Raw genomic sequence first — 54,072 nt, 5'->3', positions numbered from 1 at the left:
TGAACTCAGCTAATTAACTTCTGTTCTTGACATGTCAGTAGAATAATTTAGCTATGCAGCACAATAAAACCCCTAACTTTGCCACATTCTTAAAATACCCAAACTTTAATACTTTGCATAATTTAAAATGTTATAATTTTATAACACTCATTGAGATACTTCGCATAATTAGAATGACAGGGAGCAAGTAACCTTTATTAAAATGCTAACTCTCCCATTTTGCCTGGTAGAAATAGTTACTATACTTTGAAAGCCAACATTGCTAATCAGCATAAACTGAATACTTTGGCAAGTCAAATAATTAAAATGCCAAGGTTTTAATTAGAATGCTGACTCTGCTTCTCAGCCTAACTGGCTCAGGCTACTCTGAATAACATAAAATTATGCTAACTTTGCTAGTTAGCATATGCAGCTCAACATAAATTATGCTAACTCCACCACTCAGCCTGATAAAAATGGTTAATATGATTCTTGACATAATTTGAAAGCCATCTATATAGTTTAACATAACTGTATGTTAAACTGTATATAAACTGTAATCATTTGTCACTTCAAATAATTAAAATATTAACTTCTTAGTTAAAATGCTAACTGCCACCTAGCCTAATACAAATAGTCAATTAAATTCACTGCCACTGTTAAAAAGAATACTTAACTTCTATATTAGAATGCTGGAAGGGTACAACATAGTAGGTAGAATAATACGCAGCACAATAAATAAATCTGCATATTTAACTTGTTAATTTGACCCAGAAACAGGCACGTGCAGGGGGGGTGCTGGGGGGGCTTGAGCACCTGCCCCTTTTGCTCCTTGCCCCCAAGCGCCCTTTTGGTCAAATTTTTTTTTTTTTATTTTGGTATTATTATTTCCTAAGCCCTCTTCTGACACATAACATGTACTAAAATTGTTTTTGTTTTTTTGTACAACATAATAACCTGCAGAAAGAAATTACTAATAAAATATCTTACATAGGCATAGTGTTATGCTCTATATAGAGATGTTCATTAGCTTTGATTGTATATCTCAGAATTTTGTAATTTATCATAGTTTATTAAACTCTGAAAGCTGAGAGGCTTTGTTAATATTCTGTCCTATAATGCGGTTATATGGGCCCTTTGTTTTGTTGTTGAGCACCTGCCCCTTTAGCGGTCTCTGCACGGCCCTGCCCAGAAATGTACCGCATGTAGGATGTAAAAATGGTTATGATGCTACTAACATAATTATGACTTTTTACCGATTTCGATTCAAATTTGAGATATAAATAAACCCATTTCCTCAGATTTACCTCAACTTTAACTCACCATGATTCTGGTATCATTGTCCGGTTTCCTACTTATTTTTTTTTACATGTTTCAGTTTTAGCTGATGATTCATTAATACATCGTGGATATTGAAAAGAATCACACATGATCGTCTCTGCTGCAGCGGACGAGACAAAGCGGCCCAGCCGGTTTTAGCCAATCAAAGCACTTTATTGCACTGTATAGTGTGACAGGGAGCCGGCAGCAGGCTCTTATAAAAGTGTCATTTCCTCTTTTTATCATGTGTACAAAACAAGTCACACACACACTTTTACCGTACAAAATCAACACTATTTACATACAACACACACACACGCGTGCAGTCTCTCTCCCATTCAGCCCTGAACACAGACGGTCCTCCTGGTTTCCGACGGGACGCCATCGCGACGCTGCTACCAACAATCCAAACAAACCTCTGATATGCATAATTTTTTTCTCCCGATGATGTGAAACAAAATGCGATGAGATGTCACGTTTTTCACCCGCAGGCGTGTAAACTAAATTTATCCAGACATTGAGACTCAGAGTAAAACGCTTTACACCAGCAGGATCCCCAGGAATCTTGCCATAAACTGATATTTATTTAAACTCTTCATAGATTTATTTATTTTTAATCATCTGTTAACTCTTCTATAACCTCAGGAAATGTTTGAGTCAGTGCACACCAGGCGGTAGCTCCGAGGTTGTTCTGTACTGAGGATTCCTGCTCAAAATGCACAAAAAACAATCATTTATGATTTAAAGTCAAACTTTAAGGTTTGCAAGAAATATTTTGACATCTACAAAACATTTTCTATGTGACAAAAACAAAAAAAAAACATTTTTAGATATGTTACTGAGCTATTTTTTTTAAATTCATATTTATATGGTTTAAATAAAAAAAATCCTGCAACTCAGTTATTTCACAATGGGATTTTTTAAACAGATAAAAGTTATTTTTATTCCAAAACTGTGATGTTATAGTTTTCCAGGCTGATCAGAGTAAAAAATAAACATAAATCTTTTGCATCCAGCAGCTCGTTTCACGTCTTAAAGGTCCTGTCTGTGGAATGCAGTGCCATCTAGTGGCCCAGGTTGCAAACTGCAGCCAGCATTTAAACAGCAGCTGTTCTTTTTGTCCTTTTAAAGCCACCGTAGCAGCATTTCTGAAGGGTTTCACTCTAAGAAAAGTGTAATAAATGCAGGAAAGTAATAAAAACATTTAGGTATAGAAATGATTGTAAATGTTGTGATGTGTTCAGATTAAAACCAGGAATCCACAGAACCAGTAGAGAACGACCTTTGGATGATTATTGCTACAACGGGAGCTTTTTTTATGTAAACTTCATCTTCCTCTTCACCCCCACAGCTTCCAGATGTTTCTGCCAGGACAGAATTTAACTTCCAACCTGGAAGTTAAACGTTTTAATGGAAACCTTTGATTTAATAATTTAATTCATTTAAATAATCTGAAGAAACCCCCTCAACACGATAAAATGTTCATTTAAATAGTCATTTAGTTAATTTTTGTTCACATGTAAAAACCTCTGCAGTAACATCTGGATGCTGAAGATGTATTCTCTCTAAAACTTTATTTAAATAATGATAACTTTATTTAAGTCATATTCACACAGTGCACTTTGCTCAGCGAGTCGCTTTTGGTGCTTCAGGACTGAATTTCTGAGTTTGCTCACATACAGAAATGTTTTTATTGTTCCTGTTGAAATTTGCAGCATTATTTTTGGTTCAAACCGACGGCTTCAAGACTCTTTTCCTTCTTTTTTTGAGATAAAAACAAACGTTTAGCCCCAAACAGAAGAAAGCTGCAGCCGATTCACACAGTTGTAGTTTTTTCTTTGATCGTTTTTGAATAAAATCTGCGTTTAAAAGCACAGAAAATGTTCCTGTCGCACATCGACACAGACAGGTGAACACACACACACACACACACACTCGCACACACACGCGCACACACACGCGCACAAACACACACACACACACTCAGGGTGCGGGTGGAGAGAGCTGCATTAGGGGCTACTACACCTTTCTGTGTTTTAGTTCCTCTCCATATAGATTATTATGTTTATGTACAGTATTTATAGTTTTTACAATAATCTGACGCCCCCTAGTGGTGGAACTGAGACAGAAACCACAGATTTGAACACAGTGCTCCTCTAAGGCTTCCTGTTGGCCGCGGGGTCGAGCGAGGGGTTAAAAACGACCGATCGGCCGCAATCCGATCAATCGATCGCAAAAACAAACGACTGCAGAACACATCAAATCAACGCTCAAAAATACAGTACATCTGGATTTCTGGGAAATTAATGAACAACGACGGCGATATGAGCAACACACACGCACGCACGCACGCACGCACGCACGCACACACACACACACACACACACACACACACACACACACACACACACACACACACACACACACACACACAGCCAGGCTACATGTTGTAGGCCACGTAGATGGGGTCCAGCTGGTCTTGTAGGAAGCCGTCGCGGAGGTGCATGCGCTGCTTTTCGCCGCGGGAGTTGATGGGGATTACGCCGACGTCCGTCACCACGACGACGCCCACGATCAGGTAGTGCTCCTCCAGCACGGCCTTGGTCACCATAGGAACCAGGTCCAGGGCCTCCTGCTCAGAGCCCTCCAGCTCCACCACCACCACCAGCAGGTTGGTCCAGGTGAAAACGGCGCTGGTGGAGACACACAGCTTTAAGAAAAAACAACTTCCTGTTTGCAGAGACGGGTTAGAAGACAATCTATTCCTACGATTAATCGATTAATCGATACAGAAACTGGGATAATCTTAAGATTTTTCATTCAATCACTTAGATTTTTCTGTACCATAACAAAATAGATTGAAAAATGCTAAATTCAATCCCTTTTTTGGAATAAAATTAATATTTTATTTCCTAAAATGCTAACAGGTGAATTTTAATCAGTGAATAAACACAGAAAGGTGTTTTTATCTTAACTGCAAAATGAAAATATGTTTTGTACAATTTTGGTCTAATTGTTGCTGCAAATATGTTTTTCTTTTCCAGCAAATTGACTTTTTTGAGTCTGTATGCTCCAGTTAACGATTCATTGATTACAGAATTATTTACCACTATTTTAATAATCGATTAATCAGATTAATCGTTCCACTTTAAGGTTTCCTGGTGGCTCTTCTACATGTTAGTTATGTGATATAGGAAGTGTCTGGTTCAGGTTTTTCCACCGACGGCTCCAGATTTGTGATTTCATTTTCATTTCAATATTAAAATACATTACAAATGCAAATAAATAATTTTATATATTTTTGCTACAATTTTAACTTCATTTCTACTCTGAATGTTATTCTTTCAGCAAATGACCTTTTTTGAACTCTGAATAAACCGGTTAATGATTAATCAATTACTAAATTAGTTGACAATTATTTCAATTGAATCGATTATCACGATTAATCCATCCATCATTAATCACATATAAGAATTTGACACCAGCTATCAGCTGTCATCATATTGTGTAACTTGTTTAAAGCCATTCTTTATCATTCCAGAGAACAAACCATGAAAACAAACGTTTCTCATCATTAATGCCAGCAGCTTTGTACTTCAGACGCTCTCTGACCTGAATGTGTCTCCATGGTGCAGGTGGACCTACCACTCCATGATGCTCTTGTGTGCGCGGATGACGGACGTCTCGATGTCGATGGGGTGGTACCTCATCCCCCGCAGCTCCATGGCCTCCTCCAGCGCCCCGACCACGAACAGAGCGTCGTGCCTCTCTGCTCACAAACCCCACAAACACACCGTCAGGCCTGCTGCCGGTGCGTCACACCGGAGACGGACGCGTCCTCACCTCCGTTGGCGTCTGTGAGCTCGGTGCGGCGCAGGAAGCCCAGGTATCCGGTTCTGGCCCAGACCGTCTGGGTGTCTCCGAAGCTGAGTCTGGAGCTGAAATGGTCCGACTGCAGCACTTCCTCGCCGTAGCCGCTGTAGTAGCCGCTGCCGTTGTGAGCGCTGTGGACCCAGATCTGCAGCAGGAGAGAAAAAACACATCAGACTGACCCGACACAGAAGAATGGCTGAAACGATTAACCGTGAATCAATTAGTGAAATAATCGTTGAGTAATTTAGTAACTGATTAATCGCTAACTGCAGTACGATTCAGATTTACTGCAAAAAACAGCAAATTCAGAGCAATAATGAAGCTAAAACTCTACAAAAAATATATGAACATCACATTTAAGATTAAAAAAACCTGTTTGTAAATATGTTCTGCCTTGAACTCAAGAGTTTTAGCTTCACCGGGTTCAAATTATGTACAAAATGGTCATGTTGATTTTCTGAGTATTTTTTTTAGCTACCAATGATTAGTAATGCAATAATGCAGTTATTGCATTTTAGTCAGTAAAATGTTTATTTTTTGAAAAAGGAATTAAAATATTTGCTTTTTTAAAAAGCTTATGTGGTTAAGTGAAAAATCTGTACAATGTGTCATATTTTTTGTTAGAATAATTGATCAACCATCAGAATAATCGATCACTAGAGTAACAGTGGGAGCTGCAGACCTCTCCCAGGTGTGAGTCTCCCAGCGGCCCTTTGGTCTCCGGGTTGGCGATGATGATACGAACTCCTGGCAGAATCTGGGAAAATAAAAGCATCACTTAACCTCGCCTTCCTTTTTTACAGTGCATTAAGAGCCCAGATTACTGTCTGTTAATATTCCAGCTTCTCTTTGAACATTTTCACCAGTGAACTGAAGATCCTGATAAAATGGATCCAAACTGTTTCTCCAGTTTTTTACTGAATGTGGGCGCAGAGCGAGTTTCCTTCCAGCTGATGAGTTCTTCCTGCTTTCTGTGCGATTCTTTTCTCCCCCGGATGAGCGGACAGAAAGGGAGGCTGACGGTTTCCTGCTGGACTCAGACCTGCAGTCTGTTGTGACTCACTGGATGTGGGAGGACGTGCAGAGAAAAGCAGCAGAAATAGTCCCAGAGCCGGCTGCCACTCCTCGGCTCTGAGCTGTCAGCTCTCATCTTTGCCTCTGATTTCTGTCACAAGTGACCAACTTTTCTCAAAACTTCATTTAGATCTTAAGTCACGACTCGTCTCCCTCCTGGAAATGAGGATTTATGGTCTCTCACCTTCCCAGACTCCATCAGCGGCAGGCTGTGGGGCGAGCCTCTCTCCACCAGCCGAACCCTGAACAAAGAAACGTTTCAGGGTTAAAACCGTTCCTGCAGCAGAGGAGGATGATGGGTAGCAGCAGCCGGACCTGTCATGGCGCAGCGCTCTCATGTCCACGTACACGGTGGTGGGGTCGGGTCCTGAGGTCCCCTGCAGCCAATCACAGGGCAGAAACAGTCTGGCTCACTAACAAACACTTTCACACTGAGTTTTAATTTAATTTTAAAAAATGGATAAATGGTGCAACAGCGCTTTTAGAGATGTGCATTAAAACTGATATGAGCGCATTTATGTTTGTGACCAAAGAATAATAAAGAGGTAGAATTAAATAAATGTTCACGTTTTCATACTCCTTTTCAAACAGAAAAGCAGGAATAAAGAAATTATTTTGTTGCATGCACCAGTTTTCTCTCTGTCCTACTGATTGCTTGTTCTTTTGTTTTTTAAAACCGGTTTGAAATAAATAAAATAACATAAAGAATAATATGCAGTAGTGCGTTTAAATCTCTGTCTGCTTTTCATAAAGCTTATTTAATTTAATTCACATGTACTTTAGTGATTCCAAAGGGGAATTAAATGGTGTAACTCAAATCAAACAATATTTTTAAAAGTGATGTTTTAGAGGCTGATGATTGTAGCAGTCCGTTTTACAGCCAATCTAAAGATGCCTCTGACTGAAGAGTAATGAGTTACTCAACTAGCCAATCACAAACAGGCATTTTTCAGCCAATCAGAGGGTATTAATTGCAAACATTGCATTCTTTGCCGTGCAAATGGCATGTTGTTGAAGCTTCATAGGCGTGTCATAGGCGTGTCATAGGCGTGTTATCGGCGTGTTCCTCATGTGTTCCTGGCATGTTGTACCTGCAGACAGATGGCCAGGTTGACCCTGCAGCCAAATGCTGTGCTGACGGAGCGAGGATGGAGGCCCAGGTCCTTGAAGAGTTTGGAGAAGGAGTGTGTGAGCGCCATCCTGGGCCTCTCCTCTGCCACCACCACGCAGGCCCGGACCCGGGACAGGTCCAGACCTCGGGCCTGGATCGGAGACAAGCAGAACGCAAACAGAAGCTTTTTATAAAACGGGAATGGATCGGTTATTTCTGTCTTTGCTTTCACTCAAATCAAACCAAACCCTGTGGAGGGAAAAAAGTCTCCCAGGAGACTCATCTGCTCTTCAGCGAGGAAAGTGTTTCAAGAAGACACAGCCAGAAATAAACGCCGTTTCTCCTCCGCTCTGCGTCTCCATGGAGACTTAAAGACAGATAATCACTAAAATTAACTTCCATCAGTGACCAATCACTGCGACGCCTCCGGCTGAGCAGATGGAGACGGAGTTTATTAAACCGAGCTGGAGGACAAGCGTCTCCTGCAGAGGACCGCGATGGAGCCGCTTAGCCTCACAGGCAGGCTGACAGGACATGTCCAGCTGCACCGAGACACATCCTGCTGGGTTCGAGGATCCGGACCAGAGACAAACCTGTCCAGACTCATCAATCATACTACAGAGGACCAGAACCGTTGGGTCTCTGTGAGGAATTCATCTGAATCTGAACTGCCTCAAAGGTTTTAAATCATAACATTTTTACTGATTTCCACTGATGCTGGTTTGTGATTTCAGATGAACGACTCCACTCCAGAGAGAACCACGGAAACGGGCCGGTTCAGGGTTCTGCATCATCCTGACCTTCAGTGCTTCGGTCTGCAGGCCGAGTCCTTTGGTGCAGAGCTCCATGACGCTGTAGGAGCAGAAGGTGTCTCGCACCCGCAGCTGGCTGACGGCCAGCAGCCACAGAGCCGGGTTGGTCTCCAGCTCCACCGGCGGGATCAGGATGGACTGGTGGCCCGAGTAAACGCTGCGGACGACACGCAGAGCTCACATCCAGGAACCCAGCTCCCATCACGGGGAATCGAGTTTTTAACGACGACGAAGCACCGACCTGCAGAGACACCAGAGGACGAAGCCGAGGCCGCAGTACGGGTCCAGGCAGATGGCCACCTCTCTGGACGGGTACAGCTCACACTGCAGCTTCACCGAGCGGCAGAAGGCTCCAACTGCATTATGGGACATCTGGAGCGGACGAATAGAGACATGAATGTCAAAACTAAAGGGTGAAATTTACTTTTACAACAACTTTAAACGTGGAACGAGTTTGGACTAATTTGTTTTCAGCTCGGAGTAGAGATGGCAAAACTGGCCAATTTAAACTACTGACAGATCACAAAATTAATAAAATAAAAATACTAAATTTTGTTTATTGTGCTCAACAAACAATAAGATTTTAATTAAATCTGTAAAGGTCCAAAATATAAATTGACAGACAACAGAAATTGTCTGTTATTAAAAGAGAAACAGACGACTTCCAATTTGATCAAAATCTTCAATAACAGCTGAACTCTGACCCCAAATCCAGAAGGATAAGGAAGCTCAAACCAAATCTTCCCTCCACCATATTGAATAAGGATCGTATCCCCTACTCCAACATGTCTGACCAAACGGCCAGACTGAGAGTTAAAGAGGAGCAGCAAACGCAAAGGAGGTGGATTATCAGAGCAACTGATGGTGCCATTTATTTATTGAGCTGTTGGCATATTATAATAGCAACAGTCTTCAGTCAGAGGCTTCTTTATATTCGTCGTGAGACTGACTGCTACAGGAGATCCTTCCTGCCCACAGCATCACCGTCCACGACTCTTTCAACCTACTTGGATGATTTACAATATTTAATTTAAGTATTTCTGAATTTAATCCAAAATAATAACTTATTTTGGATTTTTTTCCCACTCACTCAATGAAAATGTTATTAAATTAAAATATTCAATGTGATACTCTGCTACCGCAATAAAAGGAGAATTTATTTTAAGGTTTTTTAAGCCTTTTATTTTTCCCGATAATAATCTGTTTTCTTCTAGGTTATTTTAGTGAGACGTTGAAGTAAAAATCTGGAATAATTTAAATATTTATCCTTAGTTTGAGAGTCCAAAGTTTTCAGTCTACAGTAAAATAAAAACCCCTTTATGTTCTGTTATTTTTAGATCCTTGTTACAGTCGTTGAACTACGTCTCCCTGCCGTGAGGAAGAGGATCAGGAGGAAGAGGAGGCCCGGTTCTGCTGCGGACTGACTGACCTGGACTCCGGCCAGCATGCCGGTGGTGGATACGCTGAAGTCCAGATAGGCCAGGCCGTCGGGGTTGGTGGGCTTATAGAAAGCTGGAGGCTTCTTCTTTGGCAGGTCGTCTGCAGAGCAAACAGAATCAAACAGGATCATCCGGTTCTGTTCGGAAAGCCCGACTGAACTCTAGGTGACCCCAGAGCTGCTGAGGGAGCCGTGCCGCAGCTGATGCTCCACTAACAACCGACCTGCACCTGAGACTGGTTATTAACTCTGAGGTCGTTTCTGATCCAGAACTGTAACAACCTCCATGACAAACACACAGGAAAAAAGAAAGTACACCTTCTACAGGTGTACATACTTACTTCTTATAAGACATTTCTCACATATTTTAATTGAAATAATCTGCCAGTGGAACCAGTATTTTTATATTATTATTTTCTTACAACAAGCCAGAATATTTTCCTGAAAATTTTTTTGAAACTTAGTTTTGTAGATGAACCCCCTGCAGTTGCCTGTTTTGTCCAGTAGGGGGATAATCAGCAGAAACAGCAGCTACAGTTCAGACTCTGATTTTACTTTCAGCAAAACGTTTTCAGGGGTTTCTACATGTTTCTACATCAGAAATAGAGTTACATTTTCAAGATTTAAATTCCTTTCTAGTAAAATCCAAAAGTTAAATTTCTGTAATATATTTTTGATAGAAAAAACCCAGGATGATAGGAAGGATGTACTTTTCTTTCTCTGGACGTTTGACTATTAAAATGTTTCTGCACTGATGAAAACAGCAGATGTTTGTTTGTACCGGTGTCCAGAACCGGAGGCCAGTTCCTGATGTCCACGGTGGCTGTGGCCTCCTTGGAGCGCAGCAGCTTGCAGATGACGGCCGTCGTCATGACGCAGGCCGAGTGGCTGACCTGCAGACAGGAGGGAGACGTGTTGGTTTGTGTTTTCAGCAGCAGAGCGCGCTCTGATGGAAGCAGCTGCGAACCTCGACGATCATCTTGACGGTGGGCAGCGTGGTGGAGATGTTCTGGGGGTGAGGCGGCCGCACCGTGATGGGAACGCAGCCGGCGTACAGGCAGCCGTAGAACGCCGCGATCAGGTCGATGCCTGCAGGAGGAGCAGAGATGAGGAACCTGAAGAAATGAGGCTAGAGCTGGGCTGCAGCTAGCAAATATTCTGCTATTCACCAAGTCATTTATCGATTATTCAGATGATTTACCGATTAATCAGATACATTTTGAAAAAATAAATATTTGAGTCTTTTTTATGTAATATTAAGAAAAACATTTAAAGGTGCAAATAAATTAAATTCATTAAAAAAATAAAAAATAAACATCGTATTGTGTGAAATGCAAAAACAGCATTTCTTTAGTATGTGTGAGCTGCTAAAAAATACATCAATAAATATTCAGTCTTTCTGCTTAAAACCAGCACAGTGCAGGGATGATGTGGTGATTATTTATCATTATTTGGTTAATAATTGGATTAAAAACCTGATTAATAGGAGATTTTTTTTTTTTACAGAATGTGAACCGGGTGAAGCTAAAAATTAAACTTGTGTAGTTTTGGGTGGAGCATATTTATGGATGAAGAAGGTTTTTTTTCCATCTTAAATTCAAAATGTATATTTTTTGTACAGTTTTGGCTTAATTGCTGCACAGACTGTGTTGTTATTTTAGCAGCTGACATTTTTTGCATCCGATACACCATTTAATCGATTAGTAGATTAGCTGTTGATTAGTAATTGATTAATCTGTATTAATCTGATTAATGGTTTCAGCCGTAGCTGGATCAGGCCATCATGTCTGACCTGGTGGGTAAACCAGAGCCACATGGTCTCCCTCCTGCAGGCCTCCTCTCTCCATCAGCAGAGCTGCTACTCGCTCCGCCCGCTTGTGCAGCTGCAGGCAGGTGAGGGAGCTCGACACCGCCCCCTGGGGGATAAAAGATGAGAAAACCGGACTGAATATCCACCGTAGCGCCATCTGTGGTTGGATGTGTTGATCTGAGGGTAGAGGCGTTTACCCGGGAGCTGAGCAGGGTGTAGAGGACGTGGTCCGGGGTGGTCTGGGCTCGCCACTGCAGGATTTCTGACAGGAACAGAAACTGGAAACAAAGACCAACATCAGAGGACTTCAACACGACCAAATCTGAAGTTCTTCAACACTTCCTGCTCAAACTGCAGCAGAGATGCAGAACTGGGCTTTTCTGTCTAATTATTGGAGCATCAGCGTTTAACAGGAGCCATAAAGCGCCGGAGCAGGACAGCAGGACGTCTTTAAACACATCTCAGCCTCAAATGGAGCCTGAGTCACCAGAGCTGCTGACTCTCTAATCAATTCATCGGGGTGTTGAATTTGATGGACTGTTAGTTGTTCTGTTTCATCTGATTCAGTCAGAGACAGAAGGAAAACGGTTCTGACTTTTCTCAGAAAGGCAGAAACAAAACCACCGCAGCAGAACGTTTAGCATCTGATCTGCAGAAATCTGAATCACACGTTTGGTTGTTATATTGTTTTCATCAATCAGTTCAGAATCAGCAAAAACACATCATTTTTCACCAAACAACAAGATCTTTAGTTCTATGTTAGATTTGTAAGTACAAATAATGCAACTCTTGAATCTGGAGCATTTTGCAGTGTTGGGTCAGATGCTTCTGTAACTTTGTCCTTGAGTTATTTCACTGTAAGCACTTTCAGTTGACCCAGAACGTAAACTAAATCTTCTGCTGATGTTTCTTCAATACAGATGGATTTTGGCTGAAATGTGATTTTTATTTATCGAGGAACCAGCAAAAAGTTTTTCTTCAGTATTTGCTGGAATTGAAACAAAGTTTTCCTGAATGAATCTGGATGTTTCTGGATCTTCTCACCTGGTCGTTGTCGTCGGTCTGCCCCAGGTCTCTGCCGCTGGCCTGAGCTATCCTCTTCCCCGACACCAGGTTCCCCACCATCACGGAGGCGGGTCCGATCTCTGCGGCACACGGACAAAACCCGGATCACAACCTGGATCGGCTCCGGCTTTTCTGAAGCGACCTTACCGGAAACAGGCGAGTCTCACCTGGCTGCTTCTGCCGCGGTTTGGGCAAGTTGGTGACGCAGGTGTGGGGGCACATCAGGACGTTGCAGGGGTGCAGCCCCCCCTCCAGGTACAGCTGCTTGATCTCCGACAGGTGGATGCCGCCCAGCGGGGTCTTGGGCAGGGTGTTGGCCGGGACCAGAGCCAGACAGAACACGCCGACGCCATGGATGCTGTCGATGGCCTGAAGGGGAGCAGATCCAACAAAAATCTGTCATTTCAATTAATTTCCTACCAATAAAGGTTATTACCGCCAGTTCTGAGGAGCAATGAATAAAAGATGAGTATGCCTAACTGTTGCTATGGCAGCGCGACAAAAAACTGATCCGATACTGACAGAATCTGAGGTTCTGTAAGGTTCGTGCATGCCACACTGTTTCCAGTTTCAAGTGCAAATGCCAAGATATCAGAGCTTTTTATATTAAGTCAATAATTTCTCAATATTGATAAAAAGCTACTAATTACTTGACTAATCATTTTTCCTGTTAAGTGAAATAATCTGGTACTTTTTGTATCTGAAAATAATCTTATTTATCTTGCTCAAGCAGTATTTTCATGTTAGTTTTGTTTATATTTCCAGTAGAAACTACAGAAAACGTTTTGTTGGTATTTAGCTTTGGCAGTGCAGGTGTTCCGTACCTGCAGCACCCGGCTCATCCACTGGAAGCTGTCCTCCTCCGTGGAGTCGGGCCTCTGCTCGGCCACCACCACGATGCGCTCGTCTCTCAGCACCGTCACGGAGAACACAGCGATCCTGCAGAGACGGAGAGCAGAAACACGGTCAACGCCGCTCTGATCACACTTGGACTGAAGAATCGGGTCAGAGGTCAGGAAGCATCGAGTCAGAGGTCAGGAAGCATCCGGTCACAGAGGTCAGGAAGCATCGGGTCAGAGGTCAGGACGGATCTCCAGGACCAGTCACTGACATCAGCAGTGGTTCATATTGTCCTGAATGAAACCATGAGTTGTCGGCACAGATGATCCGTCTCATTTGTTTTTGCAGCTCCTCTGCAAGCTGTATTTAATCACTGAAGCCTTAATTAATATTATACATAAAAAAACTAGGAAAATAAACACTTAGCCTCAAATGCAGTTGCAGTATTCATTTAGTGAACACTTGATCATCAAAAGATTCATCTGCAGTTAAACATCAATATGTGAAAAACTTCCGCTTGACTTTAGATCAACAGTGTAGAACTGATCTGCTCAGTGAATTATTCTTTTAAAAAAAGTTTTTTTTAGAGTTTGTGTACTGCAGTTAACGATTAACTCATAACTATACAAGTTGAAGATTATTTAAACAATTGATTAATCATGATTAATTGTTTCAGCCCAAGTTAACCTGGATTGGACCGACTTTGGGTTCCTGCAGCTGAAACTTGAAATCGCTGCAGCGAGCGTCATCAGACCCTGACAGGTAAAAGATGAATTTCCTGCTCAGCGGCTTTGGATACAATTAAGTTTCTCCGTTTTGCTGCGTCCTGATTCATCCGCCGTCGCTCGACTTTATTAGATTCATAAAGCGCCGGGCGCAGCTCATCCATCACTGTGACAGCTGGGAGTGACGGCCGCTCCGGGTGGGGGGTCCACTCACCGGCCCCGGTAGACGAACTTCATGGGCTCCACCGCCAGCGCCGTGGCAACGATGTCGTCGGCGTTGTGCCGCCGCCCGCTCACCATGATGAGGCCGTCCATCTTCCCCGTGATGAAGGCCAGGCCGCCGGGTCCGATAAAGCCCAGCAGGCCGGTCCGCACGAAGGCGTACTCGCTGATCAGACCGCCGCTGGAGCTCACCGGGTACACCTGCAGGCACAGGAGAAACCGTCACCGTGGCAACCAGCCAGGTCTGCAGCCCGGAGGCGGAGAGCAGAATAAATATGAGCTGCTGGTGGAAAACAGAGAGCCTGACGACCAGACAGATGATTTAATGGTTTTAAATCAACATTTTAAGGTTTAAATATCAACTGAAACCTTTGGTTCTTTGTGGGTTTGGCCAATAAATCAATTTTATAATCAATTTTATTGATTTTTGGTGTTTGAAGATTTAATTTGAGGAAAATCTGGATTTTTTCAGACTATATTTATTTGCACTTTGAATTCAGGTGAACTCAACGATGAAATATAACAGCCAGGCTAAGATTTATTTCTTTTTTTATTACAAGAATAGAATCATAATACAAGAATAAAGTTGTAATATTAGGAGAATGAAGTGAAAATTTTATGAGCACTCTGCCACAGAAACAAAAAAATTATTATCCCAGCCGTTTTTTATTAAAACAACTTTTTTTCTCCCAATTTTTTAGACAATTTTTTGATGTCTTTTAATTTTCTGGTAATATTGTGACTATATTCTCATATTTAAACATAAATTATTGTAGTCAGGCCTTTATACCCCATTGTACAATTCACAGACGATGGCTGAAATAAGACACTTTTTGAAAAATGTTTCCTGTCATTTGTAATATGTTTGGGTTTTTTTAAGAAAAGAGGGCAAGAAAAAAACGGATTAAAATCGGAAATCAGATCTGTTATGAAAAAAGTGTAGATTTTATTTTTAAGCCCTAAATTCTGTGTTTGTTTCCCAGTCAAAGGGTCTTATTTCCCAACTACTTAAATTTGTACTATGTATATGAACATAAAACAATTCTGAAATATTAACACAGTCCTTTCTTTTGCAGGCCGTACACCTGCAGCAGGGTTTGGGTTTGTGCAGAGCTGCTGCGTCCTGAAGCGCCTCACCTCGAAGGTGTTCTTCGTCATTCCCGTCAGGCCGTAGTAGGACGTTCCCGTGGCGACGGAGCAGACGCAGAATTCGCCGATCTCATCCGTCTGGCAGAGCTGAGGGACGCCCTCGGGCTTCACCACACACACCAGGCCTAGGCAGGAGAAACGAGGACACACGGCTGTTAACGGCCAGCGGGTCGACGAGCACCTGGTTCTGAAAGTGGACCAGGCGTCTGAGTCACAGCCTCCAGCAGCCCTGCTGCTTTAAATAGGCCGTTCTAGTCTGATGTCTGTGTACCAACAGAAACCTGGATGATCCAACTGGAACTGGGTAAAAGCTGAGAGCATTATGCAAGAAACAGAGAAGTTTAAATGACATGAAAGACGAATATTATTCATTTGCTGGTTAATGGAGAGGGTGATTATTGTATTTAACACAAAATCTTAGCACAATTTTTTAAATATTAATTGAAATAAGACGAAACTAAATTAGATTTTCATTAATATGTAGGAGCTTGTTTTAATTAAATAATTCCATAATAATGAAAATGTTCCAGTTTCTCTGCCAGATTATTTCAGATTAACGAGGGAAAAATGTCTTATAATAAATGAAATAATCTACCAGTGGAATTAGTCCTGTATATTATCTATATTTATAAACATTATCTGGTTCTTTATAATCTTTGCCAAACTTATTAGGAGCCATTTTGGAAGAACTGAAGAGCCACTGGTGGCTCTGGAGACCCCTGGTGTAGAATCAGACGTTCTGATTGGACAGATGCTTCCTGTCACAATTAACAATAAATCAATTAATCAAGATAAACTAAAACAATCTCAATCATTTCCATTTTTCTCTCTTTCTGCCAAACCTTCAGTCTGACGTTTGGTAAACAAATGACTGCTGTAAACTGTCCTTTATTATTTAGAAGAACCTGAATCAGCCCATGTTGTTGTTGAGCCATAACGACTCAGAAGATGAACTGTGCTGCGTCTCATCAGTTAAAACCCAGAGAGTGAAGGCTCAGGATGGATGGCAGTTGTTATTAAAACAGTTTCTGCGTTTTTCTCAACTTCCACAGGGAGATCAGTCATGAGCGGAGAGAGCGAGCCCCAGAAAAATGGACAATGATTAAGAGTAGAGGCCACACATTCATACGCCCTCCAACTAATTCAACGGTTTAATGGACCTAATGGATTCTCTGCCCTGCAGAGCATGAAGCTCTGACAGCTGATAGTTTAACTCTTCACACGGCTCAGCTTCTACTGCTTCACTTTTATTCACACTAAACTCACTTAAAGTTACAATAACCCAGTCAGCATTAATGTTAGAGTTTATAGGACAATCCCAAAACTTTCCAAAGATTTTCTTTGCATCTAAACATTAAAATTTTCTGAAGGAAAACAAAGATGACAAGGAGTAAGAGAATATAAATCAGTAAAAAGAGAACGAAAGACTGGAAGAAAGAAAGGAAGGGATATTGTAAGGAAAAGAAGAAAACAAGGAAAGCAGGGAGGAATAATGGAAGGAAAGAAGCAAGGAAGAAAGTAATGAAGAAAGGAAGGACAGACAGAAAGAAAGAAGAAAGGAATGAATGAAAGTAGGAAGAAAGAAAGAAGCCATCTCTCCTTCTAACTACCTATCAATCACCATGGCAACAGATTACATCTTGACCATTAATCTCCATAACTGAGGGAAATATTTTCTAAACAGAAACTGCTTTAGATGCTTAGGTCCAGAGTTTGTTTCTAGAAATACAGAATCAGAACCTCCAGCAGGTCTGGTTCTGGTTCTAAGTGGGTCTTCCTGTGATGAATACAGTCCTGGTTCTGGCTGAGGACCAAAGAAACCCGATCTGTTCATGCAGCTTACAGGACGTTTTCTGCTCTCATGGTTTTATTATCCTCCATTCAGCAGAAACAACCTGAGGACGTCTGAGGCTGGAATGCAGACTTAGGTGAAACGGCACCAGAGTCGAGTTCAGATCGTTTCTCTGTGGTTCCTAAAAATCCAGACGGAGCAGCAGGAAGCCGTTACCTCCTGGTGTGACGGTGCCGACGTCCTGAACGGTGAGGACCGACAGACGCTCCTCCGTGTCCACCCGCACCACGCCGTAGCTCAGACCCTGCATGGACAGGACGCCGCGGCCCGGAGGCTGGCTGCTGTCCTCCACCGGCCTGCACACACACACACGCACACGCACACACACACACACACACACACACACACACACACACACACACACACACACACACACCAGCTGACTTTCTGCAGGAAGCTGCTGGCTGACTGCAGCGCTGAGCACCAGCTCCTCCGATCGGAGCATAAACGTGTTTCATTGTGAAATTAAAAAGATTGTTCAAATAAAAAGCTGAAAAGTGTGGAGTACATTTTTATTCACACTGCCAAAACACAAAACCTTTCCAAATGCTTTTCTTTAGTTTCTGGTGAAAATATCTTATGACATTTGGAAACAGAGTAAAGTAACTTAGAAGTCACTTTTCAGTAAGATATAGGGGCTTGTTTAAGTGAATAATTCCTTAATGTTGATGAAACAGAACTAGTTATAAGTGAAATAATCTGCCAGTGGAACTAGTTCTTTTTTAACAGTTATAAGGAATATATTTACTCCTAACAAGCTCCCATCTCTTGCTAAAAAGTTATTTCTAAGTTGTCGTTTTTATTTTTTGTATTAAGATATTTGCACTAGAAACTAGACAAAATATCTAGTAAGACTCTGTGCTTTTGCATCACAACCTTCCTGACATTTTCAGATTTTTATTTGAAAATAATCATCCGTAGAACACAATCTGTAAAACTCTTCCTTCTTACCCGGGTTTCCAGTCTGTGGATGTGTTTGCATGCAGCAGGAATGTGAAGCATGCTTCATGTTTTCAGATTTCTGAATGTAAATGAATTGAGGCAGCATGTTTACCTCCTGATGGCAACCGTCAAGGCCTCGGGGGAGCTGGCGCAGGGACAGATGACCTCTGACCTCAGCCCTTTGGTCTGGAACACGTTGAGGAAGGCGTCACAGGAGGAGATGGACCCTAAAACACAGGATCATCCACAAACACTCAGAATAACATGTTTTAAAATATATACAGATGCATTCTGAACCAACTTGTTTGGCTGATGCAGCAGAAACTCTCAAAAATATTTTTAAAAATCCGTTAAGCATTTTTTGCTATCCAGTTATTAATCGGTTAAAATAAAATAAATAATCACAGATAAGTCCTGCTCTGTGTTGACGTTAGTGATGCCTGAACTTTTCACATGTTGATGTTAGAAGTGTTTTGTATCCTTTGCTACAAATCATGTTAAAGGAATGCTCCTGTTATATTTTATGTAACAAAATGCTTATTTTCTTACTTTAAAAATTAATTTAATTATGTACCTTTTTGTATTTTTATGCATTTCTAATACCATATAAAATAAGCTAAGTGGTAAATAAAAAAACTTTTTTTTTATAGGATTAATTATCGGACTAATTGATTAACCGTTAGGCTAATTAAGTAATTGTAAGACTAATCAATTAATCAAAAATGTTATTAAGCGTCAGACTAATCCACTAATTGCCAGACTAATCAATTAATAGTCAGAATAATCAATTGTCAGACTAATTGCTTAATCATTAGACTAAGCAATTAATTATCATATAATCAATTAATCTTTAGAATAATCGATTAATCGTCAGACTCATAAATTGTCTGAATAATCGTTTACTAAAATAATCATTGCCGCAGCTCTAGTTTAAGACAGATTTCATGTCTGTAAAGTAAAACGTTGGATTTTTAACCAGATATTTCAGTTTTTTTCTTGATTCAGACTTGAAAATCTTTATTGTACGACACGTCCACACAGAGACGTTCTGCTCCTGTGAGGAGGAGACCCAGTTTCCTGCCGTCCCCAAAGAGTTCCTCCATCTCCCACCAGCAGAGAAGCTGAGCAGGATCTTACAGGGATTGGAGCCGTCGGCCACCAGCAGCATCCGCAGCGAGCTCAGGTTGATGTCTTTCTGGTCCTTGTGGGCCACCAGAGCCCAGTGCATGTCTCTGGACTTGACACAGGCCACCTTGGCTGAAGGTAGAAGCGAACATGCAGGGAGTTAGCATCTAATCCGCCTGACAGGAAGGAGAGGAGAGCCGAGCGACAGAGGAGGAGGCTGACCTTTGTACTGGCAGACCTTCTGGATCCACGACAGAGGGTTGACCTTCATCAGGGAGTACGGCACGCTGATCACATGCATCATGTTCATCACGCTCTGCAAACACACACACACACACACACCAGCTTCTGCTTATTTCCTAGCTAAATATCCAATTACAGATTTCTAAGATAAACTTCAAGAGGCGGTGAAAACAAATTTCTAGGTGTCATTATTCAACTGGAAACCACACAACAGATACGTCCTGGATATGATATATAATATCAATAATCAATTATTGTTGGTGTTTTTATAAGAAAAAATGATTTTTCATCCCCTCTAATTAAAATTAAATGGGTGCTATATTGATGGGTTAGATATTAAATATGGGTTTGGTTATCTGGATAAAACACGCAGTAAATGTAAAGTTACTACCACTGATGTTTTCACATTATGCTTCACGTTGGAAGTATTTTTTGAACGCATTAAAGGAACAGGAAAAGGTCTGGTGTGTTCTCACCGTCAGGATGCCGTGCCACAAGCCCACGTCCTTCTTAAAGTCCAAAACGTTCACTATGGTTTCAGCTGGATCAGAGGAGGAGAAAGGGTTAACATCAGGGCAGGAGTAACTGCTGCGTGTGTGTGTGTGTGAGAGGATACCCTCGGTGTAGCTGCAGGACTGGGTGAGAGCCTGGCAGTGTGTTAGCAGAGCGATCCTCGTTACCGTGACGCCCAGAACGCTGCCGTCCTTACAGGTTTTATACTGAAAGAGCAGATGGAGAGTGGCAGTCAGAAGCTTTCAGCGTGAAGCTAGCAAGATCTTTAGCTTTAATTTGAAACATCATAAAGTTTAAATATAACACAGATGAATGTGTCCTTGATTCTGCTGCAGATCTTCTGTTTTACTCAAATCTGTGAATCATCCCAAATCAAGTTTGCTTGTTTTAAGTCAGTAATTCCTTAGTACTAGTTCTACTGGCAGATTATTTCATTTATAGCAAGACAGTTGTCCATGTTTTAAATGAAATAATCTGTGAATGTTGTTTTGTGAATCTCCCTCAGACCCTTGAATGGGTTTTGCTTCCTATTTATATCCTATTTTTTGTTGTTTGTGGATCTTTTTTCTACTACAGATCTTCCTTCAACTAAACTTTCCACAGGGTTGCTTGGGGATTTATCACCCGTTGATAAACAGAATTCCATAATATGAGCTTCTGTGAAATTTCCAATCAGTAAAAACTTTTTCTATTACACTTTTCTTTCCACTCAACTCTCCATTGATAAGCATGGATGTAGCACTCTTTGAACAGAGCCATCTTCTTATCCTTCCTTAGAGTCGGTCAGTGACGATCCCCAAACCCCATGATTGTGTCAGCCATAAAAAGCCATTGCAGGACTTTGTTTTATTTTTAAAATTATTGGTTTTATGTAATATTGTAATTTTCTGAGAAGCTGATGTTTGGGTTTTCATTAGATGTCAGCCAAAATAATCAAAATCAAACATGAATAAACCTGAAATATAGGTTCTGCCGGTTCTGATCCGGGTCCGTCTGGAAGCTCACCTCTATGTACGCCGTGTCGTTGTTCGCGTCCTTGATGTGTGGGAACCAGTCTCTGGGCGGCTTGGACAGATGCTTGGACTCCGTTACAAACCACAGCAGCTTGGGCCATCCTGCAGGGGGCGCTAACATGTAAACTCCTGCTGAACGCAGCGTCAGCCATGATTAATGACCTGCACTCCAACCTTTGAACTGCGGGATCTCTCCTGTTGCGCTCTTCGGAAGACCCTTATGGCAGGCATCGCTGGTCAGCGCCACGGTAACGCCGCAGCTGCCCAATAAAAACCCGATCTGCTGGCTGCCGGCATCCTATTGGATGACAGAGAAAACGACAGTTAACATTTAAATCAACAATTTACATGTGTTGATTTAGAACATCTGACATGTTTTCGAGTTCGTTCGAGGATAAAAAGTTAAATCTCCAACATTTCCAGAACAGTGCTGCTCTTTATAGCAGCACGTTCCAGCCGCTGTGCTACATTTGCTCTGATTTATTCTTTTTTTCCGGACTTTTATTCATCATTTTTCATGTTGGATCATTAAATGTTTGGACAATTATTCCCTCTGGGTTTGGATGTTGTGAAGCTGGAAGGACTTCTGGTCTTACATTTTTACTTTCAGGCAGTTTTTATGATGGGTAACCATGGCAACAAGGTATTGTTTCACAACCGGGAGTCGCTGATTAGCATCTCAAAAGCTCAACTAGTTCCTGAACTACGACCCCAAATCCCACAGGAGCTGAAAAGAAGGAAGTTCAAACCATCCGTCATTCTAACCAAACAGCCAGACAGATTTAAAGAAGAGCAGCAAAAACAGAGGAGGAGGATTAGCAGCTAGCTAACAGCTGATGATGTCATCCAGGACATGTCGTCCAGTTCCAGGAATAATCTTAAAATTCCTTTATTTTCTGCTAAACTCAAACCATCAATCAGGTCTGCAGAGAGAGTCATCAGAGCTGAGCTTCCCTACATCCAGCTTTAGGGTGAGAAAAAGAGCAGCTAACGTCTCTGCAGACCCTACACATGCTGGACATGCTTGAAGTAAAAGTCAGCGCTGCAGAGCACTATTTGTAAAAAATAAATAAATAAATAAATAATTACATATTTGTATCTAAAGTTTCATGTTTACGCTACAATCTTACACTATAAAAACACAAAATCTTACCAAGTATTTTTGGTCAACAGCAGATTATTTCACTTACAATAAGACATTTATTTTTCTATGTTCTCAGAAATAATCTGCTAGTGGAACTAGAACTTCAACAATATTAAGGAAATAATGACTTAAAACAAACTCCTTGATCTTGCTGAAAAGTTACATATAAGTTAGTTCTAGGATATCTGCAAACAAGAAACTAGACAAAAACTACTTGGCAAGGCTTTGTGCTTTTGCAGTGTAGTCAATAAAGCTGACTGTAAATGTTGCATGAAAAGTCTGCAGGAACTTTTCTCCCCTTTTGTTTCAAACTTTTAGACTAAAATAGGATCAATCATAATTGGACTCATCAGTTCCGACCTCAAAGAAAACTGTAAATGGAAATCAGCAGGAATCTGTTTGTTATTAATTTATCTAATGTTTGTAAATAAACTGATGCTTGAGCTGCAGTGACATTTTAAACCCTGCAGCAGAAACTCAAGCTGCCGGTTGAGGAGTTAAGAGCAGTGGACAGCGCGCAGCAAGACATTTTCTTACTGCAGTAAGTAATCAGAGTGTAACCATGCCAACCGTGACAGGCAGCACGTCTCGGTATTGGCTCCCAGATTAAGCAGAGGACTTGGTGTGCTGAAGCACGATTGGCAGCTGGAGACTCAGTAAACCGGCACAACGGACGTGTTTCCAGATACAAGTTGCTGTCAGAGGACAGACAGACCTCAGACCGGTTCACATCGCAAAGGTCAACTACATGACCCACAGGGAACGGGGGGGGTTGAGGGTGCGGCGGCGGCGTACAGACACATGTTTCTCTTCCTGCTGCTCCTTGTGCAGAGCGGATTAACTTCTCAAGAATACTTGTTGCCAAAAACAGATAAGACCGACGATCCGAAGTAGTTTTCCTATCACTGACAGGACAGAAACACGTCCAGCAGGTCAGAGGTGAAACGCTGACAGGGACGAGGGGAGGGGATTAACGTCACACAACACCTGACCTCCAACTGGGAGCAAAACGAGGAGCTCAAAGAGCCAATAAGAAGAAGGAGCATCTCTGATTGGCTGGCCGACTTACTTTGCGACTCAGCGGCACCTCGATGGGAACAGGAACCACCTCAGCCAGCAGGCATCCGTAGAAGGCCACCATGAAGGCCACTGGGTCGTTGTTAGGAAACACCAACGCCACCTGCAGGAAACAGAGGGAACAGCAGAGAGGCGTGGTTTAACATCTGGTGCAGCTATGCTAACAGACGAATGCAAAACTGCAAAAATACAAAATGTTACCAAGTAATTACATTTTTTCCATGTTATATGTGAAATAATCCACCAGTGGAATTAGAAATTTTTTAATCAATATTAAGGAAATATTGACTTAAAACAAGCGCTTATATCTTGCTGAAATGTTATTTCTTTTACTTCAAATGTACTGAAATATTTGTTCTAGAAACCAGACAAAAATACTTGAAGAAAAATAGTGAAGAAACTATGGGATTGTTTAGATGAAAGCATGTGTTGGAATGGCCTAGTCAAAGCCTAGTTAGTCAAAGCCTAGTCCTACCTCAAACATCTGCTCACTCACCCTTCAAATGTGACAAAGATAGACCTATTCTATTTTGTAAATGATATACATGTCTGCCACACTTCTCTTCTGATTTTTGCTAAATTTACCACAAAACATCCCAGAATAAATATAAGTCTAAAGGTTTAAAGGATGTGAAAACATTTGCACTTCATAATTTAATAAATAAAAGTCTTTTTCGGTCAGATTGAACAGATGAGCTTCTGTCTGTGCTCAGTTTCACATGTTTTATTTCTTGTCTTACAGACGGTGTTACTTAGGAACAGAACACCGAGCCGGTCTGGCTGAAAGGATCGCAGATGTATTTTTATAGAAGTCAATATGTCAGATGACGTCTGATCAGTGGCTGATTCATGAAGGGAGCCGGCGTTTGACAGAAAGAGGAAGCTGTGAGGGGTCGCAGGTGACTCACCCGATCGCCCGGCCGCACCATGGGCTCCTGCTTGCTGCCCAGTTTGTGGAGGATGTTGTAGGCCAGCTTGATGCTGCGTGACCACAGCTTCCCTGCAGGGGGCAGCAAAGGGAACATGAGTGGGAAAAGGTCCACAGGAAGTCAGAGTGAGAATCTTTGTTCTCCGCTTTGTGAAAAAACACTATAAAAGGTCTGAATGGAAGAAACCGCCATCGACTGATTCAGTTTCTATAGATAATTCAGATCCTAGTAGACTGACATAAGCTCAGCCACAGGAGAAAGTAAGTACACCCTTGACACTTTATGCAATTTTTTAAGATTAAATTATCCTGATTTGTTGATGATCATTAAGTCCAACCAGCTGCAGCTGCAGCATTTGGACACATGAAGTCAAATTAAAGATGTCTGGTCAGAAAACAAAACCCAGGTTTGGAGAACCTGAACTCTTCATCAGTATTAAGAAATTATTGACTTTAAACAACAACAACAAGCTCATATTCTTTGCTGAAAGGTTACTTGAAAGTAGGGTTGGGTGAAATTATCATCCAATATAATATGACCATCATTAGCAAATCTAGCAGATGATTGTCAGCGATAAGACCCGCCTCCTGACTCTGTGTGGTTGTTCCTGGTCAGGGTCTTCAGTCTGCATTAGTAGCTGCAGTCTACTAATGCAGCTGTGAGACAGATAATCTGTCTCACAGATTATCTGTCTCGCATGTAATAAACTGTCATCACATGGTGACAGTTTAAACAAATGTGAAAAACAAAAAAACATTTCTGTAAAAGTTACATAAAATATCTTCAATTGGAATTTATCAAGACAACAATTTAAAAAAATTCTCAATATGAGAGATTTTTTTGATAGTTGGTAAACAGTATGACAAATGCCCACTGCTAGTTGTGAGTTAATTTTGTCTTATTTCAGGTATATTGCAGTACTTGCATTAGATGTCATGTTTTGCAGTGTGCATGTGGGCGCCACCCCTGAAGAGCACCTGCTTACCATATGTGAGGATGTAGAGGGGTTTCCCCGCCGTGTCCAGGCTGGTGAGGCAGGGTGCTTTGGGGGAGATTGTGCCCCAGCGCTGCAGCGCCGCCTCTAGGGAGGGGGGCCAGTTAGTGACCACGCCCAGCGGCTCCCCCCTCACCGGTATCATCTCCGCCCCCTCCGGCCGCGGCTGGTTGGGGTCTGGCTGCTGGACTGGAGGGGAAGCAGAGAGATGCTCTGAGCGTCATATGGTTTCAGTTTGTGGTGCGTTCGCTGCTGCAAAACCATCATGGCTGCAGTAACCGAAGGCAACGAGGAGATGCAGCTGTGAGGCCGAACACACACTGCACCTGCTGCTGCAGGACGAGTTCATGAGCAGAAAATCCATCAAACTGTGACTTCATGCAAACATCAGAGGCGTAAAACTATTCACCTCCTTTTGTCAGGTTACAACCACAAATTTTAATGGATTTCATTTGATAACGCAAAGTAGTGCATCATTTTGAAGTGGAAAAAATTATTCATGGTTTACAAATTAAACGCACGGTAAAACGTATTTAAAGATGAAGTAAGTTTTTTCTTCTCTGAAATCTAAAATGTATAGATTCTTTGTACAAAATCTACTCTTAATATTCAACAAATGGCCTTTTTAGAATCTGGACATTTCATCCATCTTCATCACCCTTATCCCTTAGTGAGGTCGGGAGGGTTGCTGGTGCCCATCTCCAGCTAACATTCTGGGCGAGAGGCGGGGTCACCCTGGACAGGTCGCCAGTCTGTCGCAGGGCAACACAGAGACAAACAACCATGCACACACACACTCACACCTAGGGACAATTTAGAGAGAAAGACCCCAAGCCAGGAATCGAACCCAGAACCTTCTTGCTGCAACTGCGCCACTGTGCAATCCCTCTGGATATTTCAGTTAACGATTAATCAATTACTGAACTGGTTGATGGTTATTTTAATAATTTATTATTTTTTATAATTGCTTCATGTATTCGGATCCTTCTTGTACAAATGAGTAACTGGAAGAGACAGTAAATGACTGCTGACTGAAAATGAACAGACAGCAGGACAGATGGTGAAGTCTGAGCAAACCGAGCCTCAGAGTGGCACAGTTCAAAGGTCATCTTCATCTCAGATGTTCTGTAAACATTTATTCTCCATTTAGAGCTTTCTGACCTTCATTATCTGCATAGAGAAGCATTTCAATGTGGATTTTTAGAAGGAAATAAACAAACCAGAAAATTCCCCAGGAATATATAAAAAAAATATCAACCATCAGTGAAATTTTATGAGCCATCACCGTTCTGCCAGAATGTTGGGATTTTTATTGCCAAAATATTTGGTGACCAACAAGATTTCCCTCACATGAATCCTTCATGTTTGTTTCAAAATGTAAAACATTAAAGTCATTATGAATCTCTAGTGAGAAAACTTTAAAAGTCAGAAAGTAGGAAGTGTTAAAGGAAACAAGGAAGGAAGGATGAAAGAGAGAAAGAGGAAGGAGGGTCTGCATAAGGGAGCAAGGAAGGAAACAAGGAAGTAGATGAAGAAAAAAACACAAATAAAAAAAGACAGAAAAAAGAAAAGGAGAGAAGGGGAAGAGGACGTACACAGAGAAAAATGAACCAGACACAAAGGGACAGAAGAAAAAAACGCAAGAACAAAGGACAGGAAAAAAGGACGCGGAAGAGGAAGGAAACATGGAAGGAATGAACAAAAGGAAACAGAAAAAAGGATACAAAAGGAACGAAAGAATCCAATAAGTGGAATGAGAAAGGAAGTTAGTAAGGAACTAAGGAAGGAATTACATTTGTCCATATTTTTATTTTCATCTGCAGCCGTGGCTTTAAGGTTCTGGTGGTGACATAACTGTAAACTATGGTGTGGCTTCAGTTTCCATGACAACTATTCACCACAGAAACTTAGAAAACCATGCAGAGGTTTAAGAATCACAACTCGGCATGAATAGAAAACAAAGTGCAAACTTCATGTCAACGTGGAGCTGGAGAGCAAATGCAGCTGACAAAACTCCGTCAGTCTGGGTTCTGTCAGGAAGAGTTAGAAGTTAAACGTTTTTTAGTAATAACTCCTCTGGAAAATTAAGCATGTGTGTTGCTGCTGAACCGAGAGCAAGATGTGAGTGAGGACCGACAGACAGGAAGTGATGCAGACAGGACGGCGGTGTCTAACCTTCCAGAAGCTCATCAAAGTCGTCGACGAAGAACTCGCGCAGCGGCGGCCTGCGGGGCTGCTTCAGCGTGTTGACGAGCTGCTGGATCTTAGCCGACACCCGACTGCTGACTGGAACACCTGGAAGAATCCCAGCAGAGACAGCAGGCTGAAAACGGCTGGAAAACACGGCCGGAAACAAAACGGCCAAAAAACACAGCCGGAAACAAAACGGCCAAAAAACAGCCAGGAACAAAAAGGTCAAAAAACAGAGCTGGAAACCAAATGACCAAAAAACACAGCTAGAAACAAAACTGCTGGAAAACAAAGCCATAAAAACAAAAAAACAAAACAAAAAGGACAGAGAAAACAGCCAGAAAGAAAACAGCTGCAAACAAAATGGCCAAAACACAGAAATTAATTATGGAGTTGCTATTTCAGGTCAAAGGTTAAATACCAGGAAGAAAGAAAAGAAGCGAAATGAGGAAGGAAAGAATCAAAAAACTAAAAAGGAAGGAAAGCGGAACAGAAGCAAAGAAGGAAGTGCCCCCCACTTCCTGTTTACAGATCTGCTGGTTGTGTTAGCCCCGCCCTCCACTTCCTGTTTCCAGATCTGCTGGTTGTGTTAGCCCCACCCTCCACTTCCTGTTTCCAGATCTGCTGGTTGTGTTGGCCCCACCCCCTACTTCCTGTTTCCAGATCTGCTGGTTGTGTTGGCCCCGCCCTCCACTTCCTGTTTACAGATCAGCTGGTTGTGTTGGCCCCGCCCTCCACTTCCTGTTTCCAGATCTGCTGATTGTGTTGGCCCCGCCCTCCACTTCCTGTTTACAGATCAGCTGGTTGTGTTGGCCCCGCCCCCACTTCCTGTTTCCAGATCTGTTGGTTGTGTTGGCCCCGCCCCCACTTCCTGTTTCCAGATATGTTGGTTGTGTTGGCCCTCCACTTCCTGTTCACAGATCTGCTGGTTGTATTGGCCCCCGTCCCCAGCTCACCGTCGCCGGTCTCCATGCGCTCGGCGTTGCCGTACTTCTGCGTGCTCCTGGCGATGGTACCCATGTTGGACATGTGGTGCCGCTCGGTGTGGGAGTGAGACGAGTCCGACGAGTATCCCGTCACGTCCGGCGGCGTCGAGTGGTTCTCTGCAGGAGGACGGACAGGAAGCAGTCAGTCAGTGCCACTTCCTGTTGGCTCTACGCTCCATTAGACCCGTCTGACCGTCACTTTGTGTCACATCCTGCCGCGCTCAGCAGTCTGCCGTTTCATGACTCAGCGCTTTGGTCATGTAAACACTGATATGAAGTGAGCAGCTTCTCCAAACACTGTCACATAATCTAGTTTCATCTATAAAAAACTGATAAAGTTATTATCAGATCATCATAAATCCATCCATATTCAGCAGGGTTCGTTCACTTTTCACACATTAATGTTGGCATTTTTAATGGACTTTCAAGGCAGCTTTTAGAGCAACTTTGCCTTAAAAGTGTCATTATTTACCAAATGACCCTTCATGACAACAGTCAAACATTCATAAAGACTCCTTCATGTTTATGACAGTGTCATGCCAGCCTTATGCACGCCCCGTCAAATAAAGAGTTACCAAACAAACTAAATTTAGGTCTGATCTTTGTGAAGTTCGGATCTGTTTTTGTGTGAATTATTCCATAAGCCAGATTTGGGCTCTCGGTTCCCGGTCTGGACCTACCCTCTGACTCCAGAGGCGGCGGCCACAGCATGTCCGATCCAAACTCACAAGACCGCCGCAGAGAGCCGCCGTTCTCCGCCACGCTCAGAGCGCCCTTCCTCTTCAGAGACAGGTGGCCGATTCCTGCAGAAACACAGCGTGGTGTCAGAACCGGGTCAGAACACGAGACGCTACAGGAAAAAACGCTGCGACACGGAGCTTTAGTCACCCTAAAATCCAGGTTAAAATACTTTATTTATTAAAAGAAACGTTGGTACTCATTACTGAAGGTTCTTCAAAAGGTTATTTTAGAAGTTGATGGCAGGAAGGAACTCCTGTAGCAGTCTGTATTACAGCGGTTCCCTGGAAGCCTCTTACTAAAGACACTGTCGTTGTAATGAATACTCATTTTTATCCAAAATTTTCTTTATTTTACTTTATGGCTTTTGATTAAAACAGTTTTAATTTCTGCTTTTTAAATTACTTTTAACCAAATAAGGCCAAAAAGAAAAAAGAATTTGAGTTGATGATTAATAAAAAAAATAAAAATAAAAGAAATGTATCTGCCATCTTACTGAATAGTAAGATAGTGAGAATTAGGGATGTTGCAGACAGAAAAAAGATGTAAATTTCTACCCAAAAACTTAAAAGATAAACCTTGGATAAAAGCATAAAAGTAAAAAAATTAATAAAAATAGGTTTTTGACACTCAGAAATGTCCAAGTTTTTTCTAGAAAATTTCTGAGATTAATCTAAAAATTTCTGAGCTTAATTTTGCTGGAAATACTTTTTACACGTATATGTTTAATTTTTAGGCTTTCATGGCGTTTCAGTCGGTCACAGGCCAACGTTCTCACCGTGATGCGACTGTGACAGCAGGCTCTGCTGGTGGTGCGGCTGGCCCAGGTGAGGGTGGCCCAGGTGAGCCAGGTGCGCGATGTGAGTGTGCGCCAGCGAGTCAGCCAGCCGCCCGGCGTTCCCGCTGCCTCCGCTCTGCGTGGACGAGGACGACGAGGAGGTGGAGCCCAGGTGGGCGGGGCCAAGCTGGGAGGGCCGGCTCATCCAGTGCTCCATGCCCGTCATGTCGTCGCCCGGCCCCGCCTCCTCCTCCGAGCCCGACGACGAGTCAGAGCACAGCGGCGACAGGCCTGGAGTCACAGGAACATGTTACTTTACACACAGCAGGAGAAAAACAACCAATACCAAAGAAACAGAAACATTCAACATGACAGGAAATGTTAAGGAAAGAAAAACTCCATCACCTGCTCAGTCAATTTTATTTTTATAGCAACAAGCCAGATCAAAGTGCTTAATACCATAAAAACACAAAAATACAGTGTTTTTATTTGTTAATATAATAATACAGTAACCAATTATGAAACAAGCCAATGTACAAATACATCAACTACATGGGTCACCATTCCAATAATTATGAATCTAAAAATGAAATTAAAAACCAGTGATGGAACTCAGTTCAATTGTTTAGTTGAGTTAACTGCAGAATCTTTAATTAATTAATCACATTTTAATCAAAAACAATATCGCAACAAAAAAGCAACATTTTAAATTCAACACTTTTTGCTGCAAATTAAATAAATAATTTTTTTTAGCCTATATATATGCTGTTGTCCGTTGCTGCTGTTTGAATGTTGCTCGTGCGTCAGATAAATGGGAGTACCAGAAACGTGTGAATACAAAGGTTCCAGCCAAAATCTTTGTATGTAAAAAAGAAAATAAAAAAAATCCATTCAAATTTTTTACCCATTAAAGCTTTTACGCAGTTAATTAATACAAATTACTACAAAGAATGGGTGATTGTTTTCAAATGTGGTGCTAAATCTCTGACATGTTTTTGGGTTTAGTTCTGCTGTAGCCGAGTGTCTGAGGAGGAAGAACAATCTGGTATTGATTTGCTGCTAGGTGCTGTTTTGTTTTTCTCTGGTTCTGTTTTTTTCTTGGATTTTTGTTTTTGTGCTTGGATCAAAGTAGCTGAGACTTTCTGTTTTAGGACAGGCTGAATGTTCCAGAGCAGGCGGGAACATGAAGCGTTAGAAACGGAGGTGGAAATGCCTCCATTCCTGCCGAACTCCATGAGAAAAACCAAAATACTCCCGATGACAGTTCCCAGGAAATGAAGCATAATGTTCCCGCTGGTCTATTGCTTCACATCCCTGATAAATAGGTACAAGAATAAAATAATTTATTAAAGCAGCAATAAAATCCAAACTTGTATTTTGAGTAGATTTATAGACAGGCCCACAGCATCACAGATCTCCCACTTTACAGTGAGCCTGAATTGCTTTCTAAGTGTTTTCTGTCAAAAGGCTCAACTAAGTCTGGTCCTCATCATATTTTCACTTCCAGCTCTGTTAAATATTTTAATTATTGCCCAGACTGTGGCATGGAGACGATAAGATCAGTTACATCATATCTGCCTTATTAGAGTGACATGTTCTCTTTTCTTTCCAGTTTTGAAGAAGAGAAATTGACATCTTGCCCCACAAGGAAAATCTGATCAACTTAAAAAACAGATTAAATACTTATATAAAAAAATCTTCATTAAACTTATTTTATGCAACTTTTTGAAATCTGTCATATTTATACAAATTTTTTTCTTAATGTTATTTTCCACTCAGAATAAATTAGCGCTAATTAAAATTTGGATTTTTAAAAATCTTTTCATTGTGAAATTCTGCAGCTACAAAAAAAGATTAATTTATTTAAAGGTTTTTTACAGATCTTACATTAGTGTTTTTGTCCCACCTGAGTCCGGTTCTCGGTTCGATTTGGAACAAAAGCTGAAACATTCGTTACATTTCCAGCTGCTGCGGTTTGTTTTCTCTCTGCTCCTAGTCAAACCAACCAAACCCTTTGAGAAACCTGTTCCCTTCCTCACCTGAGGGGGCGCTGCACCAAGAACCACTGAAGGAGACAGCATGGACCCCTCTCAAGAAGACACTGAGCGCAATTTCCATCTTCACTAAATGCAAACAAAAGTAAAGTGGCGTCTGATTTTACCGGTTGGAGGATTTCTCTTTTGTCTTTGGTAAAAGACAACGAGCCATTTCTCCTGCTAGCACCGAGCTAGCAAGCTCGTTTTGGTTGCATTTACCCGGAATGCTATGCGCTGTCATTTGCTTTCTGCTTTTGGAGCGGTCTCCACTCTGCCTTTTTGTTCATATAAGCATTCAAACCGCATCAGAGTTCACTTAAACCAAACAGACAGAGGTTTGTAGGCGGACCAGAATTTGGTTTTTGGTTTGATTAAAATTCACATCTTCTCCACACCAACCAGTTTAGGGCCAGAAAACAAAACATTTAAGCTTCCAAACAAGAAATTAACTAATAATTATCAAAACTATGGAAATTATTAATGCAAACGTCCAGAAAGAAAAAGATTTCTAATAGGATAAATTCGCTGCTGCAGTACTGTGACCTTTCAGTGACTGAGGCAAAAAGCTCAGCAGCTCAGAGACACCAAATGTCAGTAATTAGTGAATCGGATCTTGTGGCTTGTCAGTGAAACAGCCACAAGAACCAATTTGGGTCCAACATGCTTCAGGCGGCTGAATTTTCTCCTCTGAACAGCAGATAATTGTGAGAGCAGCCGATAAGGCCGGTGAGCGCCGCTGTGTGCAGACATTTAACAAAGTGTTGTCAGAACGGTGGAAAAACACGACATGATGCGTTCAGGGTCACGTCAGCCCCACTTAGCCATGTGCTCAAAGGTTAAGGAGCAAATTACAAAGGAAAAAACTTATTATATTTCCTTCATTAAGACTCAATTAACACCAAAATTATTCCATCAACTGTGGCTATGGATGATCTAATGAGCTGCTGTGTGAGGTAAAGGTCAGCTGCGCTGTCCGTTTTCTGGGCCGTCTCTCAGCAGAAATGCTGCAGAAGGTGACGGGGTTCAGCTTTAACAGCTTCCTGCGGCCGGTTTCCTGTAAATCCCTCCGTGGGTTTAACACGCCACAGAGAATGTGCCTGGTTGCAGTTTGGGTGGGATGAGCGTTCCTCTGTCAGAGCCATCTGAGAAACCAGAGAATCCTGTCTGAGCACAGAGCTGCTTCTCTGGTGGAGTCAGGAGACGCAACTCAATCAATGTGAGCTGCTAACGTTACTGCTAACATTAGCGTCTCTGTGAGGTAGATCAGAGAAAAACCCCGAGTCTGCCTGGTAGGTGACCTGGTGTAGGGAGCAGGTTTTGTTTGTGCGTTGTCACCTGGAGGCGTATAAGCGTCCATGGAGGTCTGGACCACCAGGGAACGCCGTTTGGAAGGCATGGGCACCGCCATCTTCCTCTCTACGTGTCGCGCCAACACAGCCTGGACCGCCTCCGTGTGGACGTCTGAGGAACAGAGACAGGAAGTCACACGTCTACAGACACACTGGACGATCGTTAGCCTGTTTGTCGTTTTCAAGCTACCAACTCTGAGCTAATTTTCAACAGTTTTTGTGTTTATCTTGTGTTAATTTTAAGCAGAATAGAAAGAAACACTAAACAAGAGTAAGATAAGTTCTCTGATGTGACCATTTAATTTTGACATGTCTGTTACAGAAGCTTCGTTTCTATTACAAAAATATACAAAACTTTTTCTACATTCTGCTAATGAGACTTCCTTTAGCATCTTTCATGCTTCTCTCAGGGTGAACTTGTTCAGATGGCCTAACAGGCAGGCAGTGGTTTGACTTTCTTTAACTAGTTGACAATTTTCCCTTCTGTAGAACAGCAGATTTTAAGTTGTGATGTTTATAAAATCTTAACCAGACTCAAACTGCTACAGTTTTCTGCCTGAAGGTCTTTGAATTTTTTGTCTCCACATGATGTTGCAGTCTGCAGGATTTTTTACTTCTTCCATCCACTACAGTTAAAAACAGAGTGATTTGATTTCTCATATGGAAAATCAACACGTTATTATCAGGAACCATATCACCTCCCAAACGCAGACAGGTTCTAGAGTAATCCTTGCAAATACTGCGTTCAGTTTTTCCCCCAGTGTATTATAAGCCTGGCGGGTCACCAGGCTTTACTTGTGCCCCCACCAGGCTAAGCATTGCTCATTTATTTAAGTCTTTTTTAAATGTTTGCATTTTGTAAGACTTTGCAGTTGGTGTTCAGGTATTAATCTTCCAATATTTCAATATTACCTAATTATCAAGTGATATTTTCAAATTTCCTGTCAACTTAAAACATTTTTAATTCAAAAACACAACGGGCTGCTGGTTAAATGACTGCCCTCACAACCCAACCACCGGGCTTAGCAAGTTTTCTGGGGGAAACCTTGATATTCACTTGGAAAAGTCACAACCAGCTACTGTAATCATAATCCTGCACTAAACTACACTAAACAAAATGTTAGGATTTCTGAAAAAACATGAAATCTTAACATAACAGAAACTTTTGTTTTTTACCCAAAGAATATTTAATTAATCTTGCTTTGAGATCCACTGACTGATTAGTGTAATTATTATTTACTTTTAATTGTATTTTTCTGTGTAAGCCTTTCCTTAAGATGGTTGGTGTCTAAGTATTGTCCATACGTTCTTCCTATAACATATATTTTCATATTTTCTGTAAAGTTTCAACATTTTTTAACAAACACTCTGCTGGTTGCCCGCCTCAGCGCCTCTTCCAGCGGGTTTAGCAGGATTTCTGGGGGAAACCCAGACACGTCTGACTGCAGGCAGTGTGAAAGATTTCTGAGGTGTTACTCAGTTTGTGAAAACCACAATAAAACGGTGCAGCTGGTGTTTCTCTGAGACGAAGCGTGGATCAGGCAGGCTCCCCGTACCTGATCGGTAGCGCTCATCTCTGGTTCCGGACGTTCTCCGCCGGTGGAAGCGGGCGGCGGCCGGGGGGCCAAGCGGGGCCCGATGAGACATGGGCCCCTCCATACCTACAGAAGCAGGCAGAAAAGCTTGTGGACACACGGACAGGTTTTTACAGGAACAACATGTATATGAACATGAAGGCAACAGATAAGAGCGCAAAAAAGGAAAAAAAGAAACATGGAGGTGATTTGAAACGGCAGAAAAATGGCATTTTTCTGACTCCATAACCCAAAATAACCAACATAAAACCAGAAACATGCAGTTGTTGCATCTCTGCTCTGCGACAGAACATCGCTCAGCATCCCTGGACCCAAAGCTTACCCCGGTGTGTGTGATGTGTGTGTGTTAGTGGCAGGGAGCGACTGATTCAGAGGAGCAGGCCCGAGCTGAGCTCCAGGGAGTCCTAACCTACATCCACTAATGGCGGCTGAAGACTCCATCAATAGAGTACAGTGTTCAGACTACTGTACTCCTCCTGATAGCAGATCGATACTCCAGCAGCGCTATGGGAATATTTCAGCTGAGTGGGCGGAGCGGGTGTGTGGAGGGGGTCAGAGGTTGCTAAATTACCTCCAGCATATGCCCTGATCAGCTTGGACCTCTTCTTCTCATAACCCTTCTGAGTGATGTCCCCTGTGAACAGATAGATAGACAGAGAGTGAGAGAGGCAGTGCTGGCTGCGACGGACGCTGCTGGTGTCATCAGATACGTTTTGGTTGCTCATCTTTTTGTTTTAGGAAAATCACCGCAGCCTTTCCTGTCTCTCCCAGTCTTCAATGTCTTTATCTGACTGTTAATCAAAGAGAAAAATGTGAACATAAAGAAAAGAAGATGAGATGACGCGATGGATGATTATGCAAATGAAGAATGGAAAAACAAGACATAAATCATGACCAGATCAACATCCTCTTATCTAAAATAAACAAAAATTTAACATTCAAACAAAGATAACCTGAGTAAAAACAAACAATCTTCAAATTATTTATAAATGTGAAAATATGGTTCACCCCTCAACTTGATCATGAATTTAATGTGACTAACCACATGGTTTCGGTCCAGTTTCATTAGAAACAACCACAACTGATTGCTGCTTCATGCAAAGAATCAACAAACCACTTAAATAGAGCCAGTCTGACGACATGAAGTAGGACAAAATACCCCAGAAACCAACACATCAATCTAACAGCAAAATTCAAGAACTGATCAAAATCTAAGTCGTGAGCTATGTTTCCATCCAACTGTCATGTGAATTTTGAGCGAACTTTAAAAATGTCACAAAAAAAAATCATCTGCATGTTTCCATCGACTGATTTGGAGCAAATCAACCACGACACATGAAGTGTGATTTCATCTGATGTTGACATCATAACAAACCAACAAAGTTTACTGCAGCAACATGTTTAAAATGTATCCAACAAATCACAAAATAACCCAGAACCACATCTGAAGCTCACTAAGGTTAGAGTTCATGATGTGGCAAAAACTGAAGCCACTGCTGAACAGTAAATGATTTCCAGAAATCATGTTGAAGATCCCTGGGACTTGGAAAGTGCAGATCAGGTTACAGTTCCTGAAAACTGACAGTTTCAGGAAATAAAACGACAGTCAAACATGGAGGTGGTGATGTGATGGTCAGTGGTTGCTTTGTTCCTGAACAACTTGGCACAATTCATGGAACCGTGAAATCTGCTCTCTATAGGAGAAAGTCAGTTTGTGACCTAAAGCTCTGGACCTCTTTGGTTCTGCTGTCAGAGTTCTGGGTTCTACCAGAACCTGCAGGGATATTTTCAGGCATCGTTCACGACCCCAACATGAGTTTGTTGGTTCAGCATCCAACAGGAGCTGCAGCTGACGGATCATCTCTCCTGGCCGGCTCGTTTATGATTCATTTATGTCCGGTCTTCTGAGGCACAGAGCAACAAAGTGCTCCACAAACAGAACCCAGTATGGATCTATACATGAAAGCAAACACATAAACATACTCAGAAAAATGGAAGTGAAGGAGCGAAGCAGGAGTCAAACCCATGATCTCCTTTCTGCAAGGCAACAGCTCCACCAAAAGCTCCAATTTCTCAAATTGTAGCATATTTCAGCAACGACGCATTTCAAAATGATTTTTATAAAACACAGGAATACAAAGTCACAGGACACACAGGCAACAATTGTCCAGTGCTGTCGTTCATTTTTTCAAAAGCAGCTCTAACCAGGTGGGTTTTTAGCCTAGACTTAAAGGCACTCAGCGTTTCAGCTGTTTTGCAGTTCTCTGGCAGTTTGTTCCAGATTTGAGGTGTGTAGATGCTGAATACTGCTTTTCCACGTTTGTGGTTTAAAGCCATATTCATTTTGCCAACATCTTTCTTCTGACTGGACGTCATATTAACATTTCAGAGCCTCTCAGTCAGAATCAGGACTTGATTAGAGAACCTGGAGAAAGCTAGAGATTAGGGTGATGGCAGGCAGGTTTTCCTCTGGCAGACTGGAGACGTGTGACTGACTCGGTCCAGGATTAACTGGACCTCACAGAGCAGAAGTATCCCCCATCAGTCTTAGCGAGGAAACCCAAGAAGCTACATGAGCTAAACGGCGCTCTGCAGCCGAAGAGACGACAGCATCAGCGGCCGTGTCATCAAACCGAAGGCGGCCATGACAGTGGCCAGACCAGAGGTCGGTGGGTGATAGGAGGAGGTGGGGGTTCATTACAGTCCTTGAGGGGGATCTCCACTGCTATGGCAACCTTCCACCAAACCAACACAATCACCAGATATCAATCACACCCTACAATCAGCACAGCATCGCTAATATCTGCTGATACTTTCTGGTTTGTCCCAATTAAATGTTAAACTGCCTCTCCAGTTGCTGATTATTGATTGTTCTTCGGAAGGTCAGGGAGATTAAACAGAAGATGTGTAACTTCATGCTTTACAGTTTTCCCAATAGCAGGAGAAAATGGGGAATAATTTGTACTTGCAGTAAAACGTCGGATGTTTTCCACTCGCTAAGCTATTTCTCTGAGTCCTGAAATGCAGACAAACTCCCAGAACACAGACGGTCATTCACTTCTCCTCAACCTTTTAACATCTTGTGTTTTGACACACAGTTTTCTAAAATTAAACAAGATAAACAGCTTCAGCAAATGTTGCTAAACCGAGCAGAAGGAGCATCTGTGTGGAGTATTTTCATCCCCGCTCCAGAGCTGCAGTGGGTGTTTCCTACAGCAGGATGATTTATGTGGAACCCGACCCAAATAAACCAGTAATGAAGGAACATGTCAGCTGCTAGACTGGGACGGGTTCTGGAGGACAATCCGTCTGGGTTCAGGTGAACAAAGAAAACAAGAATAAATCACTGCTGGGTCGGATATTTCTGCAGACAGCAAGACAAATGGAGGACTGTGTAAGTCTGAACACAACCAGACAATAACAGCTTCTTCATACTAAAGAGTTTATAGTCGAGGAAAAGAAAGCTCTCCCTCCTACAGATGATTCAGCAAATAATAAAAATACATTATTATAACCTGAACAGGGTTTTCACAGCTTTCACCAACTCAACTTTTTACAACCTTTTCTAGACTATTGTGAAGAAAATGTAAGACCTGGTAAGACTAGGAAAGACTGGTGACGCTACAAAGCTAGCTAGCAACAGTATATTAGCAACTAGTTAGCAGTAGCCTCAATGGCCTTGAGTCAAAAACGCCATGAAATGAAAATGTCAGCGGATCAGTCAAAGTTTAACCTGTCCTGTGAAAAAAAAACTACATAGGAGAATACAAGATGAAATAGTTCTGCCACGATAAAATTTAAGATGTGTGATTAACAAATTCAAGATCAACTTACATTTTATTTTATGAATTTAAGACTTTTTAAAGATTCACAGACACCTTGCTGACCTAAATTGTAAGCAAAGATGCAGAATTTATTAGGGAAAGCAGTGACCAGGTGCTGCAGATCATCAGTGTCCATAAAGCTGCTCTTTTTCCAGTTTGCTGGCCTGCAGAGTACAATGCCAAACCAGAAAGACAACAGCAGTGAGCTTAAGAGAAGAAACTGCTGCTTGACATCAATTTTGGAAGGTAGATTAAGCACATTTCCAAACTGTTTGACGTCATTCTGCAGCTGTAAATCTTCCCAGAATGTCCATCATGATCAGCCCATGCAAGGCTCAGAGAACTAAAAAACTCACGAGATCCATCTTAGACTCTGCAGTTAGCAGGTTAAACGTTCTGACAGAAGAGGGGAAGAAGAATGAACATGTCTGGCTTGTTTGGAAGGGTTTAAAGGAGGAAAAACTACCACTTAGGATGTTTCACTAAGAGTTTTAACACCTGATAGCCTGGAGACCAAAGTCACAACATTTGTTACATTTCCAGATGCTGCGGTTCCCTTTCTCACTCCACTGAGTGAAATAAACCAAACCATTTGAGCAACCTGTTCCCCTCCTGGCCTGTGGGGGCGCTGCACCAAGAACCAATGAAGGAAATGACACAAAAAACTCTGGAGAAGACACTGAGAGTAACTTCCTTCTTCACCAAATGTAAATAAAAATGGAGTGGCGTCAGATTTTAGCGGTTGGAGGAATTCTCTTTTGTTTTTGGTAAAGACCACAAGCCATTTGTCGCTAGACTAGTGTGTTTGTTTTGGTTGTTTACCCAGAATGTCCTGCGCTGTAGTCCACGTCCTGCTTTTAGCGGTCTCCAGTCCGCTTGGTGTTTGTATATGCATTCAAACCACACCAGAGTTCACTTCAAATGAACCCAGACTGAGGTTTTAAAGGACCACAGTTCATTTTTTAGTTCCTCATCAGAGTTTGATTACACATTCACAAGTCTCCAAACAAACCGGACCTTCAAACGGACTAAACAGGGCTGGTGTCAATGCACCCTGAAATGATCATCACTGAGCACGGTGTGGGAGGTGTGATGTCTCGGGCTTCTTCTGCAGGCACTGTAAACTCTTCAGTGAACCAGATGTGGTAAAGCAGGTTTCTACCGGAGCAGCGTCTCTGCTGACTTCACAGATAACATATGCCGAGCTGTGGGGAGTCTCTGGAGTGCAGGGAGGAAATATGTGAGCAGAAACACGAATGAGGGGAAAATAAAGCGGATTTGCTGCATGGCTGTGGTGACTGAAAGGTGTCGGTCTGCAGCTGAATCACAGACGACAGAGAGCGCAGAGAAAACAGGCCTGTTTTTAAATCACCCAGAATCAAATCAAATGGGTTGATTTAAGTCAAATGGAGAGAGAGGGAAATAAAGAGTTGATAATCTGATGGTGGAGAACGGCCAGAACATCTGGGTCCAATCTGCTGATCGGTGCCGGTAAGCTTCGTCTGTGTGCTGTAAAAACCGACGGAGGCCTCCAGCTTCTTCTTCGTCTCGTCTCTGATCAGCCGCAGTAGAACAACATTCTCTGTTCTTCTCTTTTTTACTCTCTTACAAACACACCCGAGGTCCGTGGGGAGACGCCATCTTCCACTCGCAGCGCAGCGCAGCAGAGCTGGGAGGGTGTTGCCTAGCAACGGTTCTCTTGGAGAAGGCCTGAGATGGCCATCTTGGATTTGGAGCATCAGATGAGAGAGGTGCTCAAACGGTACCTGCCAAGGTGGATGAATATGTCTGGATCTGGGCTGTGTGTGTGTGCGTGCGTGTGTGTGTGTAGGGGTGTGCATGTGTGGGTGTGTGTGTTGTCGCAGGCTAATTAATTCCTCCTCCTGCTCAGTGATTTTAATGACACAGCGCGGAGGACGGATGGCAGCAGCTACAGACTGAAGTTTTTCTGCGGCTGAGCGGTGGAAAGGTCTGCTGCTCTCTGAACACGCTGTTCTGTTGGGCGAAACACACACCTGTGTATGATTTTCCTCTGCAGCAAACCCATCAGGCCTGATTTTCTGCTCATCTCTATCTTAAAGGGACAGGCACCCTTCAGATCCTGAACTCGCTCTCAGCCTGTTTGAAGCCACTTCCTAAAGCTGCTCAAACCTTTTAAATTCAGAGGTGAAGGAGGAAGATTTTTACACATCCAGACTTTATTTTTCATGGTTCATAAAGTTCAAGAACTTTTCAAGCATTTTCAAGGTACATTTTCAAACTTTTCCAGCGCCACACTGAGAAGGTAAAAACTACACAAATTAACTAAAAAACAGTTTCAATTCACCATTATATTCACTATATGATAATTTATCACTGTTATTAATCATGTCCTGTGTTAGAGCTGAAATGATTAATCAGATTAATCGTGATAAATTGATTAATAACATAATCGTCAACAAATTGGATTAATCATAAACTGAAGTAAACAGACTCAAAAAACACAATTTACTGAAAAACATCATATTCAGTGCTATAATTAAACCCAAACTGTACAATATATGAATACATTTTACATTTAAAATAAAATGTATTCATATACATGAATACTACTGGTATGCCTTTTAGTGCATTTTAAGCACTAAAATGTTTATTTTCTTATTAAAAAAGGAATTAAATTATTTGCTTATTTGCATCTTTTAATGTGTTCCTAATATTGTACAAAAAGGCTTAAATGGTTATATGAGAAATTTCTAGAATGATTTTTAATCAGTTCTTTCGATTAATCGATTAATCAATTAATCACCAGATTAATTGATTACTAAAATAATTTTCAGTTACTTGTGATAGACTACCTTCTACAGCAGGTAAACGTAATTAAAACAGCATTTTATGTTTTGAAATGTGTCTCACACCTTTTACAGCTGACTGGTCTGAGAACTTAACACTGAAAAATCCTCCAACCTTATAAACGTTGTTTACCGTATAAAAAATAAGCAGCATGTAATTAAACAGAGCAGTAAGTCATTGTTAGAAATAATACATATTCATTACACTGAAATAAAACAAACAAATCCTGTTACAGTAAATGACCCTCCTTCTCAAATGAAACGCTTTAACACAAAATAAAAAGAAAGTTACAAAATAATCTAATAAATGTTTTGTGACTGTTAAATATTATCTCTGCTGTTGAGCTGTTAGCATACAGCAAGTCTTCAGTCAGAGGCTTCTTCAGATTTGTTGCAGTACTGTGTGCTACTGGAGATCCTTCTGGATGTTATGAGTTACGACAGCTGAAACTGAGGGGAAAACTGCAAATCGACATATTTTACATGTAGATAAATACTTAAGAGACTCTAAATATTTTGTGTTTTCCACTCAAACTCCGACTGCCTGGGTAACTGTCCAGTCCAAATCTTAATGTAGCTTTGGTTCATCATTGGAGGCAGCAGCGCAGCAAGAAGGTTGGCAAAGTGTGACAGATAATAGCAAAACAGGGCAAAGAATTGGGAATAAGGAGGTTTAACATTCTGGATGGTTTGTTACCAGAAAGATGGCTGAGTGCTCTCTGAAGGAAAACAGAACTGGCCACTTGATTTTTCTCCAAAGCCTCATTTCAACTCTGGCTTTCTCCTCCTTAAGCCCCGTTTGTTCGGTTTTCTGGAGCTCTAATACATGCTGGAGCTGCTCTGTGATTCTCAGGAACTTGACATTTATCATCCAATGTAAAAATAAATGGCTCATTATACACAGCGTCGAAGCAGAGTGTGCTGAAAATGTCACGTACTGAAAACTGGCAACACATGTCTGGTCATATGGAGCGACTTATTCAGCCAGCCTCTGACTTCTGTCCACAGCAGCAACCAGGACCAAATGTTTCTGAGGCCGAGCTGGGAGGAGAGAAAAATCCAAATGTTTGGAGATTCATAAGCAGAATTACTAAGATGATGGAATATCAGAGATACGAATCTTTCAGTGTGTAGAGATGTGATTCGACTCTGATTTATAGGATCCCGATTCAATTCATTTGTAATTCAGAAACGGTCTAGAAAATCTGTCTGAATGATGAGGCTGACAAAGAAAAAGACAATAAACAAAATATTTATTTAAAACTATTCCACGCCACTGAACTGCCATCTTGGTAGACAGACACTGCATAAAGCATAAATTATTGACTTCCAGACCAACAAAAAGGAAGTTTATGGAAAAAAATAAGACTTAATAGCTGTAATGTACCTTTATTGTTTGTAGGTTAGATAGAAACCAGGTGAGAGCTACTTCTAAACTTGTGGCTTGTTTATTTTTGTCAAGGCAGTTAGCTACAGATACCTACCAAGATGGCTGCCAGCTACAAAAGCTCCCAGAAGTGTGATGTCACGTGAGAACTACATGTTGGGTTAGCTTAGCCACCAGGCTTTTTCTTAAATAAAATTAAAAAAACATCAAAGAACTATTTAAAATATAGTTTTATAAATAATTAGGCCGACTAAAATCTATTTTAGAGAATTGCCAGGATTGTGATTCTCCGTCGAATGTTTTCTTCTATAGAATATATTCCATAAGAACAGCATGGAAGCAGAAGCGACTGCAGCATCCAGATGTGAAACTTTGATATATTTGATAAAATGAAACGAGTCGTCAGTGCGTTGCACCGTCTCCATGGCGACCGGCCTCCATGGGAACCAGCTCACCCAGCCTCCTCTGAGCAGCTGCATGTGTCACACTCAGCAGACCCTCGGCGGTCCCGCTCACATGTGCAGGGTCCTTTAGCTCTACGGCCCGTCTGAACCTATCTGGACCCATCCGAGCCGGCGGCCCATAAACAAACACTGAACAGGAAGCAGGGCCCCCAGTTGGAGCACTGGGTCAAGGTCGTCCTGTAAGGTCAACCAGTGGCGGCTTGGTCAGCGCCCGGTGCTGAGTGTTGGGCTGCAGGCAGACTAGCTGCCCAGTTCTACAGAACCAGACCCAGAATAACCAGTGTCGAGAAAAGTCGAGCTCATCCCACTTCCCCATGCTGGAGATTTTAGTTTAATAGTAATAATAAATAAAATTACCTTAAAATTAATGACATAGGTGACATCAAGACCCAACAATAGAGTCAGACTGTAATAAAATGAATCTGGTTGTGTGTGTTGTTATTGTGTCCTGCAAACTTTGCTTTAATTCTACTTTTTTCTATTTAATCATAAAAAATCATAGTCAGGCAGAAAGAGAGTCATGAAACAGGAAGAGCTGGTTTTCTGAAGAAAAGGGGAAGTTTCTGTCTTGCATCAGGCTAAAAATAGTTCAGACCATTCCTTATTTTAAAGCATTAAAGGTTTTTAAAGAATAAAATCTAAACATTTTGAGAGATTGGATAAAACCCAGAGTAAAATATTTAAAATAATGACTTATAATTATGCCAATAATTAATATTGGTTTAACCAGTGGTTGATGTTAGTTTGATTATAAGAATATTTACACTTACTCTTACACTTGTGGAAGTACTTAAAGGTGAAACAAGTAACTGTAATTTGGTATCAGATAATTACAATAATGGATTATTATTGGGTTCTTTTCAGAAATGTCTGTAATAACTCACATTATGATTATAATAAGAGTAACTAATAAGTTATGGTTATTATAACATTATAAATGAATGTTGAATCAGATAAACTAAAAGGTTATAAATGTGATTTTGACATTGAACTTGAAAAGGTGTAAAATGTTGTAACTGTAATTAAAGGTCACTGATGTTGTGTTGAAGGTAGATGGTAGGTGGAAGGTCAGGGGAAAATAGGAACTGATAGGAGAACGGAGAAGACAACGCCTTATTGCTAAACTTCAACTTGCCTAAGAAAAGGTTGGGCAGGAAACAGAGGTAGGAGGAACTGTTGAGCAACTTGGGGACATTAGAACAGAGATCCGGTCATAAGGTCTCCAGGGTGATGGAGATGAGATCATCTGTCCAAGCAGTCAGCCAATGAAACAGGCACAGCAACAAAGCTAGCCAATGCAAACGCACCAAAAGGTGGATAAACCCTTTATAAGGTGGGTGCAAAAGAGGAATCTTTGGTTGGATCCTTCAGGCAGCTTCGAGCCAAGACGGAGATGGACAAAGAACTTTGCAGCTGAAGAAGAGCCGGGGCCACAGAACCGAAGACTGTTCTGCACATGGGGACCAACCCGTTAGCCCCGCAACATGTGGCTTCAAATCGCACTTCTCTCAACAGCTGGGTTTAGACCCCCAAAGACAAAGACCAAGGCAAAGATGAAGATAAAGACAAAGAACAAAGGCAAAGAGGAAGAACTGGTGTGTTCCTTCCGTGGGACCAGAAAGATCGTGAGACGAGGAGAAGGGAGCTACAGAGCTGCAAGACAAGAAGCTGAGGACCGCTACGCGCATGAGGAAGTCACCCTGAGGCCCGAGACCTGCCGCTCTAAGTCAGTACTCTTCCTGTACTGGGAACCTCCTGCTGCTGCAACACCTTCTTCATCATCAGGCCAGTTCTGGGGTTCAAAATGCCAAACTCTGTCCGTCTCTCTCAAAGTTTCCCTTTTTTAGTTCTCAGTGTCAGCATTAGGGAAAGATAGGCTAGATTATTGATTTTACTTATTTGATTATTTCTGCTACTGAATTAAGCTGTACTGACCCTTGCAAAATTGCCTTACTAATAAAATAATTAGCATTTAAGAAAATCTAAAAGATGTTGTGGACATTCAATTAATGAGTCACCTTAAAGTTCTTTGATGGTTGTGAAATAGCTATGAAGTTTGATTCTGGGAGGAAAAAGTAGAAATGTTTTATAGGTTGCTTTTAGCCAAAACTAAAACAACACCCTTGGGACTCGCCCGAGTCACTAAAACCAACCTGGTTCAGTAACAAGTGCAAGTTGTAATAAAGAGAAAGAGCGACCGTTAACAGGTGTGCTCTGTGAAGCTAGTTGGTTGCAAGCTACTCAATCTGGCTAATTCACAGGGTGAAAAAGGGTGGGACATCTGGATGGAGGTCGTTAGAAACCAGGCGAGTCTTTCTCGATGCCAGCTTAAACAGAGTTTACTCAGTTCTGAACAGGGTAAAATCCCATCAGATTTAGAAAACTCAAATTACCCGTTAGATGGAGAGCTGGCTGCACATCTCCCTCCTCTGAGAAGGGGAAGTAGAGTGAGAGAGAAGGGGGGGGAGGTGTTGCGCAACAACAAGTGGCGCCCAACGTGGGGCGTTGCGTAACCACAACAAGGTGGAGCCCAACGTCATAGAAGTCATAGCAGCACAAAAAACTGACGCAACTAATTAGCCAAATTATTAACAGTTAGTCAGTATTACTATACCAGTTAACCCAGTTCCACAGAGCACAATTACATCAACCATTTTTCAGGAAGTCACAGAAGAATCCAGAACATCTAAAGCTCTACAGGCTTGAAAAGCCTTGGGGAAGGTCATCCATCCATCCATCCATCCATTTTCTATACACCCTTGTCCCTCAGTGGGGTTGGGAGGGTTGCTGGTGCCCATCTCCAGCTAATGTTCCGGGCGAGAGGAAGGGTCACCCTGGACAGGTCGCCAGTCTGTCGCAGGGCAACACAGAGACACACAGGACAAACAACCATGCACACACACACTCACATCTAGGGGCAATTTAGACAGACCAATTAACCTGACAGTCATGTTTTTGGACTGTGGGAGGAAACCAGAGAACCCGGAGGAAACCCACGCATGCACAGGGAGAACATGTAAACTCCATGCAGAAAGACCCGGGCCGGGAATCGAACCCAGAACCTTCTTGCTGCAAGGCAACAGCTCTACCAACTGTGCCACTGTGCGGACCCTCGGGGAAGGTCAAAGTTCATAACTGAACAGAGAAATAGAGGCAGAAATGTACCAGAAAACATCCTGATGATCCTGAAGAGCCTCCAGAAATCAAATTGTTCTTCTTGTTTTCAGTTCTGCTTCCTTTTTAATCTGAGTAATAAAACAGTTTCATTTAATCACAAGCTCTGCTGATTTCTGATTCAAATATCTCATCATAATCATAAACAATCAGCTGATCAGGACTGAATAAAGCTCATAAGCTGCTCTTTGTAAAAAACAGACGGATGTTTCAGCAGGAGTGACGCCTCTCTGCTCCTCTATCATGTTTTTCACTCTGACCCAATTAAACCAGGAAGAAATGCTGCGGCTCTCACAGCAACACAAACATTTACATCCTCAAACTCAAGTTTTGATCATATTCACTGAAATAATTTGTTCTTCTTGGGCAGAAATATAAAACCAGTTAACCAGTAGTCATTTAAAACGATAAAAAAAATGATGTCACGGCTATCATTTAGGGTTTTAAATGGAGATGTGGAGATGGTGACTCGACTTTGACATTCCAGATCACTGAAGTTGCAAAACTTAAAGCTTCAGATTTGACTTAGACTTGTGATCTAAATACTTGGACTGTGACTGAACAATACATGAAAATGTACCGGTACCACAATATCCATGTTAATTCAGAGTTTTATTACTTGGACTTTTTATCTTTCAGGACGTGACTGAGACTTTTCCTTTAAAAACCTGAGACTGTTTGTGTTGTTTCATTAAATCAAAGTCAGCATAAATTAGCTTGAATGTGTTATTACTTTCCAACAGAAAATCACCAAAATCTAAATTTTCTTATTAGATCATAAAGAAAAACAAAAAATATGACCAATCAGAAAACTCTTGATTATCTTTTGGATGATCAGGGTTTGATGATGATGGACATACTGAAGATTTAGAATCTGTAAATCTGAATCGAGGTGAGGATGTGTCCGTCTTTAAAAGCTGACAGGAAGAAACATCTCCTGCCAGACTTTGTTTCTGCTGAGAGAGGCTGTGAGGTCTGGTGAAGTGACGCTGCACAAACTGGACATAAGAAAAGCAACGCTTTTAAATGCATCTAAAGTCGTTAAATCTCAGCAGAGCAGTCAGGCTTGTCACGGCTCTGGACCTTCTAACGGAGGACTGTCAGCAGAATCATGAGCAGTGAAGTTACACAGCCCACAGTGTGTTTGTGTGGAGCGAGGCGACAGAGACAGACGTCAGTGTAACCAGGCGGCGCAGCCACGCGCTGACAGCGTCTCCATTCTGAAAACACACCAACGCATCAGTCAGCCAGCTGTCACCAGATCGCCTTCAGACCTGGAAACACGCCGCAGTTTCCTCTGCTGTCCGCTAACGGAGGAAAGTTCATCCTCTGCTGTCCGCTAACGGAGGAACGTTCATCCTCTGCTGTCCGCTAACGGAGGAACGTTCATCCTCTGCTGTCCGCTAACGGAGGAACGTTCATCCTCTGCTGTCCGCTAACAGAGGAATGTTCATCCTCTCATCCTCTGCTGTCCGCTGACGGAGGAATGTTCAGTCACAGGCCTCTCCTGTCCGCTAAGGGAGGAACGTTCGGCCTCTCCTGTCCGCTAACCATTCAGTCTCTGCTGTCAGTCAGCAGAGACTGAAGGTTTCATTTTGTCAAAGTTCTTCAGTTTTGTTTTTATCTAGATTGAGAATATTTGCTACTTCAAGTGGATAAAAAATGAGTCGCCAAGTTCAGTGCAACTTTGATCAAGTGCACTGAAAAAAGAGAACAGGTGATTCAACTTAAAATATTGCATTAATTAGTCACAAGTAATCAAATTAGAGTTAATTTATTAAGTTGCCAAGTTCATCATTTATCCATCCATCCATCCAAGCCCGGCCACCAGGCGCTCGCCATCATGCCCCACCTCCAGGCCTGGCTCCAGAGTGGGGCCCCGGTGAGCCGCGTCCGGGCGAGGGAAAACCAAGTCCAAAGTTTGTGTCCATCAAGAGGGGTCTTCGGGCTGCGCTTTGTCTGGTTCCTCACCTAGGACCTGTCTGCCTTGGGTGACCCTACCAGGGGCATAAAGCCCCAGACAGCATAGCTCCTAGGATCATTGGGACACTCAAACCCCTCCACCACAATAAGGTGGCAGCCCAAGGAGAGGCTTTTAAACAATAATTAAGGCAATTTTTTAAAGTTCAAGGTCCACTCTTTTTTCAGACGAACATTAAAAAGTCTAACTGTTTCAAACAGCTGTAAAATTATTGTAAAAGTTGTTTATTTTGGTTCAATTTGCTTCCATGCCCAAACACAGCAGCCGGCTGACAGAACCACAACACACAGGAAGTAATCAGGGATTATAAAAGAGGCCACAAATGATCTCAGCTCCACAGAAACAGAGCTGACCTGAAACGCACCGCTGCCGGCCACATGATGGCATCGCTGCCGTCGCATGCGGAGCAAATCAGGGCTGCAACACTAACGAGGAAAACTCTCAATCTGCAGCGCTGCAGAAGGTCAGAGGTGAAACACCAGAATCAACAACAGGCTGCTCATAAATATCCAGTTATAAACTAAACAGGCTGCATGTTTTACACTTTACTGATTAAATATTACATTATTTTTTTCTTGTCCTGTCTGGTCCGAGTTGGTTTTCCCTGGAGAGTTGCAGGTTTTTATGGGACAAATAAGAAAAAAACCTTCTTTGAGCTTCATCACATAAAACTGGAGTGGATACTTCAAGGTGTGTAGGACATGTCAGAGATCACCCAGTTTGGTCTGATGTGTAATGCAGCAGCAGCAAAATGCTCTGAGACACTGAAGAATTGCGACTTTTAATGGCTGGAGGTCACAGAAAGGCGCTGGAGGAGATGTGATTCAGCGGCGGAGAGTCAGCTGATTGCTCAGTTTATCTAATAAACAGGTGGAGCGCCGATTATCTGCCAGGCTGGAGTCAAACGCTGCAGCTCAACCCATCAAATCTGACAGACAACTGCACCGATCTGCAGCTCTCGTCTTCTACAGGCTGGATTTTATTAGATAAAACACTAAAATTTATCAAAAACCTGCATCCAGGCAGCTGATTTGGAGGTTTCCTGTTTTAAACCCAATAAAGCTGTGTTCAGGTTGCCATGTTGGCTTAGATTAAAGTCATGTTATTATTGTTTCGTTGTGATTTTTGAGTTAATCCACATGTGTACCGGCAGTTTTCAGATTCCCTTCCAGAGTCTTTTTACTTCAGTCATATCAATCGTACAAATTCCCAATAACACGCCGAGGTTTGTGGTCGTAATGTGACAAAATGTTAAATATTTTCCATGATTCTGTGTTACTAAACAGACTAATCAGTTTCATTTGCCTCCTTTTCCTTTAGCTTCATAAGGAAAGACAAACTTTAGCTCTATGGACATTTCAAATAAGGGCTGAGAGATACGGCTTACAAATAAATCTGTCATTCTTCGTTCCTTGAAAAAAGTCCAAATGAGAAAAAATATCTTTAAAAAATGGCTTTTGTTTCAACCATTCCTTCAGCGAGTTGACAAGCTGTAAAAAATGCTTTTCAAACAAGATGGCTGCCCTAGGTGCGCTTACATCACTCTGAAATACGAAAACTCAAAGCGAGCAATGGTGAAATAAAAAATCCAGAATTTTAAAAAAATGAAATCTTCAAAAATAGAAAATTTGATTAATAATAAAATTGATGTCTATTTTTCAATTAGGAAAAACAGCTGTTGGCAGGCAGATTCTCCAGTAGCAGTCAGTGTGGCAACAAATCTCAAAAGGCCTCTGACTAAAGACTGTACAACCGTCTTGACATGCTCTGCTATTCCTCCTCCTTTGCTTTTGCTTTTTAATTCTCTGTCTGGTCGTCTGGTTACAGTGATGTTGGAGTAGGGGAAGAGACAGATTGTACTTGCTTCTTCTCTCTCTGCGCCTTTTCAACGTCTGAGATTTGAAGTTGTAGTTTAGGCATTATTTGAAGTTTTGAGAAACTTATCAGCTCCTTCCAGTTGTAAAAAACTAGCAGCAAAATTTCTTCCGGCTGCAGTGCGTCTAAAATCAGAGGGAATAATTGTCCGAACATCCAAAGATTCAACCCAAAAATATCAACAAAAGTCTTTAAACACAACAAATGATTGGAGTATTTTCTGTAGCAGCTGAGCTATTGTTGTCTAAATGAGGTCAGGACCAACTGGGCCGCAAGAATCCGTTCATCTGGGCGAGCCTGGAAATGCTGCGCAGGGCGCAGATCAACGGCATCTGAAATATTACAATCCACACATTCCTGTGTGGTGCTAATATTATCCACCCTGAACCAAAGACAAATACAGTCTGACAGAACGATCGCTGCTTTTCACAGTCTGTCTGACGGCTTTAATTGGTCACAATGATTAACGATCAGATCACTGCTCTGGATTTCCTTTAGGAATTTTTTTTTATTACTATTATTTCCTTTATTTAACCAGGTAAACCCCGTTGAGATCAAGATCTTATTTACAAAGAATCAAAACTGATAACTCATAACGTCAACATGGGCTGGTAAAACTAGGACCGGTTTGTTCCTGCATCACTGCAACACTTATTAAATCAACACCAGGAAAAGAAGAGCCAGACCAGCACTCAGATCTGCTCAGCTCAGTCTGACTAAAGTTCCCACATGTTCACAGAAACCTGCAGGGAAACTCGCTAAACGTCTTCCTGACGGCAGTAAAACAGAGGAATTCTGGGAGTTTTTTAAACAGGCGAGTCAACCAAGTCAAGAATCCAAGCTTGATGTGATCAGAGACAGATTAAAAAGTGAAAAGTTTTGCAGCGACTGCTCTCTCACACAGTGTGGCATCACCTCTGCTCCTGATTTACATAATGATTTGGAACAAACTGGATTTGTAACTGTTGGCCTTTTAGAAACCTCAGAGTTAAGCTTCTTAACTTTACATTATCATCATTAAATAATACGACGGCTTTATAGGTGGGCGATAAGGACTTTATCACGATATTTTGTATTAGTATAATAAAATTGAGAGAAGAGTTATTTATTAACTTTTTAAGCTAGTATGTGGCTGTGACTGTGTGTCACAGGAATTATAGTCCCACTAACAGAAACACTGCTTTTGAAACATTCCTATTTGTTTAGCTAATGTAAGATACTAAAAACAGCTGAATCATTTTGTCTCACCAATAATAAAATTGGTGAATCTCTACTTTTTTCTTGATTATGTTAAACTATGAAAGCTTAAAAATAGCTCTAGTTAGAGTTTTATGTACTAGTAACTATAGTCTCTATTACTGATCTTTGTTTTTGTAGATATTTAGTCCGAAAATATCAAAAATATGCCATTTAACTGAGCTTAAAATCACAATATCTGCTCATCAAACTCAACATGGAAAAAGACGGTAAATTTATGAAAAATCAAACAACAACCCTGTTTACATCAGGAGCAACCTGCAAGCTGCCCAAGCAGTTTTAAAATAAAACCATTTATTATTGTTTAAAAAGTCATGGCCTTCTGGTTAATCCTCTGAATCGCTGGCCTCCATTAAAACAGCTTGATCTCATTTGGTGACCGATTGCTCAGTCTGCCTCAGAGATCAGCAGCATAAAAAACACCTGCGCGTCTGGACCGAGCTGGTTCTGGAGGTCCACTTCACCTCAGCAGATCTCAAAAAAAGACGAGTCCTGATTGTGTGTCAACCTTTACGTGATAAATAATTCAGCATTCATCCCAGAGTTTGCAATAAACATATTGGAAAGATTGTATTAGATTGTATAAAACAGCTGCAGATTTAGCTGCAGTTTTATGTCAGGGATGTTTCTCCAAAATAAAAGAATTTTAGGTGAAAAATGTCAATTTCACAGGCCTTCCTGAGCCGATATGAATAAAATATGTAATTCCCATTATATAAGCCGGACAGGAAGAAAAACTGAGCTCAGATGTGGGTTAAGCTCACAGTCCAGGGAGAGAAGGAGCATCCTGCTCCTCATCCTCCGCTCCGCAGGCCCAGAAAAATACGCACAGGCAGAAGATGGGGCCCCCGGAGCCGGGGAGCCTCTGTGTGCTGCGGTGTCACGCAGCATCGCACCGCAAAGCTATTATTAAACCCGACCACACACACACATACACACGCACACACACACACTCACGCACACTCAGGTAGGCCAGGCTGCTTGTGTCAACATCTCAAGGTCACAGCACGGCTCTGTTTTTGGATCGGAACCGGCATAACAACACGGTGTTTTCCTAACAGCGACACCGCGGCTGAGACAAAGAGCAGCGGCCAAAACCCGCAGCCGGATCCCGCTCTGCCCTCACCCTCCCCGGGCAGCACGGAGCTGCCCAGGTCGGTTCCTCCGGCTGACAAACATCTGGATGGGAGGAGCGGGAGGAAGAGGAGGAGGAGGAGGAAGAGGAGGGGGCCGCAGGAATGAACGGCCGGATTCCGTTAGTAGTGAACAACCGGTGAGGATGGAGATGAGATAAGGTGATGAGGATGAAGAGGAGAGAGAGAAGGAGGAAGGAGGAGGGGGAGGTTTGCGCTCTTTTTCTCTCCCCCCATTTTCTAATTAATTCCTTACCCTCTGACAGCTCCAGTTCCAGCTCCGCCAGCCGGGCTCGGATCTCCAATGGTATCGGCGACGCCTCACGGTCCGCCATTCGGCTGGTACCGAAGAAAACAGCTCTCCGGCGGTAACAGCTACCTCCTCAGCCGCTCCTGCCTCCTCCTGGCTCGGCTCGGAGGCGGTGGTGGGGAGCGCTTCTCCTTCTCCTCGGCGGCCCCTCCTCAGCAGAGGCGCGTAAAGACAGCGAGGCGTCGGGGTAGAACAAAGAGGATAAATCTGGGTCCGGTTTTAACGGGGGCCCGCCATGTTGCCCGCTTCCTTGGCTCGGTGAAGACCCCCGGTGGTTCGGTCGGTTCTCCTCTCTGCCGCTGCAGAGGTTCTGCTGGCGGTTGTGATGAGGATGATGAGGCTCGCGCAGCACAGCACTCGCAGCCGTTTGAAGCTTGCTGCTGTCACGTGACTATACGGAGTAAAAAAAAAAAAAGAGGTGGTGACACTCATCACCTGCAGGGGGCGCAGCGAACAACCACACCTACACAGAGACACCGCTTCAGTTACACCTGACTGAAATACGAGATCAGCATAACTTTTATATGTCATCCACTGAATATATATTAAATGCATCTATTAAATTAAGTGTTGATTAACTAAAAACTGTTTTAATTAATCATTTTATAAAAATCCTTAAGTTTATTTTAGGCATTTTTACTGAAAAATTATCTTGCTTTACAAAACATATTTTGAGAGAAAATGTAAATTGTAATAGCGTCATTACGTCGTTAAATTATGTTTCTGTGCTGCTTTATTTTTTTTCAATTTTATTTTTCACAAAATATGTTTCTAATTTTAAATTAATCCAGTCTTAGACTCTTGAAATTCAACTGTTAATTTTCTTGCTTAAAATAAATTTAGTATTTAATTATTTCACTTAAAAATAATTTTGGTGGACTGACTTGAGGAATTTTGTGTCTTTCTCATGTCTCTTT

At 42.0% G+C, this 54,072-nt stretch overlaps 1 protein-coding gene across 3 annotated transcripts; it reads right to left on the bottom strand.

Annotated features, from left to right (window-relative positions):
• Positions 1-1,452: 1,452 nt before the first annotated feature.
• LOC103456731 (disco-interacting protein 2 homolog C-like) lies at positions 1,453-53,239 on the bottom strand. Of its 3 annotated transcripts, none has more exons than XM_008396439.3 (38): positions 53,102-53,239; positions 35,494-35,556; positions 34,884-35,009; positions 33,314-33,439; positions 29,943-30,233; positions 29,107-29,229; positions 28,397-28,543; positions 27,426-27,545; positions 25,242-25,439; positions 24,236-24,327; positions 23,320-23,430; positions 21,281-21,404; positions 21,099-21,208; positions 20,197-20,299; positions 20,057-20,121; positions 19,560-19,653; positions 19,350-19,469; positions 18,325-18,439; positions 17,427-17,566; positions 15,407-15,543; positions 14,262-14,470; positions 13,307-13,421; positions 12,650-12,851; positions 12,462-12,562; positions 11,615-11,695; positions 11,400-11,523; positions 10,575-10,696; positions 10,389-10,500; positions 9,599-9,708; positions 8,411-8,541; positions 8,158-8,326; positions 7,338-7,508; positions 6,562-6,623; positions 6,431-6,488; positions 5,855-5,929; positions 5,143-5,317; positions 4,945-5,068; positions 1,453-3,992 (listed from the first exon to the last, which is right to left on the bottom strand). In XM_008396439.3, exons 1-38 carry the CDS (start codon positions 53,178-53,180, stop codon positions 3,740-3,742), a joined length of 4,878 nt encoding a protein of 1,625 aa, XP_008394661.1. In that variant the 5' UTR covers positions 53,181-53,239; the 3' UTR covers positions 1,453-3,739. The 3 variants fall into 3 exon arrangements, with proteins under 3 accessions (XP_008394661.1, XP_008394662.1, XP_008394663.1); XM_008396440.3 differs by having other exon boundaries at positions 34,884-34,988; XM_008396441.3 differs by lacking the exon at positions 35,494-35,556 and having other exon boundaries at positions 34,884-34,988; positions 53,102-53,184.
• Between the last annotated feature and the right edge of the window lie 833 nt (positions 53,240-54,072).

Source organism: Poecilia reticulata, chromosome 20 (genome assembly GCF_904066995.2).
Source record: "Poecilia reticulata chromosome 20, P_reticulata-male-v2, whole genome shotgun sequence".
NCBI classification, from domain to species: Eukaryota; Metazoa; Chordata; class Actinopteri; order Cyprinodontiformes; family Poeciliidae; genus Poecilia; species Poecilia reticulata.
The sequence above is the reverse complement of the archived record's forward strand: the minus strand, read 5'-3'. Positions and strand labels throughout refer to the sequence as shown.

What these genes read in the sequence shown, in the direction of transcription:
- LOC103456731 (XM_008396439.3), bottom strand. Translation starts at nt 53,180, where the DNA reads ATGGCGGACCGTGAGGCGTCGCCGATACCATTGGAGATCCGAGCCCGG. An exon ending in CCTCTACATCCTCACATATG is followed by an intron (nt 24,328 to 25,241) that starts GTAAGCAGGTGC and finishes TGCCCCCTGCAG; the next exon opens with GGAAGCTGTGGTCACGCAGC. An exon ending in ACCGCGGCAGAAGCAGCCAG is followed by an intron (nt 12,563 to 12,649) that starts GTGAGACTCGCC and finishes CGTGTGCCGCAG; the next exon opens with AGATCGGACCCGCCTCCGTG.